The sequence below is a fragment of the Salvelinus fontinalis genome, chromosome 14 (genome assembly GCF_029448725.1).
Source record: "Salvelinus fontinalis isolate EN_2023a chromosome 14, ASM2944872v1, whole genome shotgun sequence".
NCBI lineage: Eukaryota > Metazoa > Chordata > Actinopteri > Salmoniformes > Salmonidae > Salvelinus > Salvelinus fontinalis.
Window position 1 is genome coordinate 47815887 of NC_074678.1, and position 72089 is coordinate 47887975.

The window sequence follows — 72089 nt, forward strand, 5'->3', positions numbered from 1 at the left end:
ATACAAACCCCAATGTGAACAGGGGACACTTCCATCAAAAGCCTTAGGCCTAGGCCCTATTTAAATGTACATTTCAGCTATTTAGCAGATGCTCTCATCCAGAGCGATTTTACAGGAGCAATTAGGGTTAAGTGCCTTGCTCAAGGGAACATCGACTGTTTTTTCACAAAGTCGTCTTGGTGATTCAAACCAGCGACCTGTCGGTTGCTGGCCTACTAACAACAATGTAGCGATTGAGAGAAAACAACCAAAAATGGGGCTTCAAATCAAAGTGTATTTGTCACGTGCGCCGAATACAACAGGTGTAGTAGACCTTACAGTGAAATGCTTACTTACAGGCTCTAACCAATAGTGCAAAAAAGGTGTTAGGTGAACAATAGGAAAGTAAAGAAATAAATGAACAGTGAAAAGACAGGCTATATACAGTAACGAGGCTATAAAAGTAGCAAGGCTACATACAGACACCGGTTAGTCAGGCACACCAGTTAATCCAGATCCAATGACCCTGTACTGAACTATTAACTGTGCCATAGGGGTTCAGACCTCTTGACCGAGGCTGTGGTAGCATAGGCACACACGAATCATGCTTTTTTATTTGTTTAGTCTGTTTGGGAGGAAAGTAGGCCCTATACATCAAAAAAATAAAAATGGAAACGTGGATATATCACTTTATTTACACAGATAGTAAATACATTTTTGTTATTTGAGTTATTTGCCTTTAATAGATATCAGAACAGCCCTTAGCTGTGCTATATTGGCCATATACCACACCCCCTCGTGCCTTATTGCTTAAATAGTCTATAGTTGTTATAAGGTTATAGGTTACAGGTTACATTGTTTTATAGGTCATATTTACTGTAGGCCTAAAGCCATGTTCTTCATTGCAGAGTGAAACGAGCGCCGCTCTATGGCAGGTTTGTCCTGTCACATTTTACCCCTATGAGTAATAGTCTACTGTCGGTTTCAAGTTTCCCCTATAAACCATCTGTGACCAGTTAGACAGAATCCTGTGGGTTCTCATAGTGGAACATCGACTGCTTAGTTGAAATTCATTATCATATCTGAAGGCTACTGTAGGCCTATTTGATTTACATAACACCAGGTATGATGATATATGTATGTACAACTGAAAAATGTATTTCAGCGACCTAGTTTGAGTCAAATCGGATTTAAACAAAATGAGAAGACATTAATACATTCTTAAATCATTTTGGGAAAATGATCAACTACATGTGAGCCTACAGTAGGCTATAATTTTCAAAATTCCCAATAGCAGAAGGCTAATGACAATACAAACGGTAGAAATGTGATAACAGGACATTCTAATTGCAACAATTGTGATAGACAGACGCGTGAAAGAGCGTGTAGAACAGTCAGCGGTTTTAAGGAACCCGTGAACTGATTCCATATCAACAACCAATAAGATGTCTCTTTTTACTTTGAGTGTCCTTAAAGGGGAAGATGCTGTTACTTCAGTTCAGATCTAGCCTAGTCTCTTGAATGGTCAATTATACATATTAGACTAGATGGAAACAGGTGGTAGCCTAGGCCTATGATAAAAACACACAATTTAATAACCTATCTATTAAATTAAGGGACTAAAACCTTTGTATTTCACAAAAGCTATTTTAACCATGGAAATGGAATAGGATATGGGTAAAAATACATAAAATGTGTTTTATTTGCTTATATCCTATGGATAAGGTATACTATGGATAAGGCTCTAATAATAACTGACAATTTAATAAGTCATCATAGAGAGGGCTGAAACTGGAGTGTGCTGGTATGTAATGATTTGTTGAAATGCTGAAATAATCGTCTAGAGATGATACCTCTCAATGTTGAAGATAGCTTGCCTTTTATTCTAACATTGCATGGCAATAAACGTTGGGATATGTAAAGTAGATTGCCTACTGTAACAACCACCTCCAATTGGCAACAAAAGGCATGACATAACTTTAGGGCAGGACTAGATGGAAGTACTGTACGCTCATTGGTGAAAAATAATCGCCAGTCAATTTAGCCCCATCCCTTCCCATTGACCAGGCTCGGTTGAGAAGTGCGGTTGGAGTGTGAGAGGGTCGCGGCCGAGGCTGACTGATGGTCTGACAGATGAAATAGCGAAAATACAGAAAGAGAAGACGGGCGTCCTCCTCCCTCAGAAAACCATGTTCCCTAAAGGCAAAGTGTCCGCTGTACCGTCGGATGGCCAAGCACGGGAAAAGTAAGTTTTAAAACCTATGTCTTACCTAATGCAAATTGTTTCCCCCCTCGGGTGTGTGGTTTGTTGGACAGCTGAATTAAAGGAGCGAATTTCCTCATTCGAGGATGGAATTGAATGAACCGCCTTGTCTGCTCGCCATTCCTTCCTTACCCTGCCTTCGGCTTTATATTATTCCTGGGCCTCATTACTGAACGTAAATTGGTGTTTGTTTTTGCAATTCAGCGTCTAACTATCTTTGTATTTTTTACGGAAAACGTTAAATGAGCGTAAAAAAATTGTACTGTCCAATTTGGTTTTACGTCGTTTCTGTTGCATTAATTGATACACTTTTGCTTCCACCAGTGCTTCGGTTGCTAACGTTACTTTGTTTCAGTTCGCGGCTACGAGGGCAGTCTCCAACACTCAATCTCTTTTATTTATAATAACGCGTTTTCTTGATTAGTGTTTCCGATTTGAAGTGTTTGAAAAGCCATTGTCAGAAAGGCCTTTTGGATTCGGCGGTCCATGCAAACTACTGAAATGAATGTCTGTCGATCATGTACCCCAAAGTGCAAGAAATATTAGTTGATTAGAGACACTCATTAGTCCTAATAGAGTCAAAGTAGGTTAGTTTAGAGTTGGCTAAACTGTGTGGTTGTAACACTTTTTGTTGTTGTATTGTTCAAACTGTTTTTAAAAAATGTGTTCACAGGTTAGCTTTATACGTCTATGAATATTTGTTACACATAGGAGCACAGAAGTCCGCACAGACCTTTTTATCAGAGGTGAGTATCGTACTACCAAACACGGTAGCATACTAATAAACACATTTCCATATGAAGCCATTATATAAAAAAATAAGTAGGCCTTATTGTTCATGTACTTAAAAATAAATAAATAATTCTCTACTTTCCAGATAAGATGGGAAAAGAACATCACACTTGGGGAACCCCCTGGGTTCCTACACTCTTGGTGGTGGTAAGTGTTACTTATGTCACTGTTAACAATGCACCAAGTTCTACCGTGTACAGTATTCTATTGCTTTATGACTTGTGTGTCTTGTCCACAGTGTATTTTGGGACCTGTATTGTGCCGCACCAGAGAGAAGAGAGACATGTGACCACTCCAGTGAAGCGAAAGCCTTCCATGATTATGTGAGTTCTGCTCCTCATGAGACTTGCTGCTGCACATGTTGCTGGGGTTCTGCTGAAGAGCCTGGGGCAGTATTTATAAAGGGTCTCAGAGTAGGAGTGTTGATCTAGGATCAGGTCCCCTCCTGTACATATAATTGTTTTGAAGATGATCTAAAAGTGGAAACTGATCTTAGATCAGCACTCCTACTCCGAGACCCTCTATAAATACGGACCCTGGTTTCATTTGCACCTACTACATTTTCAAATGTAGAATGAGATTGCACCCAGATGGGCCTCAGCCCAGCTTACGCAATTTTTTGTTGTTGTTGTTGATGTAGACCTATCTTCCTTGTTCCACCTCATACAGTTTTGATGCCATGTGTAGTGGCAATGGAGAGATGTTCTTCTTACTGTTTGTTTCTACTCTTAATTTAAATGGACCCCCCCTGTAATTTTCACAAACTTTGTCACATCCCCCCCACACATTCCTTTGCTGCCACTATTGCTCATCTTAAAGTATCTAAAAATATATATGTTTTGGTGTGAAAATGTAAGTAGGGATCTTGGATCAACCTCATAATGTGGATATTAATTGGGACATGTGCCATGACATTTTGTTTCAATATTTTATTTATTTAATAAAAAATTAAGTACCTTGAGCTTTTAAGAGTATTACACAAAAAAATCATAATAGAACCATAACACATTTTTGTGGGTGGGGGGGGCAGTTACTCCGGTGATTGGGGAAAAATTCCCCTTTTCTAAAAACATTTAATTGAATAACTAAAGTGTAAACTGTAGCCACCTATTTCCCTTTGCTTTTTTTTGTGTCAGCAACTAGACATTGTTTTTAGGGGGGCTAGTTACCTCATGTTACCTTACACTTCTGCTTATAGACGTTTCCAATAATAAATGCTTACTTTTCTTTAACATTGCGAAGTGTGTACTAATGAACACGATCCAGCTTTCCCTTTGTTGTGGCCAGTCACTGTTGCACAATATTCAAGAGCAGAGCTGGGTTCAGATTCTCAACTATCTTGAGGATGGCAGGGGCCAAGAGTTGTTATTTTAAACTTTAGATGAACCCATCTCCATCTTGAGCTACATTGGGCTTTTTTTCCTGAGCTAACAGGATAGTAGTACTCCATTGGAACTGTCATTTACAGAGCCTGTTACTTTTTAAAGATTCTTCTGTTCAAATAGATTATTTTTCCAAAAATGGATGCACAGTGCTTGTGGCCTATCACTGAACTCTGCTCTTCCATATTGACAATTTGCATACGGTCTTTACATGTTCAGAACACAGCATTTGGGGAAATGGCTTCAGTCTTCCTTCATTCCTATCTCGTACTACTGCTGGTCAGGTCAGTCTGCCCCAGGACAGGCAGTCAGAAACCCCATTGGAAGCATCCAAATAACCATGGCTACATCCCAACTATCTCCCATTCCTCCCAAAGTGTGCACTTGTTCACTTCCCTTTACTGATTTGAAAAGAAATTACTGGTATAAGAAATTTGGCAGGAAGTGAACTATTACTAGCCCGTGCTTTTACCAAGCCGGGGCTGGAGACATCTACATCAGTCCGCTAATATAGGACTAGTGAAGGCCCAGTGCGCTACTTTCGTGTGAACGTTTAAACTAAATGTATACTGAAGAAACATATAAACACAACAGGCAACAATTTACAAATATTTTACGGAGTTACAGTTCATATAAGGAATAAGTCAATTGACATTAATTAGGCACTAATCTATGGATTTAACATTACTGAGCAAGAGCATAGCCATGGTTCAGCCTGGGAGGGCATAGGCCCACCCACTAGGGAGCCAGGCCCAGCCAATCAGAATGAGTTTTCCCCACAGAAGGGCTTTATTGTAGACAGAAATACTCCTCAGCACCCCGTCAGACGATTCTGCAGGTGAAGTAGCCGGATGTGGAGGTCCAGGGCTGACATTGTTACACGTGGTCTGCGGTTGTGAGGCCGGTTGGACATGCTGCCGAATTCTCTAAAATGACATTGAAGGCGTCTTATGCTAGAGATTCATATTCAATTATCTGTCAACATCTCTGGTGGACATTCCAGCAGTCAGCATGCCAATTCCACGCTCCCTCAGTTTGAGACATCTGTGATATTGAAGTGTGACAACTGCACATTTAAGTGTCCTTTTATTGTCCCCAGTATAAGGTGCACCTGCGTAATGATCATGCTATTTAATCAGTTTCTTGATATGCCACACCTGTCAGTTGGATGGATTATCTTGGCAAAGGAGAAATGCTCACGAACAGGGATGTAATGACTTGTATTTAGAAAGTGCTGTAATTCCATTTTAGTGGACCAAAAGTATTAGGACATTCTCTTGACTTTCTAATAAACATAAGTATTTGGTCTCATATTTATAGCACGCCATGACTGTTTGGTTTCAGATTCTTTTTGTGCCCAATAGAAACTAATGGTAAATGTTTTTCTAAACATTTCTACATTAATGTGGATGCTAGCATGATTATGGATAATGAGTGAGACACACAAATATCATACCCCCCAGACATGCTAACCTAATATATTAATACCAAAAGTGCTGTAATTTCTAAACAGTTCACCCGATATGGATGAAAATACCCTCAAATTAAAGATGACAACCTCCTAGTCATTGTATCATTTCAATTCCAAAGTGCTGGAGTACAGAGCCAAACCAAATGTGTCACTGTCCCAATACTTCTGCAGCTCACTGTATATCACATCTTCAGTAAAATAAAACCTACCAATACAGCACTGTGTACATTTGAGGGTAACTGGTATCTGTATTACAGTTTTACTAAGTATTCATACCACTGACTGACTTATGAGCTGTTTTGACTGCAACTTAGCATATCTCCGAAGGTCATTTTGATTTTGTCTACACGGTCAAACCTCGTTAGATCACCTGTTAAATGGTTATATCTGGTCAAACTGATACAGGGCCCTATCCACCCTCTGTTTTTATAGATTATTTGTAATTGTCTACAGAGAAACCTAGATTCAAATAAATGTCCTGTTCATCAAACGGGGATCCCATTTGGAGATGGGATCTCTGTGAATCGATGTTGGTTCTTTCTGTGTTCCTCTTTGGCCAATACATGTATGTGAGGCCAGTGCTCTCTGTGTTTGCGTGGGCCCAGGCTTTCTCTTTCTCTGTTTGCATACAGTAGGCCTAGGGTTTGTCTTTCGTTCTCTATCTTTCTCCCTCCATGGCTCGTAGTCCCAGCGCTGTCTTTGTCTCTGTGGGCTTTGGGTGGGGGGAGGTGGCTGGCTGGGCTGCTAGCAGGAAAGCAGTGATGCATCGTGGCTCGTAAAGCGCAGGGCCCTTCCTCCCTGGCGTATTCACGCCTGGTCGGATGGATGCTCCCCCGGGGCTCCGTCGCCATGGTGTCAGCAGCTGATTGATGGCTGTCAGGGAGCTGAGGGACAGACTAGAAAAGGGGAGTGGCCACTGTGGCATATGCCTGGCAACCAAGGGAGGAGCAGAGAGAATATGTGAAAGGGGGGGATGGGGAGTGGTAGAGAGCTTGAGTTCTCTTCTCTGGGTCCTACTGCCAGACCTTTCACCATCAGGGACAAGGAGGAGACTGCTATGAAAACAACAAAGCAATTTTTATGGAGTTGGTGGATGGTTGAAGATCGACTAGCTTAGGCCCAGGCTTCCTTATAGCTTGGTTCAGGTGGATGAAGTGAGATGGTAAAGCAGTCCAGGGGCCGTATGTATCAAGTGTCTTAGAGATATTACTGTCCGTGAAGTTTTATTCATTGTGACGTAAAAGACAACTGGCACTCCAAGACGCTTGCGCATAAGGCCCAGGTTAGGTCATGGACAGTTAGTTTAGTGTGGTCTCTCTGGCCCGTCCCCTTTTCTCCGAGCTGTGCTGCATCCCCCTTGTCCCTTTCTGTCTACCTTCTCAGAGCTACCTTAGTCAACCACTTTCCTATTTTATTTGTCCTCGCTCCCCCACTTTCTCTGTCCGTCTTTGTACAGAGACAACAGCTGCTGTGACCTACAACACACACAAAACCAGGGGGGTGGGTCTAGTCTGTCAAAAAGAAGCCCCCCCCCCCCCAGGGGAGGTTTAGAGATGGGCCCCCGCACCACCCCACTCAGCTGCCCCCCAGGCTGCGGAGTCTTGACATCTGCCCCCTCCTGTACCAAAGCATCTGGGAGTCTTGGCCCTCCTCTCCCGCAGCAGAACAGTGGGTTCATCCCAAATGGCACCCTATTCCCTTTTAGAGTGCACTACTTTTCACAAGGGCCCAGAGGGTATATGTTGCCATTTGGTGGGGGACGCAGAGCTACAGTTGAATATGCACCGCAGTGGGCTCTAGTACCAGAAGATAAGGATCAGAAGGAACATTCCTCGAGACTTTCCATGCACACTAGTGCATTTGAGAGCTTGCAGTTCATGTGTTAAAGTACAAGAGCAATGTAGACTTGTTTTAGAACATAAATATGATTGTTACCATTTTGAAGTAACAGATCATTCTTAGGTGTAACACTAACATCCCCATAGTCCATGAAGTGTCAACGCTCTAATATCCCTCCACAGCTACCTGACCTCCATTTCATGTATAGCAGTGCTTATTATTTGACCATGCTGGTCATTTATGAACATTTGAACATCTTGGCCATGTTCTGTTTATAATCTCCACCCGGCACAGCCAGAAGAGGACTTGGCACCCCTCATAGCCTGGTTCCTCTCGGTTTCTTCCTAGGGTTTTGGCCTTTCTAGGGAGTTTTTCCTAGCCACCATTGCTTGCTGTTTGGGGTTTTAGGCTGGGTTTCTGTACAGCACTTTGAGATATTAGCTGATCTAAGAAGGGCTATATAAATACATTTGATTTGATGATCACACTGTTCTATGACAACCATACTAGTCTCCCAGAGACATTTATCTATAGACCTATTCTCTGTCCACGTTCGAAGGTACGAGATCCAAGTTAAACATATGCAGAAATGAATAGGGCCTGTTTTATTTTTTTTAAACATTTTAATTTAAAAAAATGAATCAATGGAGTAAATTCAACATCCTGATTCTCGAGCTGCAACACACAGACATGTACGGAGTTTGTCAACGGACATTAATACATAATTAATCGCCGCGTCTGCCCCTCCTGTTTGTTGTGATGCTGAGTTTGCAGACTGCCAGCTGTACGTAAACACAAGGACCAATCCCTTTTTGACTCCGTGTGTTGTGGGAAGGTAAACACTAATTGTTTCAAGCTAACGTTAGCGAACATAAGCTGGACATTCAGTGGGCTCTAAAGTGCTAAATCTGCTAGCTACCAGGCAAATCTGTCTAGGAAATGATTTCCTGAACATTTTGAAGGTCTCCAGAAGATTGGATCTAACCCACTGTTTCCTATCATAGCTTTTTCGTTTTGATTATGGGTAACATATTCATTTGATGATCTGCTTCAAACATTTCTTTCCATATCAGAGTATTTTTTTTATTTTTATCGTGGCTAAGACCTTTGTACATTTTGTACCTAAACAAATAACTTGTTTAATAAAATAAAACCACTCCAAGAATAAAGGCCCTTTTGTGTGTTCTAAATAGATCTTGTTAGTGACTTTGACCATATGTGTAAATGGAATACTTTCAAGAAAGTATTCGAACCTTTTTATAGACTTCATTTGGTACAATTCTGTAGTTGCGATCAGACTAACAGACAGCCCATGTGCGTGAGCATGGGAGAGGGGGGGGACCCCAATTCGGCGCATACCATGCGCGTGAGTTGAAGTGCCAATTTTCCGCGCGTGTCTGGTACTCAAAAGTTGGACAGGGTTGGCAGGTCTGCCTCCTGTAGGCTCAAGGCAGGGTTGTACTCATTAGGGTACTCTGTTGCAAAACCTTTTGCAACCAAACCCAGCATTACCCATTACCTTTTAGGTTAGTCTCTCCATTCTGTTTTTAGTCAATTTTCTTCCGTTTGGTTCCCAGTGAATAGCTTACGACCCAGTGATCCTACAAAGCAGGATCATGTTAGCCAGTTAACTTAGATAAACAAATACATTGTTTCTGGGTCATTTAACAAATCTACATTTCAATATAGTCCCATTTTTAACAATATCTTCTTAGAAATGTGAAGTTATTTCTGAACATTCAAGCAAGTCGACTGGTTGTCATTGATCTTACTTTGTGACATCCCCCACCCCCAGGTGTCATAGGGTTGAAGGATGCCTCCTGAATGTAGTTAACTCTGTCAGTGTTCCAGGTGCAGCTGGGCTGGATGGGTCCTTCTGGCCTCACTTCTCCCCCTACTGTGGTATTTCACAGTGGACCTGCAGGACCCGGCTCAGATATAATTAGGAAGGGGTGCAGTCAGTCGATATACCAGGGACTGTGAGTGTGTTCGGTTATATCCACTAATGTTATCTGTGGAGGTTGAGCACTTAAGAGTGCAGAGAGGTGAGAGGGCGATGGGAAGGTGTGTGTGTGTGCCTGGATGTGACTTCATTTTCTCAAGATGTGCGTTTTTGGTGGCGGTACTTTATATCCTGTTACCCTACTTGTGACTACTCCATGCTCTCACAAACCACCTGTCACAACTAGCCTTTGATACCAGATGCTAATACAAGTGTGCAATGTAGGCATTAGCCTCTGCTGAAATCCTCCTACAAAAAAAAGTCAATTACAAGTGTGCGACCAAGGCAAATGGCACATTAGTGAATTATGGCTGTGGTTGGGACAGGAAATGGCCTAGCAGTGAGACCTTGCTGTATATGAGCACTTTGGAATGAATCCCACAGATTCTTATCAAATCTACTGGGTACTTGCTGGATCAGCACGTTTGGCTGTGCAGTTAGATTCCACCCCGGTCAAACTTGAGAGGCTTGTTCTGTCTGTGGTGTGTGTGTGATACTTATAAGGGCCCGTTTCATGGACACAGATTAAGCCTAGTCTTGGACTAAGAAATCATGTTTACCATTCTGTCTATGCAAATTGTTTTAAAGGTTTGACTCCTGGCATTTTGCATAATAACACACGTTGACCGGTTTTCTAAACTTTAAAAAGCTCATAGAGCCAACCAGTCAATGATCAACTTGAACGATCAATATATCAGACTATGGTTGCAACGCTAGTGGTAATTTACCAAAGTAACCATCAATCTATGGTAATTTAGGTGATTTATACTTGAATAGCTTTTAAGAAATAAAATATTTTATTTGTGTCCATATTGTCTGAGTTTCTAGTGGATAAACCATATGGGTCGAGAAAATTTGCTTAATTAATGAAAAAAGCATCTGAGAAACAATGACAATTTCAATTAACTCTGCAACACTTCCAACTATTGACTTTTTCAAAACTGCCACCAGTTTGGCGCAAAAACATTTGCAACAAAGACCTTGACAGTTTATTTTCCTATCTGAAAAAAAATAAAGGATATTTCATGCTGAAACTCTGGTATTAAACACCAATAGTGACTATCAAATATCCTTATCTCAGTTCTAACCCCCCTAACTCTGTGTTGTCTTCTCTTTACAGAGTGCGGCTGCAGCCCCCAGTCCAGTGATGGGGGGGATGCCCCCTGGAGAGGGGATGCACAGTGGACCCATGCCCCCCGGATTCTTCCAGGTCAGTCTCCTCCTACTCTCTCTCACACACCTCCATCTACACTCTATGGCAGTGGTTTTAGGGCTGGGTGATATATCTACGTTTTTGTGCATCAAGTGTGTTGTTTTTGGGGGGTGTACCCTTTTTTTTTTTTTTTTTTTTTTTTTTTTGAGGGTTTGTCCAATTGTTCTCGTTGTCTTTTTAGTCTTGTCTCCTTCGCTCCTTCTGTGCTGTGTGCAGTGACTGTAGGCTGTGTGCACCTTCTCATTTACACACACACACACACACACACACACACACACACACACACACACCAAGCCCCTACCCCTGCAATTCACCGTGAAGACGAGAGATCACTTTGTACTCTGACAAATGGTTTCAACTTGCTATTTGGTCCAACAGAATAGGTCATATGGACACTGGAACACGGTGAGACATTATTTCACTGTAATAAAGGTTAGCCTTTCTAATGATACCCTTTCTATGTCTCAACTCCTCAAATTGTGCGCTGACTACTAAAACGGACTTTCGATGAACATTGAAACTGAGCATTCATTTTCCAGAATATCGTAACATGTAATGCTAGCAGCATTTTAAACAGACTGTTATACTAGCTGTCTAGTCTGTTTTTATAAATGTGCCATTAAGCATAAAATACAATTACCTTGATTTCGGAAAGTATTCGGACCCCTTCCCTTTTTCCACATTTTGTTACGTCTAAAATGGATGAAATAAAAAATCATCAACAATATACACAATAACCCACAATGACAGTGAAAACAGTTTTTTTTAGAATGCAAATGTATAAAAAGCAGAAATACCTTGTTTACATAAGTATTCAGAACCTTTGCTATGAGACTCGAAATTGAGCTCTGGTGCATCTCTTTCCATTGATCATCCTTGATGTTTCTACAACTTGATTGCAGTCTACCTGTGGTAAATTCAATTGATTTGGAAAGGCACACACCTGTCTATATAAGGTCCTACAGTTGACAGTGCATGTCAGAGCAAAAACCAAGCCATGAGGTCGAATGAATTATCTGTAGAGCTCCGAGACAGGACTGTCTCGAGGCACAGATGTGGGGAAGGGTACCAAAAAATGTCTGCAGCATTGAAGGTCCCCAAGAACACAGTAGCCTCCATCATTCTTAAATGGAATAAGTTTGGAACCCCCAAGACTCTTCCTAGAACTGAGCAATCGGGGAGAAGGGCCTTGGTCAGGGAGGCGACCAAGAACCTGAAGGTCACTGACAGAGCTCCAGAGTTCCTCTGTGGAGATGGGAGAACTTTCCAGAAGGACAAACATCTCTGCGGCAGTCTACCAATCAGGCCTTTATGGTAGTGGCTAGACTGAAGCCACTCCTCAGTAAAAGGCAGATGACAGCCTGCTTGGAGTTTGCTTAAAGGCACCTAAAGGACTGACCATGATAAACAAGATTCTGTGGTCTGATGAAACCAAGATAGAACTCTTTGGCCTGAATGCCAAGCGTCACATCTGGAGACCCTGGCACTATCCCTATGGGTGTGGCAGCATCATGCTGTGGGGATGTATTTCAACGGTAGGGACTGGTAGGCTAGTCAGGATCGAGGTAAAGTTGAACGGCGTAAAGTACACAGATCCTTGATTAAAAACCTGCTCTAGAGCGCTCAGAACTTCATACTAGGGCGAAGGTTCACCTTCCAACAGGACAATGACCCTAAGCACACATTCAAGACAATGCAGCAGTGGCTTCGGGACAAGTCTCGATGTCCTTGAGTGGCCCAGCCAGAGCCCGGGCTTGAACCCGATCGAACATCTCTGGAGAGACCTGAAAATAGCTACGCAGCGACGCTCCACATCCAACCTAACAGCTTGAGAGGATCTGCGGAGAAGAATGGAAGAAACTCTCCAAATACAGGTGTGCCAAGCATATAGCGTCATACCCAAGAAGACTCAAGGCTAATTGCTGCCTAAGGTTTACTTAGTACTGAGTAAAAGTTGTGAATACTTATGTAAATGTGATTTCTGTTTTCTATTTTTACTAACATTTCTAACCTGTTTTTGCTTTGTCATTATGGGGGTATTGTGTGTGTGTGTGTGGATAAGGGGGGAAAATGTTATACATTTTTAGAATGGAATACGGCTTTAACCTAACAAAATGTGGAAACAGTCAAGGGCTTTGAATACTTTCCCGAAAGCACTGTATATAGTTAATTGACTACTTGTTATCATTCTGAGAAATAAGTTAGGCCACTTGATTTCGACATAAGTGGACAGGCTAGCATTATGTGCAAACAGTTGGAGACAGAAGGGCAGTGGTGGAAAAAGTACTTGAGTAAAAGTAAAAATACCTTAATAGAAAATTACTGAGTCACCCAGTAAAATACTACTTGCGTAACAGTATCTGTGAAATAAACTTAAGTATCAAAAGTATACATTTCTAAATGCTTATATTAAGCAAACCAAATGGCACAATGTTAATGTTTTTTTAAATTCTCTTTACGAATAGCCAGGGGTACACTCCAACACTCAGACAATTTACAATCTAAGCATTTGTGTTTTAGTGACTCTGCCGCCAGATCAGAGGCAGTAGGGATGACCAGGGATCTTAAGTGTGTGTGTGAATGGAAAAATGTTCTGTCATACTAAGCATTCTAAATGTAGCGAGTACTTTTGGGTGTCTGGATAAATATATGAAGTAAAAAGTACCTTTTTCTTTAAGAATGTAGTGATTTAAGTTGTCAAAATGACTTTTTTACATAAGTACTTTACACCACTGCAGAAGGGTGTGTTTATAATAATTCAACAATTCTACCTTGCTAGCTAGCAAATAGATTTCTAGTTGGCTAAATTTAAACTATAAAGATTAGCTGGCTGAAACAGAAAATGGCCTTCTCCAAACTGTTGCCACACATTTAGAAGCACAGAATCATCTATATTGTATGCTGTAGCTTTAACATTTCCCTTCACTGGAACTGAGGGGCCTAGCCTGAAACATGAAAACAGCCCCATACCATTTTTCCTCCTCCACCAAACTTTACAGTTGGCACTATGCATTGGGGCAGGTGGCGTTCTCCTGGCATTTGTCTAACCCAGATTCATCCATCGGACTGACAGATGGTGACACGTGATTCAGCACTCCAGAGAACACGTTTCCACTGCTCCAATTGCAGCGAGCTTTGCACCACTCCAGCCGACGCTTGATATTGTGCATGGTGTGGCTGCTCGGCCATGGAAACCCATTTTCATTAAGCTCCCGACAAACTTATTGTGCAGACGTTGCTTCCAGAGGAAGTTTGGAACTGTAGTGAGTGTTGCAACAGAGGACAGATGATTTTTATACGCTTCAGCACTCGGCGATCCCGTTCTCTGAGCTTGTGTGGCCTACCACTTCGTGGCTGAGCCGTTGTTGCTCCTATGTTTCCACTTCACAACAGCTCTTGCAGTTAATAGGGGCAGTTCTAGCAGGGCAGAAATTTGATTAACTGACTTTGGAAAGGTGGCATCCTATGACTGTGCCATGCAAGTCACTGAGTTCTTCAGTAAGGACATTCTACCGCCAATGTTGGTATATGGTGATAGCATAGCTGTGTGCTCGATTTTTATACACTTGACGGAAATGGGTGTGGCTGAAATAGCCAAATTCACTAATTTGAAAGGGTGTCCACATACAATATATACACAAGTATGTGCCCAGCAAAAAAGAAATGTCCTCTCACTGTCAACTTCATTTATTTTCAGCAAACATAACATGTGTAAATACTTGTATGACATTAAGATTCAACAACCTGATACATAAACTGAACAAGTTCCACAGACATGTGACTAACAAATTGAATGTGTCCCTGAACAAAGGTGGGGTCAAAGTCAAAAGTATGTCAGTATCTGGTGTGGCCACCAGCTGCATTAAGTACTACAGTGCATCTCCTCCTCGTGGACTGCACCAGACTTGCCAGTTCTTGCTGTGAGATTTTACCCAACCCACTCTTCCACCAAGGCACCTGCAAGTTCCCAGACATTTCTGGAGGGAATGACCCTAGCCCTCACCCTCCAAACCAACAGGTCCCAGACGTGTTCAATGGGATTGAGATCTGGGCTCCTCGCTGGCCATGGCAGAGCACTGACATTCCTGTCTTGCAGGAAATCACACACAGAATGAGCAGTATGGCTGATGGAGGGTCATGTCAGGATGAGCCTGTAGGAAGGGTACCACATGAGGGAGGAAGATGTCTTCCCTGTAACGCACAGTGTTGAGATTGCCTGCAATGACAAGCTCAGTCCGATAATGCTGTGACACCTTCCCAGACCATGACGGACCCTCCACCTCAATCGATCCTGCTCCAGAATACAGGCCTCGGTGTCACGCTCATTCCTTCGACGATAAATGCGAATCCGACCATCACCTCTGGTGAGACAAAACCTTGACTCGTCAGTGAAGAGCACTTTTTGCCAGTCCTGTCTTGTCCAACGACGGTGGGTTTGTGCCCATAGGAAATGTGAACGTTGATGCCGGTGATGTCTGGTGAGGACCTGCCTTACAACAGGCCTACAAGCCCTCAGTCCAGCCTCTCTCAGCCTATTGCGGACAGTCTAAGCACTGATGGAGTGATTGTGCGTTCCTGGTGTAACTCGGGCAGTTGTTGCCGTCCTGTACCTGTCCCGCAGGTGTGATGATCGGATGTACCGATCCTGTGCAGCTGTTACGTGGTCTGCCACTGCGAGGACGATCAGCTGTCCGTCCTGTCTCCCTGTAGCGCTGTCTTAGGCATCTCACAGTACGGACATTGTAATTTATTTCCCTGGCCCCATCTGCAGTCCTCGTGCCTCCTTGCAGCATTCCTAAGGCACGTTCACGCAGATGAGCAGGGACCCTGGGCATCTTTCTTTTGGTGTTTTTCAGAGTCCACTGCTCTATGGGCTGAATCCTAACTTGGGCTCCGCCAGCATGAAAAACTGACTTCAATTACTGCTGAACTCCTTTGCCGTCAATATAGGGTTGATTTTACTGTATGTCTGATTCTCAAGTAAAGAATTTAGCCTGTATGTGCATGCATGGAACACACTATTGCGCAACTGCTCCTCACATTGGCATATGCTCTGTCTCTCACCTGTTCTACCGCCCTGCTGATGTGCATTCCACATTCGTACCTGTGAACTTGGCTGAGCTTATCAGGATGTGTTAAAGCTCTGCGTGTGTCGATGATGCTGCTTCTGCTCTGCTGTGGTCCGTAGGCTCTCGTCTCTGCTCTGAGCCTGTCTTCATCCCAAATGGCACCCTACAAAGTGCCCTACTTTTGACCAAGCCCTATGGGCCCTGGTGAAAAGTAGTGCACATACTCTATAGGGTGCCATTTGGGACGTGTCCCGTGTAGTGCTGTTGTCTGACTACCCACTCCAGTGTACTGTAGTGAAATGTGGAGGCGCGGTTGGGCCTAGCCCTTACTCGAGACATTTTAAAAGGTGCTGCACCACCTGCCGTAGATCAATATCTCATGAGAATGAACGCTTGGCAGCCGTGGAGGATTTGACTTCAACATTCCATGCAGTATTATTCTGTAGCACAAGTCAAAGCATCCACTTCTGTTTCTTTAAAGGCCCATTGCAGTAAAATGGGATTTTCCTGCGTCTTCTATATATTATTTCCACACTGAGGTAATACTGTGAACATTATGATAATAAGAAATGGCTGCATTGGACCTTTAAGTATATACTTGCAGGTATGTTGTGTATGGGAATTTAGTCATGTTTATTGAGAAGCAATTCTTTGTAGCATGGTGTGGTGAGCGCCAAAGCACACACACCAGCATTTCCCCCATTTTCGCTCACCACTACTAAAACATTGCCGCCACTCCCCAAAAATATATATACTGTGCATTCGGAATGTATTCAGACCCCCTTTTTTCAACATTTTGTTACTTTATAACCTTATTCTAAAATGGATTAAATAAAAATGTCCTCAATCTACACACAGTACTCCATAATGACAAAACAAAAACAGGTTTGTATATATTTTTAAAAAGTAAACTGCTACCTTATTTACATAGGTATTCTCAGACTCTTTGATATGAGACTTGAAATTGAGCTCCAGTCCATCCTGTTTCCATTGATCATCTTTGATGTTTCTACAAGTTGATTGGAGTCCACCTGTGGTACATTTAAATTGATTGGACATGATTTGGAAAGGCATACCTGTCTAGAAGGTCCCACAGTGGATGGCAGAACAAAACCAAGCCATGAGGTCAAAGGAATTGTCTGTAGAGCTTCAAGACACAGATCTGGGGAAGGGTACCAACACATTTCTGCAGCATTGAAGATCCCCAAGAACACAGTGGCCTCCATTCTTAAATGGAAGAAGTTTGGAACCACACTCTTCCTAGAGCTGTCCTCCCGGTCAAATGCGCAGTGAGGGAGAAGGGCCTTGGTCAGGGAGGTGACCAAGAACCTGATGGTCACTAACAAAGCGCTGAAGCTCCTCTGGAGATGGGAGAACCTTCCAGACGGACAACCATCTCTGCAGCACTCCACCAATCAGGCCTTTATGGTAGACTGGCCAGACGGAAGCCACTCTTCAATAAAAGGCACATGACAGCCCGCTTGGAGTTTGCCAAAAGGCACCTAAAGGACTCTGACCATGAGAAACAAGATTGAACTCTTTGGCCTGAATGCCAAGCGGCACATCTGGAAGAAACCTGGCACCATCCTTACGGTGAAGCATAGTGGTGGTAGCATCATGCTGTGGGGATGTTTTTCAGGGACTGGGAGACTAGTAAGGATCAAGGTGAAGATGAATGGCGCAAAGTACAGAGGCATCCTTGATGATAACCTGCTCAGGACCTCAGACTGGGTCCAACATTTACCTTCCAACTGGACACCAACCCTAAGCACACAGCAAAGAAAATGCAAAAGTGGTTTCGGGACAAGTCTCAATGTCCTTGAGTGGCCCAGCTGTAGCCCGACCTGAACCCGAGAACTGAAAATAGCTGTGCAGCAATGCTCCCCATCCAACCTGACAGCTTGAGGATCTGCAGAGAACAATGGGAGAAATTCCCCAAATACAGGTGTGCCAAGGTTGTAGCATCATACCCAAGAAGACACAAGGCTGTAATCACTGCCAAAGTGGCTTCAACAACGTACTGAGTAAAGGGTCCGAAATACTTATGTACAGTTAGTCGAAGTTTACATACTTAGGTTGGAGTCATTAACTCGTTTTTCAACCACTAGAAATTTCTTGTTAACAAACTATAGTTTTGGCAAGTCGGGTAGGACATCAACTATGTGCATGACAAGTAATTTTTTTCCAACAATTGTTTAGACTATCACAATTCCAATGGAATTCCAATGATTGTCTATCACAATTCCAATGATTGTGCCTTTAAACAGCTTGGAAAATTCCAGAAAATGTCATGGTTTAGAAGCTTCTGATAGGCTAATTGACATCATTTGAGTCAATTGGAGGTGTACCTGTGGATGCATTTCAAGGCCTACCTTAACTCAGTGCCTCTTTGCATGACATCATGGGGAAATCAAAATAAATCAGCCAAGACTTTCAAATATTGTAGACCTCCAAGTCTGGTTCATCCTTGGGAGCAACTTCCAAAAGCTTGAAGGTATCATGTTCATCTGTACAAAGAATATTACGCAAGTATAAACACCATGGGACCACGCAGCCGCACCAAAGTATGTTCAAATCAATCCCAGAACAACAGCAAAGGACCTTGAAGATGCTGGAGGACATAGGTACATAGGTATATCTATATAGGACTCGTTTCACTGTGGATATCAACAACCTTTTTAAGGCCGTTCAGCAAGGAAGCCACTGCTCCAACTGCCATAAGCCAGACTATGGTTTGCAACTGCACATGGGGACAAAGATTGTCTCCATGTGACTAGTGCACTTCACAAAATAGATGAAAGGGAAAATTGTGTATATATTGAAGCAACATCAAGACATCAGTCAGGAAGTTAAAGCTTGGTTGCAAATGGGTCTACCAAATGTACAATGACCCCAAGCATACTTCCAAAGTTGTGGCAAAATGGCTTAAGGACAACAAAGTCAAGCTATTGGAGTGGCCATCACAAAGCCCTGACCTCAATCCTAGATAAAATGTGGGCAGAACTGGAAAAGCGTGCGCGAGCAAGGAGGCCTACAAACTTGACTTACACCAGCTCTGTCAGGAGGAATGGGCCAACATTGCATTAAAGGCATTGCTACCAAATACTAATTAGTGCATGTAAACTTCTGACCCACTGGGAATGTGATGAAAGAAATAAAAGCTGAAATCCCTCATTTTGACATTTCACATTCTTAAAATAAAGTGGTGATCCTAACTGACCTAAGACAGGGAATTTTTACCCTGACCTCAACTGTAAATGTAATTTCTGTTTTTATATATATATTACTGCTCAAAAAAAATAAAGGGAACACTTAAACAACACAATGTAACTCCAAGTCAGTCACACTTCTGAGAAATCAAACTGTCCACTTAGTAAGCAACACTGATTGACAATAAATTTCACATGCTGTTGTGCAAATGGAATAGACAAAAGGTGGAAATTATAGGCAACTAGCAAGACACCCCCAATAAAGGAATGGTTCTGCAGGTGGTGACCACAGACCACTTCTCAGTTCCTATGCTTCCTGGCTGATGTTTTGGTCACTTTTAAATGCTGGCGGTGCTTTCACTCTAGTGGTAGCATGAGACGGAGTCTACAACCCACACAAGTGGCTCAGGTAGTGCAGTTCATCCAGGATGACACATCAATGCGAGCTGTGGCAAAAAGGTTTGCTGTGTCTGTCAGCGTAGTGTCCAGAGCATGGAGGCGCTACCAGGAGACAGGCCAGTACATCAGGAGACGTGGAGGAAGCCGTAGGAGGGCAACAACCCAGCAGCAGGACCGCTACCTCCGCCTTTGTGCAAGGAGGTGCACTGCCAGAGCCCTGCAAAATGACCTCCAGCAGGCCACCGGACATTTGTTTTTCCAATGACCTGAATCTTGACAGTGGTGACACTCTTGACCAAAGTCAGCTTTACCACAGGAGTCAGGTTCAACCCTAGTTGAATGAAACTGCCCGTGAAGCAGAGTATCTCGGTGAGAGAGGCCCAAAACTCTCAAAGTCCCCACTCACTCCGAATACGGGGCTCTGCAAAGACACTTGGGTGTCAACATGCTCGTCCGCCAAAACCGCAGCTTCAGCGACAGTTCACTTTTCGTTAATGTACGTGGCTATACGATCAGTGATTGTGTCCTTTAAATTGCTCTAGCATAATCAGATCACACAGCCCTTGGAAAGTCATAACTGCAGAGGCGGAACACCAGCGATTAAACTGAAGACCGACGTCGCGCAAACGCAACCTGAGTGTTTATCCCTTTTTTTAAAGTTCTAAATCGTTAGTGGTAAGCCTCAGGAACCAATTCGTAAATCTAACAGCCATTTTAACCTTAACATAACTTACACTGTCAGCTACACTAAGAGCTGAAAATACTTCCTGCGCTTTACCAGTCCACACACTGCAACATTTAAAGTACGGTCAGAATCAGGCCAACTCCTAGCGTCAGCAACACGCTCCAACGAAAAGAATGTCTCAGGGTCCTTCTCATTAAATTTAGGTAACAACCGTAAGTTCCCAACCATGTCAAATGTGTCCGGGGCACGACCAAAAGAGGAGCGACCCCTAGGTAAATCTGGGTCACCTTCCCAGAGCAAACTCCCTTGAGAGCTTTATATTCCCTAACCAGCTCTAGTCGCAGCTTGATTTTAGCACGCTTCAAATCTTGTTTAAATGCCAATTCTTTTTCATACTTTACACTATCATGCTCTAGCTGTAACAGAAGCAGTTATTTCTGCTGTTCAAAAAAGAAGACACGGCCTAACGGATGGCGTGGCTATTGTAATGTTACCGGGAGATGGCGTGTCCTCAGCAGAGGCTGCCCCAGTGGTACCTTCAAGACTAACACTCCATCAGATTGGCCTTCAATATTAACCTAATAAAATTTGACATTTCTCACTAATTTCAACCTTCTCGTTCAGCAATCTTCAACAGCTGTTCTTTAGTACATAATTCTAACAGTTCTTCTGACGGAAAGCGAATGAACTTGTCTACGTAAGACACCATAGTCACAAGAAAATATCACTCTTCGCCTCTGCTGAGCACACCAGACCGGACCACAACCAGAGAAATAACAATCACACTGGGCACCACAGAATAGAGATGATATGGAGCTTCCCCATAATCTACAGTAACTCAACCCTAGTCTTCGTGCGGTTTGCGGTGGGTAATTACGCATTGTAGCCCGCTGATAAGGAAATAAACCAACCAGTACGCTGGCAGATTTCCCCCAAGCCACGGATGTGCCCCCGAGACAACTGCGCCGTCCAGACGCCACACAAAAAAAAATAAAAAATAACCATGCCCAACGTATTCCAAAGTGAAACACATCGCTAAGTCTAACAGGGGAAAAGGAAAGGCAATAGCTCCCGGAAGCAAGTTTCCCTACTCTACCCAAATCTCCCACTGAGGTACACAGCCGATTTTGTACTCACCTCAGACCGATGTCCCAACAGCGAGTAGAGCAAGAGTCTCCAGCCTCGGTCCTGGAAACTAACCGATATACTTTCTCCAACGTAGCACACAACCAACTATCCACCACAGTGGCAAGTTTACCAAACAAAGGCAAACACTGGGCCTACCAAACATTTACAACTCAAAAGCTGTAACAAAAGTTAAAGCACCTAGAGTTCTCAACATTAACTCCACGTTTTCTTCCGAACACAATACCTTCAAGATCCCAGATGAGAACCCACTTGTCGCGAACCGGCTCGAAGTTCGTAACAGAGGGAGACAACGTGGAGATAAGGAATAACAAAATATATTTATTAACTGAAGTAAACTAAATACAATTAACAATGGTGTGTGTAATCAGTAGTGTGAGTGGTTGCACACACATGTGATAATGAGAGATGCTGAAAGTGCCAAAGCGAACAAACAAAACAGCAACAAACCAACATCTATAAGTGTGTCTGCATGGAGAGTCTCCTCAATAATGGGGAAGAGGTCTATTTATTCAAGGACACACCCAGGCCCAGGTGTGTCCCATGTCGCTGACGACCCTCCCGGCTCTGCCCACCGGCATCCTGTTAAGGAAAACAAGAGCAAAGAGAGAATTGGGCATACAGTGTCGTCACAAACTTATGTGACTTGTTAAGTAAATTTATTTACTCCTGAACTTATTTAGGCTTGCCATAATAACAAAGGGGTTGAATAATTATTGACTCAAGACAGTTCAGCTTTTTCATTATTAATTGGTCGAAATTTGGACACAATTCCACTTTGACGTTGTGTGTAGGCCAGTCACCCCAAAAATCTAAATTGTATCCATTTTCAATTCAGTCTAACACAACACAATGTGGAAAAGAGGTGTGAATAATTTCAAATTAATACTTTTACTAGCATGCTAGCTGTTCCTGTATACTTCCAGTCATTGCGCTAATGCTAGTTAGCTATTGCGCAAACGCTAATTAGAAACTTTCTTCAAACGGTATGCAGAGACATAAAAATGGTATCCATGAGTTCATCTGACTCTGGGTCAGTAGAAATGGGGCTTATGTTTGTAGCAAACAGAGCGAGCAGTGGCACGAATGAGAGCCACGAGCGCACAGCCACCGCTTTCTCCTCAGCTCCCTGTAGCGCAGTGGCGCGCATCAGTTATTCAGATGGTGTCAACATGTCCATGCATTTCGGAGTAGAATGTCTTTTTAAAGTCACCAGAGGTGACCTCAGTTGTTCTGTAAATCCCCGCTGCTGAAAACGCCCTAGGGGAAACGCTGTAGGCACACACACACTCTTTATCAGTCATTCGAATATGCAAGTGGTGTTAATTAGACAACCCAGTCATTAGCTCCATAGTGACAGTGTTTGGGGCAGCTGCTGTAAAGCAGGGCTTAATTGATTCGGTGGTAATTGGCAGATAGGGTAAATTGCCAGTGATCACAAGCTGGCTGCTGTTCTGGCTAGCACACATCCTCTCTGCCTCTCTCTACCCCCCCCCCCCCCCCCCCCTTCTCTCTTGCACCGTCTCTTTTTTTCACTCTCTTACTGCGCCTGGAAGGAGAGAATGATCAACGGATACACCCAACCCTCTTTCCTAAGCATAGCTTTTTGCATTTGCCCACCACCGTCTTGCCCTCTCCTCCGCTCAGTAACCCTCCGTTCTCTGCTTCTTTCTCCCTCCCACTTTTTCTCTGTGACGCCACAGGGTCCACCTGGTCCCCAAGGCTCTCCTCATCCCCAGCCTCCTCCCCCTAACACTATGATGGGACCCCACAGCCAGGTACCGATGCTCTCTCAGGATGTCCCAAACGATATAGTACACTACATTTAACCAGGGCCCAGGTCAAACGTAGTGCACTATCTAGGAAATGGGGTGTAATTTGGGACACAACTGCTCTCTGTTGGCACTCCTGTTTCTTTATATGCTTTCATATTGGGAAGACTACGGTCATTTCACCCCACCCATGCCCACTTGATGTATGTCTGTACCCTCTGTCATTTGGCTTGATGCTTTTGGCGGCAGTGCATAATCGCACTCGTTTTAAAATGTGTTATCGGAAACTACCATTAAGCCTCATTTATACCCTATGCAATTAGCTACGCAAAATGGCCGTTCTGCGTACTCTCATAGCATATTTGTAACACGATACAGCTACGCAGGATCGCCATTTTGTGTAGCTAGTTCTTGTGTTGTGTATTTGCTTAGGGTATAAACTAGGCTATGTTCTATTAAAAGTGAAATGTATTACTCCGTCTGGAAAATCAGTGAGTGGGGGGGGAAATGCATGGCTGTTCAGTGTAATTGTTTTTGTGAAGGAAACGCTGATAAATGTATTGCGGTTTAGTCTTTCATGAACCTACGCGTCGCTGGAGGCCCGCGAGGTCCCCCTATCCGGATGGGCAACCAGGTAAACAAACTACTGCACCCATAATTCTCCACCAGTACTACCATCAGTTTAACATAAGAGCCTTACTTCAGTATGAGTTGCTGTTTGATAACATGTCTTGTCGTCGTTTTTATTTGACGTGTGTTCACCCCTCCCTCTTCTTCCTTGTAGCCTCCTGGCGGTGGCCCTGGCCCCCATCCCATGCTCCAAAACATGGACCACACACGACCACAAGGCCATCCTAACTTGGGACCGATGCAGAGAATGAGTGGCCCTCGAGGCATGGGCCCTATGGGGCCAGGACCCCAGGTAGACCACACTACTGATATGCCCCAATTCTATTATTTTTGTCAGACTAGTACTGTTACACACACCCATCTATGAGCAGCTAGTATTTCTCAGCAGTTTGCGTGTAGTCTGTCAGACTAGCCCATTTTGTTTTTGAAACTGCCCGTGCAACATCACCCTTCCAGTCGGTCTCCTTGGATTCCAAGTTGTTGATTACGCTTCAGACACCCTCCCCACGAACCATGTCTTTCCAACCCCCCCCTTCTCTGGTTTTGGTTATGGTAGTCTGACCCTTGGTTGTCATTGCAGAACTTTGGTGGTGGGATGCGGCCACCACACAACTCTATGGGCCCCGGGATGCCAGGAGTGAACATGTGAGCCTCCTCTCCATCTTAATACATTATACATCACCAGTGTGTGTTGATATCTAACGGGTTTCTCTCGCTGTATTGCAGGGGCCCAGGTGCTGGACGGCCATGGCCCAATCCGAACAATGGCAACTCTGTGAGTCCAATTTCCACTTTAGACACACACACACACACACCATGATGTTATCGGCTCAGATTGCACCGGTCTGTCTGTCCTCTCTCAGTAAGAGCTCTGGAGGCCCAATGCATTACCAAGTTACCCAGTTCTGGATGTAATTGTAGTATTATGTATCCCAGGCTTCGTCCTAAATTACGCCATATTCCCTTTCTGGCGTACTACTTTCGACCAGGGGCCTTTTTGACTCTGTTCAAAAGTAGTGCACTACGTGGAGAATAAGGACACTTGGGACACACCCCATAGATACTGACGATGATGCTAAAACGATGAATGGTGATGTTTTGAGAGGTGAGTACATAAATCCCATTCCCTGTTCCTGGGCGGTAATGTTTCTGTTGTGATTTATTCAGATGCCTTACTCATCACCTTCTCCTGGAGCGTATGGGGTAAGCACTCTCTCGGATGAGCTCTCACACACAAACGCACACACTGGCCATTACGGCAGTGTTTATATTTCACCCATTTGAAGCCACTATTGTAGTATTGTCTTTCAAGGTTCTTAATTGATTGTATTGGTGTAGGTAGAATCTGACCTGATACAGATGCATTGCCGGTATTGTGATTTCCTGTTGAATTGTAATAATTCTTTGTTCTCCTGCCGCTCTAAAGGGAGGTTCTGGTGGAGGGGGACCCCCTGGAACCCCCGTTATGCCCAGCCCTGCTGGTAGGTACACCAAGTCTTCACGGAGGAAGCCTGTCTCAACCTTAGTCTTCAATGACTGTTTGCCATCTTTGTCTGTTCTCATTTACCTAACGTACACTAGTCTATTGATCATCATAATCTAGAGTGATTTGTGTATGACCCACTTTTCAGATTCTAACAACTCTGGGGACAATCTCTACACTATGATCAACACTGGACCTGGCAACCGATCAAATGTGAGTCTCCTTCTCGCCCCAGCCCTCTCCTCACATCTGTTGCAGTCACGTAGTTTCATGTTTCTTCATCGCCAGATGTTTCTTCCAGTCATATCTTTACGGGTTTTCTCGTCCTCCATAATGAAACTGTGCTGCATCCCAAGTGGCACCCTATTCTCTACATGGTGCCCTACTTTTGACCAGAGCCTTAGGGGGGCCCTGGTAAGAAGTAGTGCATTATGTAGGGAATATGGTGCCATTTGGGATGCACACTGTTTCTCCCTGGCCCAGTCTCGTTTGATAGTACCCATGTCAACAGGACAAGCACCACTAAGGCAGTGCTTATGTCTCCTATGCTGCAGTTCCCTATGGGCCCCGGCTCTGACGGACCCCTAGGCGCCATGGCGGGCATGGAGCCACACCACATGAATGGATCGCTAGGTAACACTCTACTCCGCCACTGTTACAACACAACAACACCGGAGCTGCAAGTCTCGATTTGGTTTAGGGAATAACAGTATTGACTAGTGTATGACTGGCTGGGAATAGTTGCAGACTCAGTCATTCTGAACATATGGTACGGTACCAAATGGCACCCTATTCCTTATGTAGTGCACTGCTGACCATGGCCCAAAGGGTTCTGGTGAAAAGGGGTGCACTATATAGTGAATAGGGTGTCCTATGGGACGAACACCGTGTAATAGACAAACCAGTGATGTGAAGCAAGGAGGCGGATTCTCAGCAGAGGTGCCAGGCTTTCGCTTAATCTGGCCAAAGATGCAAGGAACGCTTCAACCGGGGGCACCTTTTACATTACGAGTTCAAGTTAGAATGGAAGGTTTTCATTTTGGACTGTGAATTGTTTTCTCTCTTTCTTAGGCTCTGGCGACATGGACGGACTCAACAAGGTGAATATTATAACACGGCCATATATCTAGATTCCTATCAAATCATTTTGACTTCCTTCGTAAAACGTAAGCAATGCATTTGTTTGCATCTACTACTACTTGTTTAGCCTGGTCCCAGATCTGTTTATGCTCTTGCCAACTCCATTGCTGTCAATGTCAAGAGTGGGCATGATGGCACAACAGACTGGCACTGAGGCTACTGCTAGTTGCCCAATTTACTTACTCTCTTTCCTGCCCTATCGTAGAACTCCCCAAACAATCTAAGTGGCATTAGCAACCCTCCTGGAACCCCGAGGGACGGCGACGAGTTGGGCGGAAACTTCCTGCACTCCTTTCAGAGTGAGAATGTAAGTTCCCTACCCCACCATGCATCTCTATGGACCGTTTTCATTAGGGCATGCAATAGAAAACGTTTTAAAAATGAGTTGTCCCCCTACTTTTTGTCTGTCCAATTTTGTTCCGTTTGATGCCTAATGAACACGACCAAGCTGAGGCCACTTGCCAGTAATAAAAGCTTTGAAGAAGCCTATATGTACTGTAGGGCTTAGAGGGCAGTATTGACTCCAGTGGCGGTACCTTGACAGTCAGGCAAAGCCACAGTGACCGCATCATTGACTAGAGTGGCGGTGTAGTGTGGGGGCACTGGGCGGTTGCCAAGTAACAGTTTTGGCTAGAGTGAGGAAGTGCACTTCATATCTACGGTTGCGGTATGTGCTCTACTGTTTGTTTGTCAGGCCATTCTAATAGGCTTTCCTGATTTTTAACTCTTTCCCGTCTGTACCCCTCAGCAGTACTCCCCTACCATGACGATGAGTGTGTGACATCCCCCTCCATCTGCCATCACTGAGGATCTGCGCTCTTAACAGGACATGGCCAAAACACATCAGCACAGAACTAGGGACAGGGGGCCATTTTGGTTCCACACAATTCCAGAATGCTGATATACACATTGTCAAAATGGCTGGTGACTTCTGCTCCTCCTCGTTCCAAATGAAGGACAGTTCTTCTATAATCACCACCCCAAGTGTGACGAAACCAGCGACGGAAACTACTGCATACGTGCTTTAATTATTGCTTTGTAGTGCAAGATGTGCAGAACACGTGTCAGTTTTTGCCACCTAAAACACTGAAGTGTGCATTGTGAACTAGGAGAAATTTATCTTTTTGTTTTCATATTTCAGGTCCCGCGTTCAGCCACAGGTAGTATGTCACAAAACTAGTCTGAAAACATGGAGTCTGAATCTGCCTGTTACTCTGACCACTCCATTGAATGACTGTCCCGATGTACTAGCTCGCACTATTTAGCCACACTTTCAAAGGGAAGTGGCGTGATCGAATTGGGCCTCAGTAAGAATAGGGTCTGTAACAGTTTGGAAGTGCTCAGTGAGGTTTTTAAAATGTCGGATCGGATGCGACGCGTCGATAGGGAATGTGTTTTGTGGGTTCTGTTTTTGTCGAAGAGAGCGATCTTATTCTGCACTGGTTTTATGTTGCTTTTTATTTAAACAGTCGGACTGCTGTTCTTGTTCTGTCAAGGGGAAAGCTAACTTGGGCTAAACCATGGGTGTGGATGCAATGGGGGGGGGGGTGCATGACTAAGATCTTTGTACATCATACTACCTAGTGCTGCTCCAGTCCACATGTGGTGTGTTTAACCTCTTCCCTGCCTGTGCTTAACACTCTGTGCCCTTTTTTTCTCGCCATCGTTGTAGCAGTCAGTGTTTTCCTACTGTTCCATCACGGTGATGATGAAAGTTAAACCCATTGTAACCTGAGATGCAGATTGGCAGTTTTTTTTTTCTTAAGGTATTTTATTTTTTAAATATTTTGATACAAATTTGACTACGTATATTGGCCCAGTTATTTCAAGATTAGTTAAAGCTTTGTAAACCAATTCTAGTATCATAAACTTAGCGGCAGTCTTGTAAATGTGAACTTTTATTTCATTTTCTGTGAATATTAAGCATTATACACCTGTTGCTGGTATATATATATTTTTTTCAAATTTGGGGAAAGTGCTGTTAATATAATTTTACAATAACTTAACTTCTTGTCCATTTTCTTTTTTCCTGTTTGCCACTTTTCAAAGCAAGTAGGGTGATTTGGACACTATTTAATTACCTTGACACTCTCTCACTCACATGTTTTACTATCCTTGTCTGAACACATTAATTTCAATTCTAAATCCTATTTTCCCTTACACTAACCTTGACCCCTAACCTAAAATAACTGTTTTATTATCTGTGTGGGGATTTCTGGTACCCACGAGGATAGTAATACAAGCAGCCACACACAAAACGCCCTGACTCACTCCAAATGTCTGACAATAGATATCAGGGAAGTGTCCAAGAGAAGAACTATTAACCAATATTTAAACCTAACAACTTGTATACATAAATAAATACATTTGTTTTATTCAAGTACACTCCAAATATGATTATTGCTGTTTTTATAAAGAACAGCAGATGAGTCTATCATACAAATTGGACAGCCAGGAAGTGACTAGTGTTGGTGACCTCTAGTTCAAGAGGCTGCATCCCAAATGGCACCCTTTAACCTATTTAATGCACTACTTTCAACTAGGGACCATAGTGCACTATTTTTGACCAGAGCTCTATATAGGGAATAGGGTGCCATTTGGGATGCATACCCTGTGTCACAGCTCTTTTTTAATTTTTTTGGACCACTTTCATATATCGGATTAGTGCCTTTGTCAACTTCTACCTTACTCGAAGTACACAGCAAACACATTTGCAGTACAGAATATCTCTTGGCTCCGGTAGGTGTGGGAAACACAGGTGTCTGTCTGGGGATCCCAGAGACTACGACTAGCCAGTACCAGCCCTCCATATCCTTGCTGCCCCTCTGGACCCAGCTGGCCTAGCGCCACAGTACACACCAGCCGGTAGCGGTCAGGACACACAGTCCTCACCAGAGCCTTCACCTCCTCACTCAGCGCCTTGACCAGACCACCACAGGAGGGGGCGCTATAACCCACCGCCTCCAGCCGAGATGACAGGAAGTCCTGCAGCATCTGATGGACCAGGCCGCAGGGGAACTTCTCGGCAGGCTGGGCCGAACCCACTGGCACCTGAAGAGCAGAGGTGAAACCCAATTATATTTCCTTGATTTCTCAAGTCCTCACTTTCTTCTCCAAATGCATTGGACAAGATCTGTGGTTCCTCCCCTCTGCTGTTCTCCTCCAATGCACTTTGGGAAGGTGAGGAGAGAAGACACGAGGAATCAAGGACCTACAATTGAGATTCAATCTGAAGAGACAGCCAGGGATGTATCTTAACAGTCTAAAATTCCTTTGTCTTATTTATTTATATTGTCTTATTTATCTCATTTATAGGCACTGCTCTGAAAACAGAGGAAAGGTAAATGCAACATGGCGGTTGGTCACCAGGAATTTGCTTTTGTCTGTCCGGTTTCTGCTATATCAGTGCAGATGAAGGAAATGAGATGAAACGAAGCCACTTTAGACTGAGAGATGCCCAGGCCAGGGAGAGGGGTAACTGTTGTCTAAGTGGCTAGACTACTGGTGAAAGATCAGGGCTGTTATGTTCAACTTTAGTGTGTAGCCATATGAATGTGTTGATCTGACCTGCTCATTGACTATAACAATAGGTTTCCTTGCCGGGATGTTCCTCACTGCAATCTTCAGTGCAATGCATTCCCGAGTACACACAATTAAAAACTTAACAGAGAGAACCAGTATGACAACAGGGTCATATTCATTAGTGAACACCGTAGCAAAATACAAAAACAAGCGTTTCTTACAGGACAAGTTCAGGTTGTGCCATACCGTTGCTTCCATTTTGTTCCCAGTGAATACGACCAATGTCTACTTATGTTCTATATCCATCATTTATTCATCCGAATTAATACAACGTGAAAGCTAAAAAGAGATACTTAACAGGCAGACTGTAGTGATTCAATTAGGTATTCAATAAGAAACACTGGGTCGTGTTCAGTAGGGCACACCATTGCAAAACAGTTTGCATCAACATGCGTTTATATTCATAGTGAACTTCCCAGTTTCACTCTTCTTAAATGTTTTCTTCCTACTGAACATGTCCCCTTGGTTTGAATGGGTCCTCTGGCTCCTTGAGGGGCTTTACCTTGACTACGTCCCAAAGTACAACCTATTCCCTATGTAGTGCGCTACTTCTGACCAGAGCCCTTGTCAAAAGTAAGTGCACTATGTAGGGAATACTGTGCCCCCACCTTGAGTGCCTTGGAGAACTTCTGGGTGGTGACGAGCCCTTTCAGGCTGAAGAGGGCCTGGGGCTTAGTGTGGGCATGAGCCTGGCTGGGAGCTGGCCTAGACGACAGCCTACGGAGCAATGAAGGGGCTCCCCCTGACACCTGGGATTTAACATATAGACACAAAAGATCAGTGGACACCCCATTTGGTGGTAACCATTTGAATAATAAACATCTAGTAGATCCACTGAGAAGACATTCATCATTGTGTACGTTCTGTTTCAAGGCTGGACACGAAAACGTTCGAAGTTGACCAGGCAACACTCATGTACTGTTAAAAAAGATGATAAAATGTTGTCCCCCGTTACAATAGTTATAGGTTTATATGGTCCCTTGTTGTACCTCTACTGCTTTGCTGCTCTTCTCCTGGCTCTCTCTCACTGAGGCAGTGGCTGGAACCTCGCTGCCTCTGGCGTGCTTGGCTGCCATTTCTAAACGGTAGTGGTAAGTACAAGTGATGATGTCCACACCACATTATATATTTTTTGCCCATAAACCACACATTTGAAAATAATGTCAATTTTAAACAACTGTAAACTGTTAAATATGTAGCTGATATTGATGCTAAGCAAATAATCAATATCTACTATAAAAATGGTCTTGTTTTACAATGCAACATAGCTCTGATCCGATAAAGCTCGGTGACCCACTACAGATGAATAGATGGTTCTGCTGAGGTTTTTCTCTTACCTGCCCAGGTTGGCTCTGCTGTAATGGGGAATGGACAGGAGCAATCGTTACACTCGTACCTGTTCCTTCCCCCTTATGTGCTTTCTGTGGGTTGCCTTTGCCACTCAGCCCCCCTCACCTTGCGTTGTAGCACTGCCAAGCTCCTGTCACTGTACAAAATATTTACAGCAAACCAATATAAGGCTCTGCATGTATTCTGCACATTGGGCAAGCCCATCACTCTACTATGCTCAGGGCTGTATTCCAATCCGAAAGCTCATCCACTTGTCCCAGCTATTGCCCACTTCTCTCCTCTCTGATTCTGCAACCACTGGATAGCTGTGGGGATTAGGCATTAGCTTCATATAGCTCGTATAGAGTTTTATATAGCTCTCACCTATTTAGTTATTTCAGATTTGCTAAGGGGGAGAACAGTGTGGAAGAATACAACATTTTTGGATTCAAATGCAGCCAGTCTTATAGGGGAGAGGTCTGACAGACATCTAGCATGTTGGCTCCTGCCTCACAATAGGAACTAGGCCTAAACTGCTCCAGTGAATCCAGTCGTTTTTCCTCACTCTACACGTCCCAAATGGCGCGCTAGTCCTGTTGCAATGCACTACTTTTGACCAGGACCCATAGGGAGCTGGTCAAAAGCAGTGCACTATAAAGGAAATAGGATGTGATTTGGGACACATCCACTGCAACAGGATGTGGCCTGGCTGGGGACGAGCCAACCAACCACTCCCTCGCTGGCTTAGGTCCTCCTCACAAGATTGTTTGGAAAGTTGTAGCAACACTAAACAGTTTGTTCACTGTATCCTAGTAATTCACATATAACCTTGAGTTATGATGCCTCAGGTTTCTCTTTGATTTTCCCACTGCTTTTTTATGTGTGTTTGTCTTACGAGCTGAGGCTGTCATGGGAATAGTATACACTGCAGGGAGCCAGATTATTGATTTATCTTGTAAAAATGAGTGGATGTCTGGGCCAAAGTTCTTTCTGTCTTTGTTCTGTTTGTGGCCTTGGTCCTGTTCCAGGCCGACATTGTATTGCATTAACCAATGGTGGCATGCCACGTAATCGACTGTGCAGTCGGCTATCAGATTCCTATATCATATGATGTGTTTCGCTGATCTGTTAAACACCTATCCAGGCATTTTTAGATCTGGCAGGCGTCTGCAATATTTATTTTTACTGCTTGGGTGGTGACCTGTTCAATAACAAGGTGAGGCGCGGCTTGTGTCCCAAAATGGTAGTCAATTCCCATATAGTGCACTATATTGGGAATAGGGTGCCATTGGGACAGGTCCAAGGTGAGGCACAGTCATGTGATGTGCAGATGGACTGATGAGAACAACTTCTTTGTGTCTCGTCTTCTGTTACGATACACTGAGTTGACAGAACATTAAGAACACCTGCTCTTTCCATGACATACTGACCAGGTGAAAGCTGTGATCCCTTATTGATGTTGCTGTTTAAAACAAAGATTTAAGTGCCTTTGAACGGGATATGGTAGTAGGTGCCAGGCACACCGGTGTGTGTCAAGAACTGCAATGCTGCTGGGTTTTTCACACTCAACAGTTTTGTGTGCATCAATGGTTCACCACCCAAAGGTCATCCAGCCCACTTGACACAACTGTGGGAAGCATTGGAGTCAACATGGGTCAGCGGCCGAGGACTGACACCTTGTATAATCCATGCCCTGACAAATAGAGGCTGTTCTGAGGGCAACTCATTTTAGGAAGGTGTTCCTAATGTTTGGTATACTCAGTGTATGAAGTCAATAATCTTGTGAGAATTCTGAACAATTAATCATATAATGAAAACATGCAACAATTTATTTTATTTTATTTATAAACAATGATCCCAAGGGCAACGTCAGTTCATGAAGAGTTTTTAATAAGCAGGTATATCCTCATCACCACAACATGCTCTAAATGCTCCTAAATGATTTAGCAAAAAACTGCTTTCAGTTCATCAAATTACAGTGACCAGAGGTTTGCACTGTAACCATCATGGAAAAAGCAGTTGTATCCCAAAGTAACTTACGAACATTCATAGACAATGTATCAAGAGAATGGTTACAGACATGCCAGTGCAATTACCATATGGCTATTACACATCAAATAGACCTACCTACATTTGAGAAATTCTTAATGTTATGTCAAATACGACATATATATTGATAATCTAGCAGCCAAAGAGCTTGTTTCACATTCAGCCATTGGAAAGGTATGATATTGTAGTTATGCCAATACAATATGATAACTCTGACCTGAACCTGGATTTATAAAAAGTCAGGATTAACATCCACCTTTACTTCCTATGATAAATTCCTTGTTTTATCAACCCACCCATTCTGATTGAATTTGTTTCTCTTCATCGGGTTACAGAGGCCGTAGGCTTGATCTGTGTCTGTCAGTCTCCAAACTCAAAGGTGAATAATTGGGGTCCCAGAGAGCAGAATTACACACAATAATATGGGCATGGGATAAGATAATAAAAAATAACAGAAAAACAGAGTTTTAAAGTGACAGATGTGATTCACCTCTTCCTACTTCATTTTCTCCAGGAAGGAGCGCACCTCCTCAGGGCTGTAACCTCTTGGCCCAATCTTTCCCTGGTAACAGACAGAAGACTAGTGATTGGACAGGAGCAACAAGTGGATTTATTGGTGAACTGTGAGTGACAGACTCCTCTCTTTGAGGCTCACAAAAGAAAGTGAGATTCAGGTGCCTAAAAGGTCTTATAGGCCTATACCTTTGTATGATATGGTTGTACCTATATTTGTTATTTATTCTTTATATATTTTTAATCCCAGGCCCTGTCCCCGCAGAAGGTCTTTTGCCCTTTGGTAGGCCGTCATTGTAAATAAGAATTTGTTGTTAACTGACTTGCCTAGTTAAATAAAGGTTAAATAAAAATACAATAAAATACCTGTGTAACAGAAGTTCAACAGCCTTCACTGTGTTCCAAATATCCTTTCCCATAATTCTGAAAAACTACTGAGTCAGGATGTGTCCATGTGAGCCAGAAAGCAAAGAATGCTTTGGTAGGATTCCAAAAACTCAAGACAAGAAGTGCACCTTGATTTCTCTTTACATTTGCACACCATCAGTTTTGTTATGCAGAAAAAAAATGACATTTGATCTATGTGTTGTCTTTTTACTACTTCCTTTTTTCTTAACTCTTCATTTTCTTAACTGTCCTTACCTTATAAACAACCTTTCCTGCCTGCAGCACATACAGCCTCTCTGGAATAGCACCATATTTACTAGCTGTGGTGTCTTTCATTTCATCCACTACAATGGGGCACAGGGGGTCCTCTTTGACCAGGAACTGTGCTGCAGCCAGACGGTCCTCCTGGTTTCGGTGTTTAGTAATGTCAAAGTTGTTGGCAAAGACCCAACCATCTGAAGCAGAGACAAAATCCCAGTGAGGATTGTAGTGGCTTGATATGTGTAGCCTAGGCTATATACCTTATAAAGTTTAATACAACCAATTATTTAAAAAAGGAACAATCAGTTAAATTCTTAAATTATCATTATAATAATTTCTCCAGGTTTATGGTCTAGTACTATTCATTTGACCAATAACATCGTTCCCAGGCTAATTGAGCAAAGGCGGAAGTGTCCGGATATTTGACCAATGACCACCTCCACATCATTCACCTGTTGAATGCGCCTCGGCAATGTAGACCACCAGGAAGTCTGCCACATCCCTGAAGTCCTTGACGAGTTGCTTGAACTCGCAAAGTTTATACATGAACGGGGGTCAGGTACAACTTCCAAAACTCAACACCAGTGGTCTGTTGTCTGACAGACAAAAAACAGAGAGAACATTATAGTAGCCTAGTATCTAGAAAGGAAATTGATAAAATAACTGGCATGATACTACTGACTATACTTACTGCACACGAGCAATCGTCTACTCACCTTTCAAATAGTTGTAGATACTGGTAATCTTGCCGTCCAATGTAATCACTGGTGAGTCGGGAGCATTGTTGCCCACAAAAGCTTCTTGACCGACATTAGTCCACATGTGCCCTAGGATGGTCTTGACAAAATTCCATGACATAAAAGTTGGTCCCCAATCTTCATACTTGAACTTCGGATTCTGGGTCATAGTTACCTTTTCGCCCATTTTTAAGATAAGTTTCTTGGTCAAGCTTCGTGAAATCAAATTCAGAAGCGTGAGAAAGACAAATTGCATGAACGCAAAGCAAAATAAACATGGCATTGACAGATAAATGAACAATTTCCATATTAATATCATCTTTTTCTTTGGTGCTCAGCGAAACAATAGCCTATGCGTGATTTCTAGCCTAATTTATGGCAGAGTGGAACGTTGTGCAAACAAACACTTCCTCCTCGACAGTCTTTGTGGGCTTTTGTCTAAACGTTACTTTTACCCCTGATATGTATGCTATTTGACAGAATTAAGTAGAATTTTGTAATACATTTTGGCCCAATTTTTTTTACACCATACTGCTTTAGCCCATCCAGGTATTTGAGATCCGTTTTGGATAATTTTTACGATTGAATTTACCGTAAACTACACCTTGTGAGCGCACTAAACAATTATATCTCTAGGACTAGGAATAAGAAGTGCGTATGTGTGTTGACCAGACACTGAATCATCCACTAGATGTCACTACTCAGCCGTACATCACTGATATTCATGTCTCCTATTGTCGTCAACCAGTAGCATTTTGGGTAGTTCCATTTGACATCAATAACTTTCCATTCTATTTGCCCATGGTAGAAGTTGTCTGAAAGTGATACCGATACCCCACCCTACCACGAGGCATCCATGTCTTTATCACTGGAAAAAATAAACGGTTGAGTTTTATATCATTCAAAAGCTTACAAACAAGGCTGTCAAATGGTCTAAAAACATGTAAACTCGTGTTTTTCCCCATCTATATGTTGCAGCTTAGACCCTTTTTACATAATCTGAGGTGTTTGTGTTGTGCTCACAATCGGTTGAGACATAGCATACTCTTGAATACAGGGCGGGCATCATTTTAATCATAGAAATATAATTAATAGAATGGACATGTTCCTTCAGATCACTGCAATTTAGCTGGTACATTATTGAAATTGAAGTTTAGCAAAAATAAGACAGCTCTCCGCTAAATAAACTTAAATTAACATATTTGTATTGCCTTACAAACGTTTTGGGTATGACGCCTTCTTCAGAATGCATAGGAGGCAATGTTACAACAATAATACAGGCTACACAGAGGGCATAATTATAGATTCACAAAGTCAATATTGGCCCAAGAGATCCCAGCAGAGTGAGCTTTGGGGAAAACATGAAAATACACTGAGTATACCAAACATTAGGACCACCTTTCTAATATTGAGTTGCTCCCTTCATCTACACTGATTGAAGTGGATCAACAAGTGACATCAATAAGAGATCATAGCTTTAACCTGGATTCACCTGGTCACTCTATGTCATGGAAAGAGCAGGTGTTCTTAATTAATGTTTTGTATACTCAGTGTATACACAAAACACACAATAAAGATACATTATGATATCAGCCTAAATGTTGGGAGCGTATACTCAGCCTACATATTTATAGCCTTCTACAAAAAAAAACAAGAAAAGGAACATTATTGCTGGGGCAAGGGTGCCCAAGTGATCTATCCAATGTGTCGATCTTTGGAGAAGTAATTTATCCCTATCTCCTATACCCTACGTGACGCCTTCACAAATCAATGCCCAAATAATGTAAGGCACACAGTTTGTGATTATTGCAATTGAAATGCTGGCAACAGGTGATTTTTCATTGTGGTTACGAATGGAGGCATCATGCATACAAATCCTTGTCTTAAGTTCACGTTTGGTCTTACCCACATAATGAAAGTTACAGCAACACTTAAGGACATGTACAACATATTTGTGTTACAAGTTATTCCACCTCCAACCTGTGGTCATAGCATTACAGTGAACACAGTTGTGACAAGGGAAATTGCCATCAGGAATGCGAGAAATGAAACTTTAAATTACTACCACAATTGATGGCCACAGGTCAACCCACCTGAATGTCCATATAAATATGAAGTTCTATTCTATTATCTAAATTTCTATGATTTCAATAGGTTTCCCATTGAAGACCGACAGTATAATTTAAAACAACGCATATTCCCATTCAAGTCCACATTCTCTGACCTGCAACCATCTTTGTGCTACCATTTGAAAGTTGAAAATGTTATTTTATTCCATTTTAAGTACATTTATCAGCCAAAACCTTGGCACGCATGGTGCACCCACTCTCTATTCAAGAGCATGCTGTGTCTCAACCAATGGCAGGCACAACACAAACATCTCAGATGATGTAAAATAGGGTCTAAGCTACAACATATGCTAAAATGAATAATATAAACAGAGTTCAGACATTTTTAGATACATTTTTTTTAAATAGTTTGACAACCCTGTTTGTAAGCTTTTAAATTGTCAAACTCAAATGTTTATCCGATCCAGAGATGAAGACACACACATATTACATCTGCACCCGTGCTTCTACATCTGCATTGCTTGCTGTTTGGGGTTTTAGGCAGTTTTTTTGTATAGCACTTTGTGACATCTGCTGATGTAAAAAGGGCTTTATAAATACATTTAATTGATTGAAAAATTCATTTGATTAATATTATGTCTCATGGTAGGGTGGAGTATGCAAAATGAGTCAACTTTGAGCACCTCATTCTCCTAAATGTTTTGGCATTCAGGTCCCCTAAGTTACTTTCTGACCACTTCTACCATGGGCAAATATATATAGAAAATTTTATTGAAATCAAAAGGGGTGCGGTCAAAAGTGATTGAAATCAAATGGAATGACCCTATATCTAATATCGTTGACGTGTTGTAAACCACAAGGCCTACCACTATTTCGAAATAATTATCTAAATTACGAAAATGCTCGAATGGCTATGGCTATTCACATCCTATATTTTATTTAAGAGAAATATATAATAATATAATAAAATTATAATAATATATTTCACATTATTATTATTTTCTTTTAAATGTCAATCCTAGACCCTCAACCTCACAGCATGTGCTATCATGCTTATCCAATTCATAGGCATAGGCCTATATTGTTAAATTGATTTATTTTACTAATCAAATGCATCATTTGTTTAGGTGATTCATGTTAATATGGATGGACGTCTATAGGCCTATAATGTTCTCGAACAGGCTTAGTTCACATAAGCCTTATAATTCCAGTCTATTTTTGCGACACATGATAATTCTTACTTCTGACCAAATACGAGCCAGATGCATAGGTGCATGCCTTAACAACATACGATATACACTGTAATTTATGAAAAATAAGCATATAGGCTTTTCAATTCCCTGACCTACACAAACAATTTAACGGAAATACAAATACAACTATAACAACTGGCAGGTTAGGCTTACAAGCTCAAATAAAATACATTGAATACTTCAATAATGTGCTTCCTTTGGAAATAAATCGAACATCTATGTTGTCACATAAATTAGATTATTTATTATATTGTCTCTGTGTGTGTGTGTGTGTGTGTGTGTGTGTGCGCGTGTGTGCGTGCGTGCGTACTGTCTTTTAATTAATCATTATGAAATCATCGACACTTGTTCTATTTCCTTTTTATAGTTTCTTAATAAAAATAATTAAACAAATCACAATGTGAACCAGAGCTACCATACATTTCAATGAAATCCCCCCCAACATGTTCCCTTATTTGTCTTTGTCATATAAAATAAATGTTGCCTTATTCCTAATCGATTTCTAACTGAAGTTTGCAGTACTCTACAAGTGCCTGTAGTCCTAGTAACCTAAAGCCATATGGTTGTAGTGATATTTGCTCATAATTTACTTGGCACCTGTCCATGACCTGCTGTTTCGTCAATAGCACATCAATTTCTCTCCCGTAAAACGACTCTCCTCGATCAATATCTTCATATCCTCCCATTGGCCAACTGACAGTGCCTTCATTGGTGCAGAAACGCAATGACTCGAATACTGCCGACTCAGTGGATGCATCAGATGTCAGTCAAAGGGAAGACGCATGTTTTGGATGCTGAGAATTGATACTTTAGAAAAGTGTTACAAGTTTATGGAAGCAGAAAGGATGCTGCTGGTTAAGACGTGCTTTTCTTCGCATTTGGCCGACGATGTTGATGTTGACCGAGTCCGACCATAGGCTATACATATTCTCCCCTTTTGTCGGTTCATTAGTCGGATAAGGTAGGTGTCGTCAAGACAATGAAGATCATTCACTTCTTGTCAGTGTATATTCTTACATTTATCATCCCAAAAGATTCCATGTTATTTTCCAATTCGGAAAACAATGCCAAACGTTTAGGAGATGGTTTGATGTGTCTTCAAATCTTTTAAAGTGGATATGTGATTTTCTGTCCCGAACACAGGTAAATGTGAACACAGAAAATACACATTGGGAACAACGAAATTCCGATGCAGAAATCCTCAGCACTCTTCGGAATGGTCAGTCACTGCCAAACCCCATCGTTTTCAGACTTCACGGGACTGACTCTCTCCATGTACAGCAGTAAATCGGACATCTGCGCCAGACGCATCGGGAACGACGGTTTTGGAGCCCAGAGTCATATGCAATGTCCGAGTCCAAAGCGGCATGCCGCGCCAGAAGAGCGCTATGGACCTCAAGATAAAAGCCTTCTGACAGCCAAATCTCCCCGCGCATGCTTCTCTCTCTCCCCCGAACAAGGTAAAGCTAAACCTTTGATTCAACGCGCTCATCTGTATCGCATAATATATTTTATCAGTAAAATCTAACGTTAGTTGTTTAAAGCAACAGTTTTGTTGGGCGGTGAAACATGCTGTCTAAATCTAAATTGTATCATGCCAATATTGGGGAAATATTAACACAATCACTAACATTTATAGCTTCTAATTTGCACTTTTTATGCTAAACAGGGATTCTATTTTATAAGTGTATCAAATAATATCCTATTGTTGTCATTCCTTCCAGCCCTTATTGTCATTCCTTCCGGCCCTTATTGTCATTCCTTCCGGCCCTTATTGTCATTCCTTCCAGCCCTTATTGTCATTCCTTCCAGCCCTTATTGTCATTCCTTCCAGCCCATCCATCTGGTTACTCTGAAATTGTGCCAGAGTTTCTAGTTGGCTACATATGGAGTCTTTATAAGTGCACTGCTCTTCCCTTTTGATCCAGCGGTGGGGCCCTACTGTATATTTAGTTGACAGATCTGTGTTTGCAGTTGTGGATTCTACTGTTGATAACAACCTCATGAATTAAGTGCAGAGGTCACTGATGTATAGTCTTGCCAATTTCATAAAGAGCACCACAATCAAAGTCATCTCAGCAACACAGCGCAGCCCTGTGAAGTGATTAAAGGGATACATGTGAAGGGACAGCCAGAGAATGGAGCACTTTGACTTCTCCTCTGTGGATCATCAACAGATGTGACTGCACTCACTTTAGGGAAAGTGCTTCATTGAACACGTTCTGTATGAGGACAGATTGAGGTGGACAGATGCGGACATCTCTGGAGTATATGAGCGGAATCCATCTTATTGAGCAGTTACAGATAACATACTGTAATTGGATAGGTACAAACTAACTTCAATAGACAAATTGAATAGAACATTATTTATGTAGCCCATTAGCACACGTTTATTTTAAGAAATTCATTTTAAGCGTAAATGTGATAGTAGATATTGTAAGATGAAATGCCATTTGTTTGGTGAATTACCTAAAATAGTTTGAATTTAAGCATCATTGAGATTAATAAACATTCCTCAAGGCTATTCTATAATCTAATTTATAACCTCCTCACTCAGGTTTATTAACGAACATTAAATTGTTTTAAAAAGAATGTCCCCCTTTAATTATTGGATATTGTGAACTGGGATGAATGCAGGTAATGCTTCATGATGTAGAGGTATTATGCGGCAAATATCTTGTCTGGGACTTAAATACTTGTGTTAGCGCCTATGTCTAACCCCTAAAACGTTAGCTCAGTGGGCTAACATGTCGATGGTGAGTTGTGCAGATGGTCTGAGTTTGATACTCTGCCGTTAGTTACACACACATACCGTCTGCTTCGAATCTACGTCAACCATACAGTATTATTTGTAGTTTCTTTCTATCATGCTTTGAAGATAGAATTATATTTTTATCCTTTTCATCATTCAGAAATATAGATTTTATAGAATTTGTTGAACTGAAAAATTTCTGTTGTTTTGTTTGATATTCCCATTTTTTCAATCATAAATTATTTTTGACTGTGAATCCTGCACAGGCCGTGAGTGCAGTGACTAGTCTTCAGACCCTTTCATAGCCGTGTCTTGAAATAACGGTCAGATATATACAGTCAGGTCCAAAATGATTGGCGCCTTTGATAAAGATGAGCAAAAAAGACTGTATAAAATAAGTAATACAAATCCTGAGCTATATCTAATATTGTATGCTGAATTTAAATGTAAAACAATTCTGCTTATGCATCCTTATTGCAACACCAAAATCACCAAAATCACCAGTGGTGTATGAGCTCTATTTTCATATCATCTGACTATAGCACCAGTTTCAATCCAAGTGCCAGTGCCGTTTAGCAAACTCCAGGTTTTTACATTTGTTGGATGACATGAAAATAGAACTCTTTGGTGTTGAAATAAGGATGCATAAGCAGAGAATAATCCCATACCTACTGTAAAATAAAACATTAATAACGATGTTTTAAGTGAGAAGTAGGCATTAGTCAGAGGCCGAAAAATAAAGGAAATTCACATGAGCACCACAATTCCTACTCCACCCATGATCTACCAAGGTTTTCCAGCACTACAGTAGCAATGTTGATCTATTGTACTTCAAACAATGTGTATGCAGGTTGCTTAGGATTCAAGCCAGGTTACCTAGTGTTTGGAGTAACGTTAGCTAATGTTAACGTTAGGTGAGCAATGCCCATTACATGTATTATACATTAGCAGTGTGGCAGTTTCCCAAAGTTTGGTGTTGACTATGAACTTTACTTAGCTAGCTAGCTAGCTAGCTGTGCTTTTTGGAAGAATGTGGGAGATATTTTCAACATTGAGTTGTCCCGGTGCATCGCAATCTGTCCATACAGTTAATGTTACAGTCTTGTTGGCTTTTAGCTAACTAGCTAATGTTACGGGCTAATGTTAGTTGGTTAGCTAACTGGCAATAGCGGCTAAGGACATTCGCTATCTTGTTTGTGCTTATGTGGTTGTGTTCTGATTACACGCAAGTTTCAAGGCCAACAGTTTACACAGATAACTTCAACCATGTGAAACACCTTCCATAGTAAAGTATAGCTAGCTTCCTTTGCTTGTAGCTTGCCTCTCATTCAACTGGTGTTAGCTAGCTACTAGCGCTATTTCTGTGCAACCCAAGTGCATTGGCCCGATTTTAGAACTCTGAGATTCAGCTGAAAAGATGTTAGCATTGTCAGAAATGCTACAAAAAGATAGCACATCATTGGTTCTTTAATGGACAGAAATGAGCATGTGAGAGCGATAAATGATACATTTAATCAAAACAGTTGCCCCTACAAACATATTCAGTCCGAAAGGTGGCAAGTCTAATGGTCACTTTATGGATGCTGTAGTCTCGTCCTTACTGATGCCTAGATATTCAGCTAGGTCAGGGCAAGAAATTGTATTTTTGTCCTAATGCCAATGACCTAATTCGGTATGTGGTTCTTGGTAATGGCCAGATGGCTCATGATGAGAGGCTGGGAGTTTGTTGTGTACCTCCAATCAAGTTGATTTGCTAATTTTCATCGACATTGGTGTCATATTGGCTTAGATATGAGAGTAGGGAGATTGGAATTTAACATTGAGCTTCAACCAATGCATACAGTATACTATTTTAATATGGTGGTGGATCTTTGATGTTATGGGGCTATTTTGCTTTCCCTGGTCCTGGGGCCCTTGTCAAGGTCAATGGCATCATGAACTTTACCCAGTACCAGGGTGTCCTAGCCAAAGACCTGGTAGCCTCTGCCAAGAGGCTAAAAATTGTCCGCAAGTGGATCTTCCAGCAAGACAATAACCCCAAGCACACATAAAAATCCACAAAAAAAATTGTTAATTGACCACAAAATCAATATTTTGCAATGATAATCTCAGTCTCCGGACTTGAACCCCATTGAAAACCTGTGGTTTGATTTGAAGAGGGCAGTCCATAAGCGCAGACAAAGGATATCAAGGATGTGGAAAGATTCTGTATGGAGGAATGGTCGAACAAAATCTTTATCTGAGCAATTGTATTAGTATAATATATTATAATTGTCACAAAACATTTCATACAATACGGCTTATTATTAGTATTACTTTTTGCTCGTCTTTATCAAGGGTGCCCATAATTGTATATAGACAGACACCATTGTATACCTACCCGGATTATGTGGGGGGGGGGGAGCCTGGTCTACTTTACATCCTGTTGAGAAGATATTATATTATGTTGTTGTTGTGCAGCAGAGAGAGGGCAGATGTAATTACTCCCTCATCCTAAATTATGATGATACAAAACCCACTTTTATATTAGCATTCATCCTTTAACAAAAAGAGGCTCAAAGGATTTGATTATTGTTCTTCCTGGCCAAACACAAACCATATGTCTCTGAATGTGTCTCAGAATTTATGAGGACTGACTCCTCTGAGCTGAGCACCGTTGTGCCCTCACCATCGTCCCAGACCAACATGAATCATGACATTTATTTTTTTTACGATGCTTTTGTACTGGATTTGTTGTTGTGAATGTGGGAATGCAAGATATGCTGTGGAGGAAGTTATGGTCTGTGTGGATGAATATTCAGGAGATAATTTATAGTCCTTTTTTCATTTTCTTGAAAGACATTCAGATGATTATTCAGTGTTGTGCATTTAGAAATATTAATGAAAGGTAAACACGCATATACATTTTTTTTTCTTGCTTCAGCTGTCCGAAGGTATTTTTTATAGCAGACAAAAATATGTTCCGAAGTAATAACAGCGATTGAGTTTTTTGTTTGGGGTAAAGTTTAGTGGAATAGTTTCACGTATTTTTTTGTCTTAACACAGTTCAGCCTCTTTCTTAGGGTAGTGCCTCAGCCCTAATCCCTATGCTGACGTTGTGGTGTGTTTTACAGTACTGAATCTATAGACAGTACATGTAAATGATCTATAGGGCTCATCAGGCTTTAGTATCATGCTTCATTTCAGCCTAATCTTATTTCATTCGCCTGTCTCTGGATGAGACTATAGGGTCTCACGTGGAATGTTGGACCATTATTTTAGATTTATGCCATAGATAGCCTGGACTCAACAGATGATGAACTTCTCTCTGTGCGGAGTTGAGACAATGGTTTTAGAGTAAAGAGCATACATTTATCAAACATTTATTCAGAGAAAGTGAACTTTTCGGCCCTGCCTTTAGTAATATTGTATGTCTTTTATACAAGAAAGGAAACTTTGCATGTAATGATAGAAGAATATGGCCAATTTCTTTCCAGACAAAAGGCTTCATCAGAAGAGTTGTAGAGACAACAATGCGAACCACGTGAAACCATCAAAAATGTCCATGCCTTAATCTCGTGTCGAAGCCTTAATTGTTTTAAGATGATCATCCCATGGATCATTTAGCTATTTGATTTAGAATTTTAGGACCCCTGTAGGTATCCTCCCAAAACTATTTACAAATGATTTGATGAAACATTGAATTTGGCCTTAATGTTATTAGCCCATAGAAACAGGTTGAATAACAGATTCATACATGGAAAAACAGATAGTCAAAAATAAATCAAATGTAAGAATGTTTTGAAGTATTTGTCCTATGTCTGAGAGATATAAGAAAGAGTCGGATGCGAAGGATTTACTTCAGACACCGGACAAGGCCCAAATCCCCGTCATTTGCATGAAGAAGAGACAGAGATATAGGGGACATAGGTCGGGGTGCCTTGTAAGGATCCTTACGGCGAGTGTGAAATCCGCCTCTACCATCTGTCCTATTAGCCAACGTGCAATCATTGGATAATAAACTGGATGAGTTCCGATCAAGACTATCCTACCAAAGGAACATTAATAACTGTGATATCTTATGTTTCACAGAGTCGTGGCTGAACGATGACATTGATAGCATACAGCTGGCTGGGTTTTCGGTGAATCAACAAGCGAGAACAGCTGCCTCCGGTAATACAAGGAGTGGCGGTCTGTGTCTATTTAACAATAACAGCTGGTGCACAAAATCTAATATTAAGGAAGTCTCTAGGTTTTGCTCGCCTGAGGTAGAGTATATCATGATAAGCTGTAGACCACACTATTTACCAAGAGAGTTTTCATCTATATTTTTTCGTAGCTGTATATTTACCTCCACAAACCGATGCTGGCACTAAGACCGCACTCAACAAGCTGTATAAGGCCATAAGCAAACTAGAAAATTCTCATCCAGAGGTGGCACTCCTAGTGGCCGGGGACTTTAATGTAGGGAAACTTAAATCCATTTTACCTCATTTCTACCAGCATGTTACATGTACAACCAGAGAGAAAAACTCTAGACCACCTTTACTCCACACACAGAGACGTGTACAAAGCTCTCCCTCGCCCTCCATTTGGCAAATCTGACCATAACCCTGATTCTTGCTAACAACGCCAGTTCATACACTTAATGCTGAATACTCCCTCTAGCTAGCTAGCTAACTTGTAGTGAAGTTCTAGCTAATGCACAAATTAGTTTTCATGATATCTGTTCTGCCGTGATTAGTGCGCTGAGTTCTACAGCACAGCTGACTCTTTCTTCTCTGCGACGTTATTGCGTTGGCCAAATGTTACAACGTAGCGAGGGACAGTGCCAGCTGTCAGAGTCAGATAAATGCTGAATTCTGAGAACAATCCCCTTAACTTTGGTGCCGTACAACTTCATCAACAAGCTGGCAAACGTATGGCCATTGAAACCAGTTAGCACTAGGCTGCTAGCTGGAGTACATTTGCTCAGTTAATCGAGCATAATTTGCCATAGTAGCCAGTGCGTAATAGCTACTGAGAGCGGAGTGATTTTCAGTAGTAGTGTACTATTTAGCGAGTAGGCTGAGATTTGGGACAGAGCCATAGAATCTCCGGCAACAATGGCCAAGCCAGGAGAAACTTTAATAAGGTATCAAATTAAATAAAAAATACAAGCTCAAAAAACATGATCATGAGGAGGCCATTTGTCTATGCTAGATAATATTGTATTTGCTGGTGGGCATTGATATGTATAGTGCCGTAGCCCCAAGGTAGGCTACACTGCAGATTAACTGCTGTTTCCTTTGTTAAGGGTATTGCCCCTGACTGAGTACACTACCGTACCTGAAGCAATACCTGGCCTGCCTCCCTGAAATTCCCATAGAAGGTTCTGTAGACAATACACCAGGATTCCATAGACCAACAAAGTAGACAGATCTCATGCAAATCTTTTTTCTCCCTGCGACTATAATATCTCTTTCAATTTGAACATTTAACATCATCATCATTTTAGGGTTGGACTTTAAGGGACCTAGCTATTGGAACAAAACCGGTAACTGGAGTTTGGGGATTAGAATAAAGATTGTGCTGCACAAAAAGAAGATAATATATCTATCTCTTTTCACTTCAAACATTTCTTATGGCATAACAACACACTTTTCTTTGAATATCCCCAATCCCACTTAGCGGTTTTGATGAAATAGTCTTTAGTCTAAGCCATATTTGTTATTATCTCTGGCTGCTGGGCCGGTCCATTCTGCTAGTGCGGAGGAAGGAGTCACTATTGATTCAAACCCGTTCAGCTCTATCTCACTGTCTCTCACTCTGGGTCTCCCCTCCAGAGCCCATATGGATCATTCCATATGGAACACATCAGGAATTCAACACACCAATCACATCTCAGTGTCTCTGACTAAATCCCCATTATGTGACAGACAGTTCGGTTCAATTTGGCTCTGAGGCATTTAGAGTCGATGTCCGAGCGGAAATCTAATTGGCATAATAATAAAAAAATCCCCATCAAAATCTTTTTTTTTAAAAGTAGAGATGTCTTGTTTTTTGCATGGGCTGCGTCTCAAGCCACCACATCCACTGATATCAGCCTTCCGCGTCTGCGGTGGAAGGTGGCAGAACTAGAGTGGTGTTTGTCAGACCAGGAGACATCCCGAAAATCAGTCTTCTCACAAAAATGTCTGTATCATCCGAAAGGTTTCCGTTTTGCTCTGCGACCCCCCCCACTTCTGTCTGTAGCATCTGAGTGGTTTTGGCTACAATATAATAGCTGAGACTCTCACAAACACAGTGTTCTCCGTTTTCCTCTAAGTCCCCCAAAAGTGTCACGGACTGGTCTGAAGGTAACCTGGTACCGGGCAAAAAAGATGTATGGATGTGAATAGGGAAAGTATACGGCGTCGAGGTCGAGTAAGGGTGTGAAAGAAACATCCGCAGTGGGAAATTATTCAACACGAAGTCACAATCACTACACAATCAGAACGAACGGGAACTATTTCACGCTGGGAAGATTTGTACATTACATACGGCATTGTCTCAAGTCAGATGGCGTCACTCATACGCAATGCTTGTCCCTCAACAGATCGGTTTTGTAAGACTTGGAACTCATCTAATAAACTCTCGATTTTTCTCATTCGCCTAACACTGGTTCCTAATTCTGACTAGAGCCTCATGGGCCCTGGTCAAAAAGGTAGTGCACTATATAGGGAATAGGGTGCCATTTGGGACGCTGGTTATGAGCTTATTTGAGGAAAATGTTTTAATTAGAGCGGAGTGCTGGAATCCTACGCTTTCTCAGATAAATGCACCGGTCTGTCTGTTTATTCAGCTCGTGAAAAGATGAGTAATCGACTTTGGAATGAGTCTGTGAGGCAGCTATGACATTACACACACACACACACAGACACACACACACACACACACACAGACACACACACACAGACACACACACACACACACACACACACACACACACAGTTGGATCACACCACAACTCTTCATGAAGTGGCATTGGCACCCATGTTGAATTCCCCATAACTGACTTAGTTACCTGTGTTTGTGCCCCTCTGATTGAGGAGTGATAATCTGAGTGTTTATGGGAAACAGTCAAACATTATTCCCCATGCTTTTAGTTGCTACTGTATCATAGAACAGTGCTGCTGTTCTTTGCCATCTATTTCCATCTTCTGTTCTCTGTGCTGGACTCCAATGTAAGATGCTTGCATAAACAAACACTAAGGTTGTTTCTCAAATGGCACCCTATTCCCCATATAGTGCACTTCTTCAAAATGTTTGCACTATATAGGGATTGTAATAGGTGCTTTGGTCAAAAGAAGTGTACTGTAAAGGGAATAGGTGCCAGTCGGAACGCAACCCAAGTGTTGTTATGCACGCACACACACACTTATCCCCCACCCACACACAAACACCACTGACTCCTTTTGCCAGGAGTCCCAGCGCCAGCCCATGTCTCTCACAGTGTGTGAGTCACATGACCTCAGCCATGAGGCATGGGTAAATGTGATGGTGCTTCCGCGGACGTTGGGACGGAGGTGTGTAATGTTTGCAGTATGTTCCATTGATTCATAAAGCCAGGGTTGATGATGGCTCTGTTGCGGTATTCCAGTAAAAATCTGAAGTCAGACCTGAGAAAAGGAGAGGAGGGAATGTTCAACGATGGAATGAAAGCACTTCCTTAGTCATCAGAGATAGAGAGAGAGAGAGACACATACACACACACACAGAGAGAGAGAGAGAGAAGAGTTACTAGAGGGAATAGATAATAGAGAGAGGGAATAGATAATAGAGGGAAGAGATAATAGAGAGAGAGAGAGAGTGGGAAGAGAAAATAGGGAGAGGGAAGAGATAATAGAGAGAGAGGGAAGAGATAATAGAGAGAGACACACACAGAGAGAGAGAGGGAAGAGAAAATAGAGAGAGAGACACAGAGAGGGAAGCAATAATAGAGAGAGAGGGAAGAGATAATAGAGAGAGACACACACACAGAGAGAGAGGGAAGAGATAATAGAGAGAGAGACACAGAGAGGGAAGCAATAATAGAGAGAGAGGGAAGAGATAATAGAGAGAGAGACACAGAGAGAGGGAAGAGATAATAGAGAGAGAGACACACAGAGAGAGAGAGAGGGAAGAGATAATAGAGAGAGGGAAGAGATAATAGAGAGAGAGACAGAGAGAGTGAAGATATAATAGAGAGGGAGGAGATAATAGAGAGAGAGAGGGAAGAGATAATAGAGAGAGAGGCACACAGAGAGAGAGGGAAGAGAAAATAGAGAGACACAGAGAGAGAGGGAAGAGATAATAGAGAGAGACAGAGAGAGAGAGAGGGAAGAGATAATAGAGAGAGAGACACACAGAGAGAGAGGGAAGAGATAATAGAGAGAGAGGAAAGAGATAATAGAGAGAGAGACACATGAGAGGGAAGAGATAATAGAGAGAGAGGGAAGAGATACTAGAGAGAGAGAGACACACAGAAAGAGAGAGGAAAGAGAAAATAGAGAGAGAAGGAAGAGATAATAGAGAGAGAGAGAGACACAGAGAGAGAGGGAAGAGATAATAGAGAGAGAGGGAAGAGATAATAGAGAGAGAGGGAAGAGATAATAGAGAGAGAGGGAAGAGATAATAGAGAGAGAGACACACACAGAGAGAGAGGGAAGAGATAATAGAGAGAGAGACACACACAGAGAGAGAGGGAAGAGATAATAGAGGGAGAGACACAGAGAGAGAGGGAAGAGATACTAGAGGGAGAGAGCGTACGAGAGAGACACAGACCGACTGAGAGAGAGAGAAAGAAGACAGAAAGAGAGGGAGAACACCCTGATTCTGGCAGTAGAGTGGGTTGAATCTCTTCAGTCACACAAAGGTGTCCCAGGAATACTCATGACGTTTGTGGAAATAAGAGCTGACCGGAGATGGAACTAGGTAACGGGTGTTGCGTCAGCTTTGCTGAGGTTGTTTTAAAGACCCTGAGATGTTTATTGGTGTGAGGTTATGTAGTGACAGAGCATTTCCTCTTGAGTGTCCTCTGAAAAAGCAACTGTGACACAACCATCGGGAAACACACCTACGCAAGAATGTGCGCGCACAAACACACGTATGTGAGCGAGCACACACACGCACACACCGGGCACACACACGGACAAACACACACACACACACACACACACACACACACACACACACACACACACACACACACACACACACACACACACACACACACACACACACACACACACACACACACACACACACACACACACCATCAGATATGACTTAAACATTTATATGGTTTGTGCTGAAGATGTAGTGAAACACTTTCTACTGCATGTTTCTTTTTCAAATAGCAGCAGTTCTCTCACCAATGAGGTTTTCACTTGTTTCACTGTTCTGTGAGTAAACTAGTACAGAATGTATTGTCTTTTGGTGAATCCTCTCCTCAAAGTAATTATATTAGTGTGGTATGACTGGCATGTCACACTAACCAAAGGCATCCTGACGTTCCAGAGCCAGAGCACTCTGCCAATGTAGCCCCAACAGTCATTCTGCAAAAATCTGATCTGGTTTGAATGAGTGTCGAAATATCTTTGGAACACCAGAGGAATTGTGCGTTGGACCTTGGTTTAAGAAAAACAGCATTGGCTCAGATATGTCATCATGAAATGTATTTTTAGCATGAACTTTGCCTTGAGAATCACTCATAAAGTTTCACCCACACGTTCCTCCTTTTTTTTCTTGATATGGCGGATTAAATTCCTACACGTGAAATGGATCTGATTGTTTTGCCTGAACTCTTTCACTGACTCTTAGCTGAGATGATTCTCTCTCTCTCTCTCTCTCTCTCTCTACATCTCCTCTCTCTTTCTCTCTCTGTGCCAGGGGAGGCATTACATGCCTTTAGCCACACGTACATAGAGCCTGTATTACTCATGCATTTTCAGACGACAGCGACTGCGTCTCCCGGACCTTTCCCGTGTATGACTTTAGCGCCCGGGTGGTTTTTTGATTTACATGTCGGCTGTGGCACTTGCTGTTCTTGGCTCACCTCTGCCTTGTTTCATCAAAGAGGGGGGAAAAAAAATCTGCTGGCTCTGCGGCAGTTCGATAGGCTGTGCTTAGCAGAGGCCCGCGGAAGATGGATGGGTCCAAAGGCTGACGGAGATACCGGTCATCAGGGCCTTGTTTCACTTGACCCTTGACCTCCTCCCTCCCCGTGGCCAGGCTGATAAAAAGTACTGCGCTGAGCCGGTGGGTTAGCTTCGTTCTCTTCTATTGAAGATGTGGCTAAGTAATCACCCGGTGCTGCTCTTGTGCTCCAGAATATGCCTTATAGCTAAGCTGGTACTTACCTGTAGTTACTGGTATGAGCAAATGTAGCTTTTGAGGCCAAACCTATTGCAACAGCAACTCGCTCTCCCTTCCAATGTACAGTACAATAACAGTACACAGTCTCTTGTGGATAGTGTCTGAAACCAACGGCCCTAGCTTTTACAAGGCTGGGCATGTCACCGACTAATCACCAAGCCAATCAGCCATTGGCTTCATCTGAGTGGTCAAAAACAGAACGGGCAAACATGATGCTTGCAGAGCTGTTTTATGCCTTCATTAGCGAAGGGGAGGAATCAGCCAAAAGGCTCAGTTTTATCCTCTCTGTTGTTCGCTGTGCGTCTGTGCCAGGAAGCTGCCATGGGGCAGTGCCCACTGAGCGGACGACGCGATTGGCTGGCTCGGCCCCAGAGGACTATGAAAGACATTATAAAGTCTAATAGTGCAGTTTATATATTTTATTACTGCTCGTTAATAAAAGCCCAGCGTTCTGGAAGAATTAGTTATTCTCTAGTCCTGGGTAATCCAATCCAGCCCTGCTGCAATATTAAATGACACTCCCAAGCTTTCCCCTGCCTGGACTAATAACCGCACATGAGCAAGCACTGAATTAAGTTTGTTTAGAGAAAAAACACTTTGCTTCTTTCGCAATGCTCGTGAATGATGTGGGCTGTCATCCATCATAAACCGAAGAAAGACAAATTGTGTTACTGTACCTTGCTACTTTTGACTTGTACGTTCAGAAGAGTGCTGTGTGTTAAGCGTTTTTCAAGATAGAGATGTGTCTATATCCTCTCATAATATTTAGGGAAATTAGAAACGTAATGAGTGATTGCGCAATAGAATAAGAAAAATAGCCTATGTTTTAATTCTGTACGTTGCTTGCCTGCTTTACGGTAATGTGCAGTTGTGAGGCATTCATCTCAGTTTTGTCCGCCTGTCAACATGTGTTTGGGGCAAAGGTTTTGGATTCCTTTGTTGTTCTCTCCAATTTAAGAACAGGGTTCACTTTGACAACTTGTTTGACACCACACCAAGGCTACAACGTTGTCCGTGCCAAAGCGTCAATCCAACCGATGAGGCTGTGCAAAGACAACAGGCCCTATTCAATCAAAACGGGTTACAGGTCTCCGAGGAAAAACTAAAACAACATTCTGCTCCAAGAGAGCATGTTTGAATTAACGTGCTGCCCAGTTTCTTTTCGCTTCTTACAGTGAAGATTGCATTTGAATTCATGAAATAAATAAAACAATCTCGCATTGCTTGCAGTCTCGCAATATGGATACTGTTTTTGACTTCGACCAGTTTTACTCGATGAGAGTCCAATGGTAAGACTTCAGACACATAACATACTTAAAGATGGAATATTGAAAATGGTATTAATTCAGGCAGATGCATAAATATCTTCTCTCTCTTACGCACACACACACACACACACACACACACACACACACACACATACACACACACACACACACACACACACACACACACACACACACACACACACACACACACACACACACACACACACACACTTAACATACAGTAACTTTGAAGTATACAGGCGTCAGTGCCTCTCATTTAATCCTCAACGTAATACACTAATCATATCCCAGACATACTAGTAGACCGTATGCCGGGAGGAAGTGCAGTATTACTGGGACGTGGGGTGACGGTGGTTCCCTGTCCAGGTTAATCCACCAGCATGGTTGAACTGGGACTAGGAACTGACTGAGAAACCCAGCCCAACACATGGGTTGCGTCCCAAATTGTACCCCGTTCCCTATATGGTGCACTACGTAGGGAATGGGGTACCATTTGAGACATGGCCTGGGATGTTAATAAAGTTTGGAGGCTCCGTGCCAATGCTGTGATTACCCGGTACGCTTTGGGTTATTTAGACAGACTTCAATTAGATTTGAAATGAGAGGCCGCTGTTGGGATGGTTAATATTGTAGGGGAGAGATGCCACAATGTGATAAGGACATGCAATTTCCCACGATGGGCTTCTTCTGCCTTTTCTCCCGCCTTAATGCTGTAGATTGTCTTCCTTCTCCTACCTGTCTGGGACCTAGAGGAAGAGACTGGTTTCGTCCCAAATGGCACCCTCTATTGTACTCTACGTTTGACCAGAGCCCTGTGGGTAGTGCACTAAATAGGGAATAGGGTTCCATTTGGGACGGACTCTTAGAGACTCTCTTCATATCCCTATGTATACTTCTAACTTATTTTCTTTCTTATTTTTTTTGTCTGCATTTTGCCGGCATCCAGCTCGCAGAATAACTAACCTAGTGATATAGGGCGGCAGGTAGCCTAGCGGTTAGCGCGTTGGGCCAGGAACCAAAAGGTCGCTGGTTCGTGCTGACGAGTTGAAAAATCGGGGCACTTAATCCTAATTTGCTCCAGGGGCACCGTACTACTATGGCTGACCCTGTAAAACAAAACATGTCACCGCACATATCCAGTGAATGTGACAATAAAACAAAAAAACAAAAATAATTCTATCCACTTTAATTAAGAAGATTATATTTCTGAGGTTTGTCAGATGTTATTTCAATCATAGTGTTCTGTGGACTTCTGACCAAACTCATTTGAGATCCTGACTTACGTCTTTTTAGCTTTGACACTGATGTTGCTGACTGCTCTCCCAGAGATGTTTGCCTGATCTCGCCCTCTGGAGCTGGAAACCACATCTCACAGATGAGCTGCTGTCTCGTTCCAGAAGTTTCCACTGGAATAGGAGAGGCATCATCGCATCACTCATCTGTTTGACTCATTCTATTTACTCTGTCTCAGGAAGAGCTCTAGGGCTTGCCCAATGTTGCTTTTCTATGTCACCAATTTCTGTCTGACACAAGACGACCTGCCCCGGCCAATGGGAAGTGTTTAGTAAGATTAAAGCTGCTACATAATTTAATCAACTTCTTAATATCAAAGATTAACCTCAAATGATAAACCCCATTGAAATCCATGATTACTCTCCTAGTCAGTCTCCTTGTAAATGTGCATTGGGTGAGTTTGCACCCCGAGTTTGCACCCCGCGTCACCCCGAGTTTGCGCCGCCACCTCTTCACTTACACGTTAAACCTTTTCCCCCCAAGGCTCAGCAGTCCGTTTATATAAAAAGCTACTTAATGCAACCATCATGTTAGACACTTAGGATCTCTTAGGGGGTTATACTGTTGGCAGTTACAGGAGCGAGCTGGGTTTAACAAGTACGGACCAGGGCTGAAGTCGGGTGCACAGTGGGGGGAACCGGAGACCGACAGATACATGAACACAGAATGGGACTGGAGTGGTATGTGCGTGCGTGCGTTTCTGTGTGTGTGTACGTGTATGTGCACCAGTGTGTACACAACACTGTATGTGCTTCTGATTGGAAGTAGAAGAAAAACATATCTGACTGAGCCGAGCTTTGAAACAGAGCTTAATCCCACGCGGGGGGGGGGGGGGGGGGGGGGGGGGGGGGGGGGGGGGGGCTCATTGGGGCTGCAGCCAACATCGAAAAGCAAAACAATCTCACTCTAGTAAGAACCAGGTCATTAGAGTGTCCTAGCTGGCCTGACGTTTATGGCCTTTCCCCCAGCTCTGCGCTGTACTCAGCATTTACGACAGAGCCACGGCCCATCGAGAGAAGCTATGCCATATAACTGATTTGCTGGCATTCTCAGGATCGACATAGAATGGACGCGTAGGCTCACAAGGCTCCCATTTAAAGGTACACGCAACAGGAAGCAATTCTTGTATATCACTTTGAGTTTTTGACAAGAATATTTGGGAGAAACGTCTGGCCTTGGCCCCAGTATGGGCTCTAGGCTGAGTCATAGGATTGGGGAAGGGGAGCTGGGTAGTTTTTCATTGTTCTTTTTCAATCTGTTTATTTAACTTTTGCCCTTAAAATCTCAGCGTGCAGCATATGTTGACTAATACTGATCAAAAGCCATATCAGCCTCTTTGAGCTTGTATCGACAGTGATCTAATAGGGTTGCGTTTCAAATTGAAATGAAGTTAGGCAGCTCTGAGCCTCTGACAGCCAGGTGCTGAGTAGCTGGCTCCGAGCACGGCAGCGGCGGCCAATTGGAAAATGCTTTGCAGAATTTATCTGCACCCTTTTCCCTTGACAAATTATTGTATTATTCCCGCACAGTTGGTTTTCATTTAGTCTTTTGGCTATTGGCTAATGATTAGGTTAAGAGCATGTGGGCCATTCCCCTTGTTGTACAACTCATACATACCCTAACTGGGGCTAGTCAAATCAAAAACATTCAATCTGACCAAAACATGCAATGTTACCGACGTAAATGCCTTGCGTTCTGAAGAACAAACAGAAAACTACTCCTGTAAACAAAAGTCAATCATGACAGCATTTATCAATCACAACTACAGTACAACACCCACAATCCACCATGCCCTCTATGGCATGACATTGGCATTGACTGTCAAACTAGGCGACCAGACCTGAAGACCTAGCCTCCTGTAAGGTCATCCCCCGCTGTCACTATATACCCTTAATTACATTACAGACCTGTGCCTCATGTATACACAGGGCAGACGGCCTGTGTAACTGCCTAACTGGCCTGCCACAGATGGGAAGAAAAGATAGGGTCTGGGAGTTACTCACCACCGTCGCCTTCCCTTGTCTGTATGCCTGCTCTGCTGCACTCTCCCTGACCTGGGACTCAGTACACCGGGCCTAGGCCACTAATATTTTACAAATGCTAGGAGTCTCCACGACCGGGCCCTCTCTGAGATGGCTTAGTCAAAACAGTTGTGAACGCTTGGCGCTCCTGAACGAGTGTATGCATAGCTGCTTGAGACAGGGCCTAATTCAAACAGTGGCTAACTAACAAATACCTGCTGCTTTGCTCGGCAGCGTTACACAGGCTCATTGGGAACGATCCATCGAGTTTGACAGTGTGTTTGTTGTTCCCGTGGGGGTAACACATAGGCCTACTGTGTCGCAGTGGGTTCAGAGATGGTTGGAGAGTCGATGCCTGAGATTGAGACATCGAAGGTGCGTAGTTCGATATATAGCCCTGGCTCAAGAGGATTTGAATTTTTATTTGCATTTTGAAACAACTACGGTGATTCGGAAAGACTAAATGTGGATCTAAGTGTTGACTGTGTCTTGAGATGACTGCGACAACTCATGACAACTCTAATACCAGCCCTCAACCGTGTGGCTAACATTTCCCTTAAACATTTCCCTTAACTGATATAGATAGAATCAGTGGATTACATGGCAGCTTGCTTGACACTTGACATTGAACGAAACTCCACATGCACTGTAATCCCAAAGTCAATGGATCGCCTAATTTCCCCGAGAGATTACATGACAGCGACTTCCTACGACAATCTACAATATAATTAAGACAAACTTTTTATCGGAAGATGTGGGTTTAGAATTAGATGATAAAATACAGACATTTTTGTCTCGTCTAAGGTTTCATTGTTGCCTCTCTCGGTCTCTTGAAGAAAAGCCCCTTATGGTTTCTTAGATGGACATGTTTCACATTCCACATGAGTAGAATGCTGCCAACCACACATCTTTCATCTTTAAGAGGACTCGTATTCTATGTCTTTTCATACGCTCTCTTTGTTTACATGGGGTTAGCCACATCTTCAGAATACTCAGTGTCCTAATCATCTCCATACAGTTTAGGCTCTTCTAGCAACCTGGTCTTAAAGCATTTCGTATTATTCTGTACGTTAATCCGAGGACACTCTATTTAGTATTATATGTTACGTTTTGTATGGTATGTAATCATTTCTGGAAGTCCATCACCCATTTCGTATGATATGTTACAAATTACAATTTGTGTTATGTGTTACGAATTTGCAAAACATACAATATGTTGCAAATTTGCAAAATGTAGGATATGTTACGAAAAGCTAGGTGGCTAATGTTAGGGCTAAGCTTAAGGTTACGTTTAGGAGTTTGGTTAAAGGATTAAGGTTAGGGTCAGGAGAAGGGTTAGCTAAACCGGTTATGGTTAGGGTTAGTTGAAGGGTTAGCTAAAGGGGTTAAGGTTAGGGGAAGGGTTAGCTAAGTAGTTACAGAGTAGCTAAAAATAAGTAAGTAGTTGAAAAGTTGCTATTAGCTAAAATGCTAAAGTTGTCTGTGATGAGATTTGAACTCGTGACCAATCACTCTACTTTCGTTTTTGCCTTAAGTAACTAACTGTGTTATGTAATCATACCAAACTTAACATATCATGGAGTGGATGGAGTGTAAATGGAGTGTATCGGATTTACGTACAGAATAATACGAAAATGCTCTGACACCAGGTTGCCTCTCCAGGCACAAACAGAGTAGAGCTGTTTTAGGAGATTTGCAAAGCCAATGCTCAACACTTTGAATAAAGCATAACTGTTTACACTTGAAGTTGATTGCCTCTATAGAATTGACAGAATATTCTAATTACATTTGGAGTATAGCTCTATTAAACTGGGCATAAGCATTACAAGTGAAACAGGCTGTTCTGTGCATTTAAAAAAGACATTGTCCCTTCAATTGGTTTTGGAAGAAATCTGAGGCGAAGAGTGGAATTATTAAAGTCTTTAGAGTTTGTTTTATTTATCAAATTCATCTGTCATGTTTTTTTTGTTCTTTGTTATTTTGATGCACATAGTGATATCTGATTACAAATCATTCACATGGTGTATTGGTTTCCAACTAAACTACAAGCATGTGTCTCTATATGTGTAAATGTTTCAGGGGTTCGGGTGTACTTTATTCTGGGAACAATAAATCTTTTGTGATTTTTAGAATAACAATCATTATTGTTTTCTGCATTTTGCTTTGGACTCCAACTAGCAACAAGCTGGGACTATAAACTAAACGGGACAATGAACTATGTATTTAATAAGTGCATATTTTGAAAGCAGGTTAGCCTAGCCAGAGCCATATCCCTGTAAAGCAAAGTGGTCTGGAGAAGGGTGTAATCAAAGAAACGTTTCGTGTTTACCCTGAAAACCGCAATTTGAGTGAAAGTCGACTCTTGTTAGCCATGTTGTAGATAGCATTAGCAGTTGATCTAAATGCCCATTTAGCTACGCAGACCTCATTTTACATGTACAGTCCTGTTACAATCCTATCATTGGACATGAAGCCCTTTCTAACCTGGCCACTGTAAAGTCTTCCACAGGCCTCATGAGCTGTGGGGCATGAAACGAGTCCAGTAAGAGAGAGAGAGAGAGAGAGAGAGTGAGAGAGGCAGAGCGTAAGGATATGTACACTCCTCGCTGCCAAGGTACACTGATTTAAGAGCACAACACGAGTTGCACCGTAAACCCAGCATTTTTTCTCCATGTTTGTGTCAGGGATGATGTAACATGGCGAGAATTCCTATTTCACATCAAATTTCGCTTTTAAGATCATTTTCTCCCTCATTTTTTTATGCGTAAGGAAACAAACATTTGCATTTCAAAGTTCTTCAAATAAAAAGAAATGAAAAGCAAACCCTTTTATGGGCTTTGGAGTCTATATTGGAAAAGAGTTCAGGGACGAAATGAATATTTGTTTTTATAGTTCGTATAAAGTCCTTCACAATGAATGCCAGGTTATGTAAAAAACTTGAGCCTCAAGCCCTTAGAGAATCCCTCCTAATTCAGCCTTTAAACATCATGGCCCATGCAGCGCCAACAACACAGATGGCAAGGACGGAGTGATTCATTTAATAAAGAAGAATGATTTCTTTATTTCTCATCATTATCGTCTACTTATGCTGCCTTTCGCCACAAAACCAATCGCAAACCGATCCAATAGCGGTTAAAGGGCAGAATTTCCTTTGTTTCCTCCCATCTGCACCTGGGTAGGTGAAAGCGATGGTGAATCCCAAACCACCCCCGCGCCCTACCAACTCGCTCGGAGGGCCCTCTATTGTCACGTGTTGTTGACGAAACTCCGAGGGTGAGGGATACTTTGAGAGAGTGGCGATGGAATCAATAAACCTGGGACACACTCCTGACTTAAATGATGCAATTCATGTTCCACGTTTAAATAATTAAACAAGCATGAAATTCTAATGAACAAATCCCTCCTGTCGTTTTACAAGATATAAACTTAAGTAACAGTTAAACATTTAATTTAGGAGGTATTTCATCTGTTACACGTGTCAGGTGTTGAAATCAGACATAAACAAATGCACATGACATATAATTAGTGGCCATCTGAGGATCTAATTAGCTCATACACCCTTGATAATTTTCACACCTTCAGCTTTGGGACACTTGTGCAAAGGGCAGAGGCACACGTGAATGTGCAAATGGAGGGCCGAGGGGATAGGGGAAGGGGGCGATTTGGGATTCATCCCTAGGTGGCCGACAAAATGGCCGACATTCTTCTTTGCCAAGTGGTAGACTTGTTTCTATGGGAGAGTCTCAATTGGTAATTAATAATCAGTCCTCTCCGCCTTGACCTGGAAACCGATAAGTGGTCGGGTGGTTGGAGAGTCTCAATTCGTTAGTACTGTAGGCTCCTCGATAGCTTCCTTTCGCTGAGGATACTCATGAGTATCCTTTTGGTGCCTGGCGTGGAAGTGTTTGAAAATCCGCCACAGCCCCTTTGAATCAGCTGTTGTTTTCTCAAAGGAGAAAAGCATAAACACATTAAAAAAATTATATGCTAATGATCTCCTTTTATCTATAAAATGTCTTGCACAACTAGCTAAATTAGTTATTTTTATGACTTTACACATTTATTTTGGGATTCCACTTCCACCCCTGTAAATATAATTTGCCTAATGATGCACAAATAGAGAAGAGGCTCATTTCCTACAAGCACATTTGTTTCCACGTTCTCTCTCTCCTCGCCGCCTCTCCTCAATTACCTTTGACTTTCTTCAAAAGTAGGCAAGAAGAGGACCGGAGGAGAGAACCAATTGAGGCAGGCAAAACCAATTGAAATTCTCTCTATGTCCTGTCAGATGAAGAAATAGGTGCGTCGATTGGATGTTGAAAAGAGTGCTAAGAGTGCTAAGTCAGTATTGAGACGCAGCCCAGGTTTAATCTCAGCATACTGGGACCCGATTCTCACTGCATCCGGTGGGAAGAGCGCTGTGAGAGCAAGAAGTAATAATAAAAGGCTTCTTATTACAGCCATTAAACAAGAGAAGGGAAAACACAGAGAGCTTGAATGCCTGGACATCCAAATGTTTACACAGTGACAATATATTTGCTTGTAAATTCTTTGATGGTGGCCCTGTCTTTCCCTGCGCACTGGACTGCTGTCTGAATAAATAGCTTGTATATTAACCCCTCACCATGCAAGATTGAATGTGTTTCCATAGGTGTCATTCGGTACCGTATTTTTTATTTTATTGGGCCCACGTCGGCCAACCCCCAGAAACACCAGGGTTCCTAAGTCATGCCATCATTTCTCATGTGGTGGCCCATCATGGGTCCTTCCTGAGTTTGCCGTCAGATGAGTACTGGACTCAGACTGGTGTCCCCTCCCCCTCGTCCTACTCCTGCCTGTATTGTGAGACGCTGTTTGATGTGAGATGATATATAATGTCTGTTGGACCGTCTCTCTCAGGTTACCTGTAGGGGCCTGAGGAGGCCAGGGTTTGTGAGTGTCTGTGTGTGTGTGTGTGTTTATGTGTGCGTGCGCATGTGCATGTGCGTGTGTGTATAAGGAGCTGAGATTCAGAGCAAAAACCTTTGGTGAGAAAGAACTCCCCCCACAATAAAAGAGGGGAATCGTATTACTCACTTCCTTAGGTATATGTGGTTTGAAACTCAACACAGGTTTAAACAGTGGAAAGGCACAGGGGTACTCTTTTATTTATTCTGTGGCGTTATTAAGACTTACGATACTCTTGCGCCTTCGGTCCCACTAGGGAGGTCCCAAAAGTGGAGAGTCATGAAGAAAATGTTGTCATTCTTCCCAGCAGGCCTCTTGGCCGCCTTCCCAAAAGAGAATAATATTGATTGGTTGGATTCACAACAGCCGATTGATGTTTAACCACATCACCCAAGTGTTTGCCTGTGGGCCATTTCCTGAATTGACTGAGCAGATAGAGAAGAAGCATTGTCCAGGTACTGTACTGTGACAGTGTAACCGAGGATATGCTGTACTGGACTGTAGGCCAACAGTACCCTCACACAACATGAAAGTGAACGGGATTAGGGCTGTGACATCTGTCTTGAGTTGTGAGATGACATTTGTTTTGAGGATAGGCTGGGGGATTTTGTTCGTATGTTTGCAGATTAGTTTACTGTACTCTCTGAAACCTGAGGGCATGGAAAATGGCGACATGAAACAATACCAATAATCAAATCAAAATACAAGCTTCCCCTCTCTGCCTCTGCTGTCAAAGCAAATTGTGCATTTACAAAAAAAATAACTCATTCCTCCCCAAAGAGAAACATTATGCGGCAAAGTCCTTCCCTAATCATCTTGATGACCCAATATAGCCTACTCATTGAGCATTCTGTCTCAACCCTAGCCGGAAACATTAAACCCAAAGCAATTACAATGCATGCTTTGAACGTATCCTAAAAAGATTCCTCATCCACTAAAACAATCATAAAACAATAGGAAGTGAAATATGATTCCGTCTCTCGTTTGCGGTGTAAACATCTGGTTTTTAATAACGAGTATCCCCTCTGAGAATTACAGAAGGTTTATGTACTGTGTAGGTAACAAACTAATACTTTTCAAATGTATTCCATTTAAATGCAATATAATTACCACCACTTAAATCCAACCCCTCATTTGGACCGTGGTCAGTCGGACCAGCAAGGGAATTTCCCCCTGACTCCACGTTCCTCCACGCAGTCAGCTAAACAGTAGTTCATTTCTCCCTACGTCCCTTCAAACCATTAAAAAATATACAATAATTGCTGCAAATTGATTACTTGTTTTACAGAAGTCCTATAAATCTTCCCTCGTGTCAAACGGTAATCAATGGCAGACACGCAGTGAGCGGCTAGCGTAAAGAAGATCCATAAGATGTGCTCAGGCGCGTCTACTACTCTCCGAGTTACTCTCATGTTTTGCGGTCGAGTTTAGCCAATGTCATTTAGGGGGAATTTCCTGCCATCTGTGTTCGATCGAATTCTCACAGATTTGGGCTTGCTTGTAAATATTAGAAATTGGCTGAGGCTGGGTGGACCGTAGCGTGCCTCTGTGTTGCGTTGGAACACTATCCCTATCAGCCAGTTGAGTTGAGTCAAACTGTGAACATGATGTTGGCTGAGGTTTGGGATCGGCTAACAAAGCTCTGTTAATCTGAACTGAGAGACAAGAGCAAGATGTGCTGCTCTGAGGGCTCAGAGTCCCAGGTCTGTGTGACAAAGAGGAAACATTGTCTGTCACAGTGTAATTTTGCGTGCTGTTGTCATACTATAGGAATGCTTAGACGCAACTCTACTACTCACGTGCTTCACAATTGTCACTTGGTATCTGTGGTACAAAGTGAAGGAAACCATTATAAAGACATAATATGAGTCAACCCTTGTTTGACAAAATAAATGTAGAGAGAATGATCAGTTTTCAGCAGGTCAGTAGAGTAATTGTGACAAATAGAGCTACATGCTGATCTTTGACAACTGGATAAGATTTAACATACGTTTCACAGGGAATACAACAGTGTTTTCATATGGTTTTAGCAGGCGCAGAGAGAGACTGAGGCCTATTGTTCTAGAGGAAAGCTCTGTTTCTGCACAAACTTTGTCTTGTTTATTTTTCACAGCAGATTTATATACAGTGGTTATTCTCATGAGCGATTGTAGAAGGGCACACACACACACATGCACGCACGCACGCACGCACGCACACACACACACACACACAGACACACGCACGCACGCACACACGCACGCACGCACGCACGCACACACACACACACACACACACACACACACACACACACACACACACACACACACATACACACACACACACACACACACATACCGCAATGCACACATGTGCATGTGCTCACACTTGAATGTGTGCACACACACTGAGACACAGACACACACACACACACACAACCACAACCATTAAAATTCTAAGGCTGTGGTTGGGACGCACACACACACGCACACACACAAACACACACACACACACACACACACGCACACACACACACACACACACACACACACACACACACACACACACACACACACACACACACACACACACACACACACACACCAACAACCATTAAAATTCTAAACACATTTCAAATCATCTCCAACAGTAAAATCCAAGATGGTTTGTCCACGTGGAGTAGGTGGAAATATTACTATTCAAATGAAATTCAAATTTAAAGTGAAATGTTAAGTGTTGTTTTTTTGTGAAGCAGCAGGGTGTGGTGATGCTTTTGACACTGGTCAGACCCGCCACACTCCTCCATCACTACATCACTCTGTCACTATTTACTGCAGCTGCCTTCCCTAACAGACGGACCTCTTGTTTGGCTTTGAACCGCGTCCTGACCAAACCTGGGTTCAAATACTCTTTGAAATCATTTCTGGGCTAAATTGAGCTTGCCTGGCCCAATCGAACAAATGGAATAGCCTTTAAAGGGCAAGCTCCTACTGTTTGCCAGATCTAAGCAGGCTAGCGCAAACGCTAAAAGTATTTGCAAGATGTCAAGTAGTATTTGAATCCAGGTTTGACCCTAGCTTGGCTTAGTCCTGGCTCTGTGTCGCTCACCTCGTAAAGGCGTCTGTCACCCGGCCAGCGGCTCCTGTCATGTCTGGTTCTCAGTGCCATCACAAAAACACACACACACACACACACACACACACACACACACACACACACACACACACACACACACACACACACACACACACACACACACACACACACACACACACACACACACACACACACACACACACACACACACAGACAGACAGACAGCACATCCTCTCAGGAGTCAGTCAGGACACCAGTCAGACACATCCTGCTGTGGCTGCAGACAGATGGAGACCTGGTTGTGAGTAGTGAGTGACATGACCTCGGTTGACTTAGCTTAGCTACTAAGACTCAGACTAAGACTTTTCGAGTTTAGATACTGTTTGGCTGGATAGATTCACATTGACTGAAGTCATTCAGTTTGAGGATAGCTGGACGGTTGAACTTGGATTTGGGATAATGGTTACATTCCCTTGTGTTGGCAAGAGGACACATGGCTTCCTAGAGTGGACCATCTGAGTACAGAGACTCAGGGAGATCCTTACTACGAGAAGCTGGTTTTGGGGACAGTGGACTTGACAGACAGATGGAGGATGGAGGTACTGTCAAGGTGTCTTGCATGCCGTTCACAAGTTTCAATTAATAGCTAATGGTGTATGAGCCTCAGTTACTCACCTGAACACCTTTACTGATATTAGATCGCATCCCAAAATGGCACCCTATTCCCTACGTAGTGCACTACTTTTGACCAAGGCCCATAGCCCATAGCGCTCTGGTCGAAAGTGGTGCACTGTATAAGGAATAGGGTGCGATTTGGGATGTAGAGCCTGCTGTGTTGATGAAGATGTGGAGCAGTCCGGTATATCTGGTATAGCTGCCCATGGACAGGTTACACACTGAACACACATCTCACCCTTGTCACATGACACGCCCCCACATGTCCCCTGTGTGGGGAGACTACTGGGCACCAACAGTGACATTGTGTGACCACCAGGTGGTGACATGCACAAGTGTAAAGTTGTAATTACAACAAAGGAGAACAACAGAGAACTGTGATTGGCTGTGGGCTGGTAGAGGAGAGCCCTGTCATTGGTGATGGAGTTTAATCAGGACTGGCCACTCAGTTTATAAGAGCACTAATGGATATGTAATTTGGGTGTGGCTTGGGGTTGGGGGGATGTGGGAGGGTAAGTTTGTGTGTCCCTGTACGTGCGTGTGCGTGCGTGTGCGTGTGTGCGCGTGCCTGTGTGTGTGTGTATGAAACTGCAGCCTTTTGTAATGTTTTCTCCAGTATGTGGGCTTTGATTTACAGTGACCTCTTGTGTTGTCCGGCCATGCGGTGAACTCATTGGGTTGTGGTAGGGATGAGGATGCAATCGTTGGGCTGAAGGCTGCGGGCTAGAGTCTGGGGACTGGAGCCTGGGGATTGGGGACTGGAGATTAGGGGCTGGAGCCTGGGGACTGGAGTCTGGGGGCTGGAGCCTGACGACTGGGGACTGGGGGATGGAGCCTGGGGACTGGGGGCTGGAGCCTGACGGCTGGGGACTGGGGGATGGAGCCTGGGGACTGGTGACTAGGGGCTGGAGCCTGACGACTGGGGACTGGGGGATGGAGCCTGGGGACTGGGGACTGGGGGCTGGAGCCTGACGACTGGGGACTGGAGATTGGGGGCTGGAGCCTGGGGACTAGAGTCTGGGGGCTGGAGCCTGACGACTGGGGACTGGAGCCTGGGGACTGGAGCCTGGGGACTGGAGTCTGGGGGATGGAGCCTGGGGACTGGAGTCTGGGGGCTGGAGCCTGGGGACTGGAGTCTGGGGACTGGAGTCTGGGGGATGGAGCCTGACGACTGGGGTCTGGAGTCTGGGGACTGGAGCCTGACGACTGGGGACTGGGGACTGGAGTCTGGGGACTGGAGTCTGGGGGATGGAGCCTGACGACTGGGGTCTGGAGTCTGGGGGCTGGAGCCTGACGACTGGGGTCTAGAGTCTGGGGGCTGGAGCCTGACGACTGGGGACTGGAGATTGGGGGCTGGAGCCTGGGGACTGGAGTCTGGGGGCTGGAGCCTGACGACTGGGGACTGGAGATTGGGGGCTGGAGCCTGGGGACTGGTGTCTGGGGGCTGGAGCCTGGCGACTGGGGACTGGAGATTGGGGGCTGGAGCCTGACGACTGGGGACTGGAGTCTGGGGGCTGGAGCCTGACGACTGGGGACTGGAGTCTGGGGGCTGGAGCCTGACGACTGGGGTCTAGAGTCTGGGGGCTGGAGCCTGACGACTGGGGTCTAGAGTCTGGGGGCTGGAGCCTGACGACTGGGGTCTAGAGTCTGGGGCTGGAGCCTGACGACTGGGGACTGGAGATTGGGGGCTGGAGCCTGGGGACTGGAGTCTGGGGGCTGGAGCCTGACGACTGGGGACTGGAGATTGGGGGCTGGAGCCTGGGGACTGGAGTCTGGGGGCTGGAGCCTGACGACTGGGGACTGGAGATTGGGGGCTGGAGCCTGGGGACTGGAGTCTGGGGGCTGGAGCCTGACGACTGGGGACTGGAGATTGGGGGCTGGAGCCTGGGGACTGGAGTCTGGGGGCTGGAGCCTGGGGACTGGGGACTGGAGATTGGGGGCTGGAGCCTGGGGACTGGTGTCTGGGGGCTGGAGCCTGGCGACTGGGGACTGGAGATTGGGGGCTGGAGCCTGACGACTGGGGACTGGAGTCTGGGGGCTGGAGCCTGACGACTGGGGACTGGAGTCTGGGGGCTGGAGCCTGACGACTGGGGTCTAGAGTCTGGGGGCTGGAGCCTGACGACTGGGGTCTAGAGTCTGGGGGCTGGAGCCTGACGACTGGGGTCTAGAGTCTGGGGCTGGAGCCTGACGACTGGGGACTGGAGATTGGGGGCTGGAGCCTGGGGACTGGAGTCTGGGGGCTGGAGCCTGACGACTGGGGACTGGAGATTGGGGGCTGGAGCCTGGGGACTGGAGTCTGGGGGCTGGAGCCTGACGACTGGGGACTGGAGATTGGGGGCTGGAGCCTGGGGACTGGAGTCTGGGGGCTGGAGCCTGACGACTGGGGACTGGAGATTGGGGGCTGGAGCCTGGGGACTGGAGTCTGGGGGATGGAGCCTGGGGACTGGGGACTGGAGTTTGGGGGATGGAGCCTGGGGACTGGGGACTGGAGTTTGGGGGCTGGAGCCTGGGGACTGGAGTCTGGGGGCTGGAGCCTGACGACTGGGGACTGGAGATTGGGGGCTAGAGCCTGGGGACTGGGGACTGGAGTTTGGGGGATGGAGACTGGGGACTGGAGTTTGGGGGCTGGAGCCTGGGGACTGGAGTCTGGGGGATGGAGCCCTGGGACTGGGGACTGGAGTTTGGGGGCTGGAGCCTGGGGACTGGAGTCTGGGGGATGGAGCCTGGGGACTGGAGTCTGGGGGATGGAGCCTGGGGACTGGAGTCTGGGGGATGGAGCCTGGGGACTGGAGCCTGGGGGCGCGGTGGTGCGTTTACTGCCGGCTGTTTGTTTGTTTTCAGACTGCGGTCAGCCCTGCTCTGTTTAGAAAAGCTGGTGTCTGTTTCCTCTGTAATGCTGGGGACCCATTCATTCATCTGACCACTGTTATATCAATCTGGCTCTGGACACTACCAATTCTAATGGCCACAGACTGCTAAGGAGAACTCTGTTAGGGAAGCATTGTAATGCATTTTAGGGTAAAAAGGATCCAGCATTTTCTAGATGACATGTAACTGAAAGAGAACCTATCAATTTGACTAGTCATTACACTTTGCAGGGGAAGGCAGGGATCGGACAAAAGACTTTACACAGAGTTTTAAAATGTTTGATGAGTCATTACAATATGCGGTGAATGCGGTGATTGGACAAAAGACTTTACACAGAGTTTGTCTATTCTTGACAAGTCATTACACCATGCAGGGGAATGCAGTGATTGGACAAAACTCTTTCCACAGAGTTTGGAGATGTTTGACTCTTCATTACACCATGCAGGGGAATGCAGTGATTGGACAACAGACTTTACACAGAGTTTGCAGATGTTTGAATATTCATTACACCATGCAGGGGAATGCAGTGATTGGACAAATGACTTTACACAGTGTTTGTAGATTTTTTACTATTTATTACATCTTGCAGGGGAATGCAGAGATTGGAAAAATGACTTTACACAGAGTTTGGAGATGTTTGACTAGTCATTACACCATGCAGGGGAATGCAGTGGTTGGACAACATACTTAACACAGAGTTTGAAAATGTTTGTCTATTCATTACACCATGCGGTGAATGCAGTGATTGGACAAATGACTTTACACAGTGTTTGGAGATATTTGAATATTTATTACACCATGCAGTGGAATGCAGATATTGGACAAATGACTTTACACAGAGTGTGGCGATGTTTGAATAGTCTTTACACCATGCAGGGGAATGCAGTGATTAGACAACAGACTTTACACATATTTTTAAGATGTTTGACTCTTCATTACACCATGCAGGGGAATGCAGTGATTGGACAACTGACTTTACACAGTGTTTGGAGATTTTTGACTCGTCATTACACCATGCAAGGGACTGCAGTGGTTGAAAAACATACTTTACACAGAGTTTGAAAATCTTTGTCTATTCATTACACCATGTGGTGAATGCGCTGATTGGACAACAGACTTTACATAGAGTTTTAAGATTTTTGACTATTCATTACACCATGCAGGGGAATGCAGTGATTCATTACACCTCGCTTCCCTTCCTCCTCTTTCTATTCTTTACACAGAGTTTGGAAATGTTTGATGAGTCATTACACTATGGGGTGAATGCGGTGATTGGACAACAGACTTTTCACAGAGTTTTGAGATTTTTGACTATTCATTTCACCGTGCAGGGGAATGCAGTGATTGGACAACTGACTTTACACAGAGTTTGGAGGTATTTCCCTCCAATCACTGCAGGGGAATGCTGTGATTGGACTGCAAAATTTACACAGAGTTTGGATATTTTTGACTAGTCATTACATTTTGCAGGGGATTTCAGTGATTGGAAAACATACTTTACACAGAGTTTGGAGATGTTTGATGGGTCATTACACAATGCGGTGAATTCAGTGATTGGACAACATACTTTACACAGAGTTTGGAGATGTTTGATGGGTCATTACACTATGCAGGGGTCTGCAGTGATTGGACAGCAACATATACACAGAGTTTGGTGTTTTTTGACTATTCATTACACCATGCAGGGGAATGCAGTGATTGGACAACTGACTTTACACAGAGTTTAGCGATATTTGACTATTCATTACACCATGCAGGGGAATGCAGTGATTGGACAACAGACTTTACACAGAGTTGACGATGTTTGACTAGTCATTACACCATTCAGGGGAATGCAGTGATTGGACAACTGACTTTACACAGAGTTGACGATGTTTGACTAGTCATTACACCATTCAGGGGAATGCAGTTATTGGACAACAGACTTTACATAGAGTTTGGTGATTTTTGAAAAGGAATTTCATCTTGCAGGGGAATGCAGTGATTGGACAACAGACTTTACACAGAGTTTGTGTATTCTTGACAAGTCATTACACCATGCAGAGGAATGCAGTGATTGGACAACAGACTTTACACAGAGTTTGGAGATTTTTGACTAGTCATTACACCATGCAGGGGAATGCAGTGATTGTACAACAGACTTTACACAGAGTTTGGACATATTTGAATATTCATTAGACCATGCAGGGGAATGCGGTGATTGGACAACAGACTTTACACAGAGTTTGGGAATCTTTGATGAGTCATTACACCATGCAGTGAATGCGGGGATACAAAAACATACTTTACACAGCGTTTGGAGATGTTTGACTATTCATTACACCATGCAGGGGAATGCAGTGATTGGACAACTGACTTTACACAGAGTTTAGCGATATTTGACTATTCATTACACCATGCAGGGGAATGCAGTGATTGGACAACAGACTTTACACATAGTTTGGAAATGTTTGATGGGTCATTACACAATGCGGTGAATTCAGTGATTGGACAACATACTTTACACAGAGTTTGGAGATGTTTGACTAGTCATTACACCATGCAGGAGAATGCAGTGATATGACAACATACTTTACACAGAGTTTGGCGATGTTTGACAAGTCATTACACCATGCAGGGGAATGCAGTGATATGACAACATACTTTATACATAGTTTGGCAATGTTTGACTAGTCTTTACACCTTGCTGGGGAATGCAGTAATTGGATAACAGACCTTACACAGAGTTTGGAAATGTTGTATGGGTCATTACACTATGCGGTGAATTCGGTGATATGACAACATACTTTATACAGAGTTTGGCGATGTTTGACTATTCATTACACCATGCAGGGGCATGCAGTTATTGGACAACATACTTTACACAGAGTTTGTCTATTCTTTACAAGTCATTACACCATAGAGGCGAATGCAGTGATTGGATAAAATACTTTACGCAGAGTTTGGCGATGTTTGACTATTCATTACACAATGCAGTGGAATGCAGTGATTGGACAACAAAATGTACACTGAGTTTGGAGATGTTTGACTAGTCATTACACCATGCAGGGGAATGCAGTGATTGGACAACAGACTTAATACAGCCTTTTGAGATGGTTGACTATTCATTTCACGATGCAGGGGAATGCAGTGATTGGACAACAGATTTTACACAGAGTTTGGAGATATTTGAATAGTCGTTACACCTTGCGGGGAATGCAGTGATTGGACAATAGACTTTACACAGAGTTTGGAGATGTTTGACTAGTCATTACACCATGCAGGGGAATGCATTGATTGGACAATAGACTTTACAAAGAGTTTGGAGATGTTTGAATCTTCATTACACCATGCAAGGGAATGCAGTGATTGGACAACAAACTTTACACAGAGTTTGGCGATGTTTGACTAGTCATTACACCATGCAGGGGAATGCAGTGATTGCACAACAGACTTTACATAGAGTTTGGAGATGTTTGACTATTCATTACACCATGCAGGGGCATGCAGTTATTGGACAACATACTTTACACAGTGTTTGGAGATTTTTGACTAGTCATTACACCATGCAGAGGAATGCAGTGATTGTACAACAGACTTTACACAGAGTTTGAAAATGTTTGAATATTCATTACACCATGCAGGGGAATGCATTGATTGGACAATAGACTTTTCAAAGATTTTGGATATGTTTGATGAGTCATTACACCATGCGGTGAATGGGGTGATTGGACAACAGACTTTACACAGAGTTTGGAGATTTTTGACTGTTAATTACACCATGCAGGGGAATGCAGTGATTGGACAACAGACTTTACACAGAGTTTGTTAATCTTTGTCTATTCATTACACCATGCTGTGAATGCGGTGATTGGACAACAGACTTTACACAGAGTTTTGAGATCTTTGACTATTCATTACACCATGCAGGGGAATGCGGTGATTTGACAACCAATTTTACACAGTGTTTGGAGATGCTTTACTATTATTTACACCATGCAGGGGAATGCATTGATTGGAAAATAGACTTTACAAAGAGTTTGGATATTTTTGATGAGTCATTACACCATGCAGGGGATTGCAGTTATTGGACAACAGACTTTACACAGAGTTTTGAGATGATTGAATATTCATTACACGATGCAGGGGAATCCAGTGATTGGACAGCAGACTTTACACA

At 43.3% G+C, this 72089-nt stretch overlaps 3 protein-coding genes across 4 annotated transcripts in view; 2 read left to right on the plus strand and 1 right to left on the minus strand.

Annotated features, from left to right (window-relative positions):
• The first annotated feature begins 2039 nt into the window (after window positions 1-2039).
• On the plus strand, window positions 2040-28480 carry LOC129811036 (single-stranded DNA-binding protein 3-like). Of its 2 annotated transcripts, none has more exons than XM_055862145.1 (17): window positions 2040-2224; window positions 2916-2988; window positions 3120-3181; window positions 3273-3357; window positions 10849-10938; window positions 23153-23227; window positions 23793-23855; window positions 24006-24143; window positions 24432-24496; window positions 24578-24626; window positions 25019-25054; window positions 25278-25332; window positions 25483-25547; window positions 25889-25967; window positions 26406-26434; window positions 26680-26781; window positions 27226-28480. In XM_055862145.1, exons 1-17 carry the CDS (start codon window positions 2169-2171, stop codon window positions 27253-27255), a joined length of 1152 nt encoding a protein of 383 aa, XP_055718120.1. In that variant the 5' UTR covers window positions 2040-2168; the 3' UTR covers window positions 27256-28480. The 2 variants fall into 2 exon arrangements, with proteins under 2 accessions (XP_055718120.1, XP_055718119.1); XM_055862144.1 differs by having other exon boundaries at window positions 2043-2224; window positions 27223-28480.
• A 4727-nt stretch (window positions 28481-33207) lies between these two features.
• On the minus strand, window positions 33208-35775 carry dio1 (iodothyronine deiodinase 1). Its single transcript, XM_055862146.1, has 4 exons — window positions 35312-35775; window positions 35048-35191; window positions 34590-34789; window positions 33208-33996 (listed from the first exon to the last, which is right to left on the minus strand). Exons 1-4 carry the CDS (start codon window positions 35649-35651, stop codon window positions 33931-33933), a joined length of 750 nt encoding a protein of 249 aa, XP_055718121.1. The 5' UTR covers window positions 35652-35775; the 3' UTR covers window positions 33208-33930.
• A 3664-nt stretch (window positions 35776-39439) lies between these two features.
• Window positions 39440-72089, plus strand: part of LOC129869342 (zinc finger protein GLIS1-like) — a 158630-nt gene continuing 125980 nt past the window's right edge. The window contains exons 1-2 of the mRNA XM_055943675.1: window positions 39440-39615; window positions 39798-40114. Coding sequence (XP_055799650.1) covers window positions 39844-40114 — 271 coding nt within the window. The 5' untranslated portion in view covers window positions 39440-39615; window positions 39798-39843. The remainder of the gene's footprint in view (window positions 39616-39797; window positions 40115-72089) is intronic.

Bases quoted from the DNA above. Each gene is read 5' to 3' on its own strand.
- LOC129811036 (XM_055862144.1), top strand. From the start codon at position 2,169: ATGTTCCCTAAAGGCAAAGTGTCCGCTGTACCGTCGGATGGCCAAGCA. The intron at 3,182-3,272 runs GTAAGTGTTACT...TCTTGTCCACAG, and splicing joins TTCCTACACTCTTGGTGGTG to TGTATTTTGGGACCTGTATT. The intron at 24,627-25,018 runs GTGAGTCCAATT...TGATTTATTCAG, and splicing joins ATCCGAACAATGGCAACTCT to ATGCCTTACTCATCACCTTC.